The following is a 72,089-nucleotide window of genomic DNA, read 5'->3' as shown; positions in this document are numbered from 1 at the left end:
CAGAAGTAGAGCGGATTGCATGGATAAGTCAGACTTATCAACGTCCAGCAAAAACTACTGAAGATAACTTGATGAAAATTTGTGTGCATATACATATGATGTAAGTGGACATTAATAAAGGATTTTTTTTGAAATTCCGAGTTTAAAGGGGTAAATGGACTTTTTGAAACCCGGCAATTTTTTTTAATTTCAAGTTATCAAATGAAGACATCAACTTACTTTTTGGTGTGTGTAATTTTCTTGTAAATATCTAAAAACCAATTTCTAGATTTTTTTTCTTTATAAGAAAGGGATAAAGATAGGTAAAAAAAGTTTTAAAAATGATTGTAAATTTTTCCCATTTTTGACTTTAAATATTTATTCGATTTGGTGTTACAAATAATCTTAAAAAATTGTCTAAAAACGATTTTTAGGTTTTTTAAATTACATTATTTTAAGCGGTAAAAAAAAATTATTTTGTACATTTTTACCATTTTATCTATCGCTATTGAATTAATTTTTATGTGATTTGGCTAACATTGTAAAGGCAATTTATGTTTGTCGTTCTGATTATATATTTCCCGTAATCTAAAAACCAATTGGTGGTTCCTGCTCTGACCAAACTGTTGCTCTGATGAAAATAGTCTAAACTGGTAGTTTTTATAAATTGAATAACCTTTAAATTTTAATTTGCCATTATTCACACAAGCAGAGATTAATGAATACAGTAGGATCCAGGGGACAGAGCCCTGACTGTGACAAGAAATTCAAGTAAAATATAGCGCGGACGAAGCCGAAACGGGGGATGCATATATATAATATATATATATATATATATATATATATATATATATAATACGTATATGTAAGTGTACATTTTTTTTTGCAACAAAAGAAATTATTTAATTGGATTTCATTTTATATTTTAAACAGTAAAAATAAATTCAATTTTTACAAAAAATAATAAATATTTAATATTGATTATTAAATATTTGTGTGGTTTTTATACAAAAAAAAATTATTGGTATTCTCTTACCTTTGAATAGAAGAATGACTTGAAGAACTATACAAAACAATTCAACCAATTTCATTTTTTTTCAGTTAATAATAGACGTGTCAAACAATTAAGCAAAGAAGGTATTGGTTTTTATGTAGATTTTTCTGACATTATCGGCAATAATATAATAATTTATCGTGTAAAGTAAAAATAAAAAGCGATATAGTATTATTTAAAAACAAATTAATAAATACCACCTTTTTACATTTATATTCATAAATAATAAATGGTTTTTGTCGTAAAGTGTGAAAATTTACTGCGTAAATTTTATTGGTTTTTAATTTTTAAAGTCAATAAATAATATAATTTATTAATTTCAATTGTTTATCCAAATGACTTCGGTTTTATTTCTTTTCTTTTTTATTATAATTTTTTTTTGTAATACATAAAAATACAATAATTTTTAATAGCGTTGTCATGCAGAATTTGATTTTTTCGTTTTTCGAAAATGTTATTAAACGATAAACGATAATGAGTATAAAATACCATTTTATAGTCTTTTTAGCCCTTTTTCATCTGATTGTCAATTTTTTCTAAATTTACCAAAAACCATAAGTAAATAATATATTAAAATATTTCACGAGAGAGGGTCATCCAATGATGCCTCCCACGAAACCAACATTAAGATGCGTCCATGTTATTAAACATAATTGTAGTAACAATTAAAGTCCAGCAGCTACTCATTATGACATAAGCACAATCATCGTCGGGTTTCTAGAACATGTCTCGTTCATGAACCACATGTGTCCAACAAATTCAGCATGCACGTATGTTTTTTATCAAATGGAAGATTCTCATACAAATTTGAACGTGGCTGGATAAACGAACGAATGAAAAATTAAACGCACATATAAATAAAAGGCTGTCACAGTAATCGAATATAGGTGAATGCAAAGCAAGAACACGACAAAGAATAATAGCGTTAAACAACAATAAACGGGTAGATAAAACTCCTTTTATTTGACTTCAACGACCATCACATAGGTCCAGTACATGAATCATTTTCAGTCGCCTGTCATCACCGTTGTCCAGCAAGTTCAAATCAAATCAGCAGGATTTACTTGTCTATGTAGTGTAACCATAAATTTAGAACTCAAAAGGTCCATCACATCCCGGACATACGGGATCCCAAAGTAATCATGTATTTCAGTTTTCTTGTCTACCCGAAGCAGTTGGCCTACTCCCTCGATATCTTGTAATGAAATAATATTATGTAACGAAAAAAAATTATTATGATTGCCTAAATTTTGTTGAGTTGTAAGAGGGGATTAGTGCATTAAAATAAACGCTTATGAACATTGCGGTTTATAAAAATATCAACGGCAAAATATATATAATACTTAAAATTATAAGACCTCGAAATCAGGTTGTTTACTAATACGGTATTAAGTTTTTTCTAAAATTCCTGTTTTTGTAAGTTGCTTTTATTCCAGTCGGTTTCTTCAATCAACTGAAAATCAAAAAATACAGATTATTAAAATTTTAATTTTTTATTTTTTGATTATTTTTCCTTTTATCTTTTATCAATCTGCAATTTTTATAGTTCTTGTTATTGTTGTTTTTTTCTTCTATACTACTCTTAAAACAGTTCTAAAAAATTACGTTGTGTGCGTACTGCGTTCTACCCTCAGAAGTTCTGTATAGTACTAGTACACAAATTTTGATAATTGACTATGAACCAATTCGGTCCATAAATATAATTTTTCTAAATATCTCAACCCCAGCGCCATCTAGCGGGTTCATTTTTTCGCAGAAATAATTCTTTCCATGTAAGTAACATGTATTCTGAATACGAGGCAAATCGGACCATAAATACAATTTATCGAAAAATCTCGACGCCAGCGCCACATAGCGGGTCCAATTTAATTCAAAAACCTTCCCTGGCATGCGTCCAACCATTCCCCAAAGTTTCATCGCTATCGGATGAACGGTTTAGGAAGGCATAAGAGACATACAGACAGACAAACATTCATATGTTTGTCTGTTTTATACATGTAGATAGAAACATCCTTTCTGTTAAATGATAGGAATTTTGAAGACGTAGGTAGAATTCAAAGAGTGGAAACAAATGAATTTGTAATGTTAAGAATAAAAATATGCTGTAATTATTTATTTATTAACAATGCTTACAGTGTAAATAAAATAATTTCATTAATTTTTGAAATTAATAGTTTTGTAATTATTGAAAATACTGCTGTACAATTGAGAAATTGCTATCCTTCCTTCACAACACATAGTGTGATGTTTTACTCTTCATAAAACAATAAACGTTATCGTAAATACTCTAAAAAATAATTATACTTTACATACAAGAAGGGTCAAATGTAAATGTTTGTATCTTTACTAAATATTTGCATCTTTACTAAATGTTTGCATCTTCAGATTGTAACCAACCAGTATATTTTATAACATTAGTAAAACCACCTGGATTACGTGGACAATCGAATTTAATAATTACTTTCCATAGACGCTTAAAAAATGATCTATGAACCGGTGAAGTGATTCCACTTAATTTTCCATCGCATACGAATGAACCACCAAAAAATGTCTGTTAATAACATAAGAATTAAATTATATTTCTTAATTATACAAAAAAAAAAAAAAAAAACAGTACTAATATTTTTTTATAGTTCTCCAAATAGAGGGTTTTAAAATTTATTTTGAGCTGATAAGAAGAACAAGAAAGAAAATTTTTTATATTTTTAAAGCATTGCAAATGCATACATAATTGTGATCAAAATAATGACAATGAATTATTTAAACTTGTTAGTTCACATTCGGTATGATTAATCATGACCGGTTAAAATGAAATTTAAAAATATCATTTCATACGGATTGTTATAGGCGATGTAAGATTAGTCGAACATTACTGTGAAAAATTACAGTATATTGTAATTCCTTGCCGAATGCATGAGGAAAATTTTGAGTGCAGTAGTTTCCCGTTGTCTTTAATGACAGTCAAATACGTCGAATACAGTTATATATTACTGAATTGTTAATGATATTCAGCCGTGTAAGTGACATCGCCATTTTGTTGACTACAGGCTAGTTTAATATTGAAAGTCTCGTTATGCTTAGAAAATGAAACCTTGACCAATGAATCTTGCACCTCGGCTGTTTTTTTATCACACATAAAAAAGAAGGCAACTGATAGCGTAAAGAAACACATCTATCACAGTAAAGTAAAATAGTGCATTACAGTACAAACTATTAAGGGATTAAAAAATATGATTTTAAAGTAGAAAATTTATATCTATTTTGAGGTCAAAAATGGAGATTTTATTTTTTTAGGGTTTTATGATTTTAATATGAAATATAAAATTTACTTAAGATTCGCTAAAATATATTTTTTCACGTTATTACCGATATTGTTAAATAAAATGTTACAGAAATTCGGTAAGTTTAAAAATGTAGCGTAAATTAGATCCAAAATTTGAGATAATTTTTTAAAAAAATATTCTTAAAAAAAATCTTTTACAGAAACCAATGATTTAACTATTATTTCTTTTTATTTTTATTTATTCTTAGATTAATCGATTAGTGCATTAACCTTTGCTGGAAAGATGAAAACTTATCTTATTAGCTTTAATTTGGGGCTTATGACACCAAGTTAATTTTTAATAAACGATCATACATACGTAAAAAACGGCATAAAAATATAAATATTAATTTTTACTTTCCTGGCATCATAGCTGTAGAGCTCTGCTGGAAGGAGAAAAGTATGGTTGGTAACCTGTCAAAAAAATGGTGCACGGCTTTTGCATTTCTCGACGTTTCATGACCCACGGACGTTAAAAAACAAAAAAAAAATTGTTGGTAATTTTCCTACGGGCGTTGGCGTGTTTGAAATTTAATAAATCTTGACTGGATAAAACGATCCTGGTGAAATTTTGTACAGAGACTTGTGAATATGAACATATGAATATGAGTACAATCATTGGGAAAATCTTGGTGTCAATTTCTCCAAGGGGTGTGGTCGGTAGTTTCTTGGAGCGAATTTCCTCGAAATTTTGCAATTAATACTCCACTTAATACTCCACTTAAAATCGATAATTGTGTAACACTTATCCTTCCATCTAAAAAAAAAAAATCTCTCCCTCTTCACACAACGCCGAAAAAAGCTGTCTTTTTATTTATTGCATATTTTTTATTAAGTCTTCGTAGGTGTAGTAGTAGTAGTAGTTCAAGCGATAAAAAAAAAGAAGATACTTTGGGGACTGGGGTTTGCGGGACCCGATAAAAGCTTAAATATATAGATTTTTTGAACTTTTTAAATTTTTTTTGGATTTATTTAAACATTTAATAGTATATCAAATTTAAATAATAAACTTTTCGTAATAATAATATAATAAAATTTCATCATAACTCATCCCCAACACAAAAAATTAAATCTTAGGTAACTTTTTATTGGTTGTACATTTTTTCGGGAATTTTTTTTTTTTTAGTTTTTCCATTAACATAAAAACATAACCAATAAACATAAAAAAATAAAAAAGTTTCTCCGAAAGCAATTTTGGGGGTGAGGGAAGAGAAAAAAAATACCGATTTTTTTATTTTTAGTTTACACGTATTATAATTTTACAATAAAACTTCATCATAGATTATCCCCATCCCAAAACATAATTTTTTTCATGTGTAATTATTTTTCCACTATTTAAGAATAAATATCCAACGCCAGATGAGTATTATAACTTTGTTGTCAGATTTTTTTAAATGTATTTATTAAACAAACGAATACAGTGTTATTTTTTGATGCGATATATATATATATATATATATATGAAAATATGAAAATATGTAGTAACTATATAAATATATATATATAGTTACTACATATTTTCCTGTATTTCTATATACAGTGGTCCATCTACTCCATTTCATTACTTTCGTTTTTTTCTTGTTTATTTTTATGCGGTAGTTCTTGCTTAGGACTTCATCCATGCCATTAATTGTATCTTCTAAATCTTTATTTACTCCCAGCTAGAATTACTATAAAATCAGCAAATCGTAGCATCTTTATCTTTTCACCTTGCAGTGTTACTCCGGATCTAAACTGTTCTTTAACATTATTAACTGCTAATTCTGTGTAAAGATTAAAAGATAACGGGGATAGGGAACATTCTTGTCTGATTCCCTTTTTTATTACTGCTTCTTTCTTATGCTCTTCGAGTATTACTGAGCAGTTTCATTCCTGTAAATGTTAGCGATTGTGCTTCTATCTATATACTTGAACCCTAGATTTTTTAAAATACTGAACATTTTAATTCAGTCTGCGTTATCAAATGCCTTTTTTAAATCTATAAATGCCATGTACGAGTGTGTTTGTTTTCTTTAATCTTCCTTCTACTATTAATCTGAGTGCTAAAATTGCTTCCCTTGCTCCGATACTTTTCCTGAAACCAAATTGGTCTTCTAATACTTCTTCCATTCTCCTCTCAATTCTTTTGTACAGAATTCTAGTTAAGATTTTTTGTGCATGAGTAGTTAAGCTAATTTCACTGTATTGTTCACATTTATCTGCTCCTGCTTTCTTTGTTATCGTAACAATAACACTCTTTTTGAATTCTGACGGAACTTCCCCTTCTCGTAATTATTACACACCAGTTTTTGTAATCTATCTTATCGCTTCTTCATCTGCACTGCGCAGTAATTCTGTAGGTATCCCGTCTATCCCAGGAGCCTTTCCTTTAATGCTTTATTAAATTCAGATCTCTGTATTGTATCTTCGTTTTCATCCATTTCAGCTTTTTCTTCTTCTTCCTCTATAATATCAGTTTCTAATTAATTTCCTCCGTATAACTCTTCAATATATTCCATCCACCTATCGACCTTTTCTTTCGTATTATAAATCGGTGTACATGTTTATTTAACAGATTAAATTTTAACTTATGTACTACAGAATTCTGCTTAACTTTCCTGTATTCTCCGTCTAAAAGTTAGCTTTATTTGATTTTATGGTGAAATTGGAACATTTAGGGGCACACCTGTGTTTATAAATGGTAATATAAGCTTGTACACATGTACTGAGCTTAATATAAAATATATGCAAACATTTGAGAAAATTATCCCCAAAGAAAGTACCTACCTCCCCTGGAGATTTTTATCCCAAACCTTTACCTAAAAAGTGCCCCATAAAAGCAGGTCTTTTGCAAAATTATTTTTAAAATCAGCTTCAGTGATAAGTTATTAAACTTCAAACACGCGAACACACGTACATACGTTATCCGTCACTGTTTTTTTTTGAGGTCCCTGGATCATTAAACGTCATAAAATTCAAAATAAAAACCATTCTCCATTTTTGATTATTTCCCATACTTTCCTTCTACAGTATAATTCTAGAGTTATGGTGCCAGGAAAGTAAGATATATAAATAAAATCTCTTTTAATGTAATATATAAGTTCTCTATTAAAACAATTTTTTTAACAACTAAATTTTTCTTTTGTTTTAACTATTATATTTAAAACAACTTGAAATAAATATTTTTCATTTTTCTATAAAAAAATAATTGTTAACTTTAATACATACGCTGTCTTGTTTGTTTACAGTCGCTATAATGCCACCATTTTTACCCATTAAGACAATAACACCTTAACCTGTAAAAATCCCATTATTGTTCATTTTCCTCCATAATCAAATATTAGAGAATCAAAAATATATTAACTGTTAGAGACTCCTGGGTGTTTAATAATAACAATATTCAACATATTATTAGTTTCTGCGGCATACCGAATTTTTTTTTTTTTTTTGTCTTCAGTCATTTGACTGGTTTGATGCAGCTCTCCAAGATTCCCTATCTAGTGCTAGTCGTTTCATTTCAGTATACCCTCTACATCCTACATCCCCAACAATTTGTTTTACATACTCCAAACGTGGCCTGCCTACACAATTTTTCCCTTCTACCTGTCCTTCCAATATTAAAGCGACTATTCCAGGATGCCTTAGTATGTGGCCTATAAGTCTGCCTCTTCTTTTAACTATATTTTTCCAAATGCTTCTTTCTTCATATATTTGCCGCAATACCTCTTCATTTGTCACTTTATCCACCCATCTGATTTTTAACATTCTCCTATAGCACCACATTTCAAAAGCTTCTAATCTTTTCTTCTCATATACTCCGATCGTCCAAGTTTCACTTCCATATAAAGCGACACTCCAAACATACACTTTCAAAAATCTTTTCCTGACATTTAAATTAATTTTTGATGTAAACAAATTATATTTCTTACTGAAGGCTCGTTTAGCTTGTGCTATTCGGCATTTTATATCGCTCCTGCTTCGTCCATCTTTAGTAATTTTACCTCCCAAATAACAAAATTCTTCTACCTCCATAATCTTTTCTCCTCCTATTTTCACATTCAGCGGTCCATCTTTGTTATTTCTACTACATTTCATTACTTTTGTTTTGTTCTTGTTTATTTTCATGCGATAGTTCTTGCGTAGGACTTCATCTATGCCGTTCATTGTTTCTTCTAAATCCTTTTTATTCTCGGCTAGAATTACTATATCATCAGCAAATCGTAGCATCTTTATCTTTTCACCTTGTACTGTTACTCCGAATCTAAATTGTTCTTTAACATCATTAACTGCTAGTTCCATGTAAAGATTAAAAAGTAACGGAGATAGGGAACATCCTTGTCAGACTCCCTTTCTTATTAGGGCTTCTTTCTTATGTTCTTCAATTGTTATTGTTGCTGTTTGGTTCCTGTACATGTTAGTAATTGTTCTTCTATCTCTGTATTTGAACTCTAATTTTTTTAAAATGCTGAACATTTTATTCTAGTCTACGTTATCGAAAGCCTTTTCTAGGTCTATAAACGCCAAGTATGTTGGTTTGTTTTTCTTTAATCTTCCTTCTACTATTAATCTGAGGCCTAAAATTGCTTCCCTTGTCCCTATATTTTTCCTGAAACCAAATTGGTCTTCTCCTAACACTTCTTCCTCTCAATTCTTCTGTAAAAAATTCTAGTTAAGATTTTTGATGCATGACTAGTTAAACTAATTGTTCTGTATTCTTCACATTTGTCTGCCCCTGCTTTCTTTGGTATCATAACTATAACACGTTTTTTGAAGTCTGATGGAAATTCCCCATTTTCATAAATATTACACACCAGTTTGTATAATCTATCAATCGCTTCCTCACCTGCACTGCGCAGTAATTCTACAGGTATTCCGTCTATTCCAGGAGCCTTTCTGCCATTTAAATCTTTTAATGCTCTCTTAAATTCAGATCTCAGTATTGTTTCTCCCATTTCATCCTCCTCAACTTCCTCTTCTTCCTCTATAACACCATTTTCTAATTCATTTCCTCCGTATAACTCTTCAATATATTCCACCCATCTATCGACTTTACGTTTCGTATTATATATTGGTGTACCATCTTTGTTTAACACATTATTAGATTTTAATTTATGTACCCCAAAATTTTCCTTAACTTTCCTGTATGCTCCGTCTATTTTACCAATGTTCATTTCTCTTTCCACTTCTGAACACTTTTCTTTAATCCACTCTTCTTTCACCAGTTTGCACTTCCTGTTTATAGCATTTCTTAATTTCCGATAGTTCCTTTTACTTTCTTCATCACTAGCATTCTTATATTTTCTACGTTCATCCATCAGCTGCAATATATCGTCTGAAACCCAAGGTTTTCTACCGGTTCTCTTTATTCCGCCTAAGTTTGCTTCTGCTGATTTAAGAATTTCCTTTTTAACATTCTCCCATTCTTCTTCTACATTTTCTACCTTATCTTTTTTACTCAGACCTCTTGCGATGTCCTCCTCAAAAATCTTCTTTACCTCCTCTTCCTTAAGCTTCTCTAAATTCCACCGATTATTCTGACACCTTTTCTTCAGGTTTTTAAACCCCAATCTACATTTCATTATCACCAAATTATGGTCGCTATCAATGTCTGCTCCAGGGTAAGTTTTGCAGTCAACGAGTTGATTTCTAAATCTTTGCTTAACCATGATATAATCTATCTGATACCTTCCAGTATCGCCTGGCTTTTTCCAAGTGTATATTCTTCTATTATGATTTTTAAATTGGGTGTTGGCAATTACTAAATTATACTTCGTGCAAAATTCTATAAGTCGGTCCCCTCTCTCATTCCTTTTGCCCAGCCCGTATTCACCCACTATATTTCCTTCCTTGCCTTTTCCAATGCTTGCATTCCAATCTCCAACTATTATTAAATTTTCATCTCCTTTTACGTGTTTAATTGCTTCATCAATCTCTTCGTATACACACTCTACCTCATCATCATCATCATGGGCGCTTGTAGGCATATAGACGTTAACAATCGTTGTCGGTTTAGGTTTTGATTTTATCCTTATTACAATGATTCTATCGCTATGCGTTTTGAAATACTCCACTGTCCTCCCTATCTTCTTGTTCATCACGAAATCTACTCCTGCCTGCCCATTATTTGACGCTGAGTTAATCACCTGACCAAAAGTCGCCTTCCTCTTCCCACCGAACCTCACTAATTCCTACTATATCCACATTTGTCCTACCCATTTCCCTTTTTAAATTTTCTAGCCTACCAACCTTTTTCAAGCTTCTAACATTCCACGCTCCGACTCGTAGAATGTTATTTTTTAATTTTCTGGTGACCCCTTCCTTAGTAGTCCCCACCCGGAGATCCGAACGGGGGACTATTTTACCTCCGGAATATTTTACCAAGGAAGGCGCCTCCATTATTGCTATGTGAAAATGCAGAGAGCCACATTTTCTTGGAAAAAAAGCAGCTGTAGTTTTCCATTGCTTTCAGCTGCGCAGTACTCAGAGGACTGAGTGATGTTGATACGGCCGTTTAAGTCGTCCTGACTCACGCCCCTAACAACTACTGAAAGAGCTGCTGCCCTCTTTCAGGAATCATTCCTTAGTCTGGCTCTCAACAGATACCTCTCCGATATGGTTGCACCTTCGGTCCAGCTACTCTGTATCCCTGAGCACTCAAGCCCCCTCACCAACGGCAAGGTCTCATGATTTATAGAGGAGGTATGATGATTCATGCCGAATTACAAAACTTTATTACTTCTATAGCCGAATATTACCTCTGTTACAGTAGGATTAGTGTTGATATGTAACGAAATATTCCAATCAATGGATAAGGGGACAAGAAAACGGTTGATTTTTCAATATTACTGATACACCTGGCATGGGAAACTTCTTTTTCTTGAAATAGGCTGTTTAATTATCAGGAATCACATATAAGTCTGTACACAACAAATTCATTAATTGCACTTGATACAGAACCAAAAAATACCTACGAGTAGTTCTCTCGTTTTCTATATTTTTGCCCTTATACACATATTTGACTAAGATTCGCTTTATGTACGACTTAAAGTTAGATTTATAAATAAATTCAATTTAAAACAAAAAGTTTTATTATTTATCTAGAATTATGTGTTTCTTTGAAATGAAGAGCTGCACACCATAAAAATATTTAAAAAAAATATGTTTCTAATTCGCAGTCTCAAATTTGATAATAGCGTCTTCTCTTTCCTTTATAAACTATCTTTTTTTTTATTAACCACTATAGAAATTTTTATTTTTACATAATATTTTCTTCAAAACTATTTTATCGTGTAATTATTTTTGTAACTAAATATGGTGTGTAACTATTTACAACCGTACATTTCTTAATGTTTATTTTATAATGTTGTCCTGCTTAAAATTTCCCCTCCGTTATCATGTTCCTTACATGGACATGGAGCAGTTTCTCTTTATTACCCGTGAAGTGTATCACCTACTTATGAAATTTATGTAGAATATAGTTATTCATTATATTCTTATTCTTATTATATATATATATATATATATATATATATATATATATATATATATATATATATATAAACAGAGCGGGGTCCAAAAAAAGTATTCACTTTTTGTATTAAATAATATTTAAACAATGAAGACTTACACTCGCTAATCTAACGTGTAATGTAGTGTAAGGAATTAAATTTGTCGTGGTAGGCGGAGCTGGCAATTTATGCCGCGCAAGCGCGGGTGGTTGGTGGTGGAACGAGCCAATCATATGCAGCAGAAGACAGTGGAGGAGCAATAATGGCTGAGGTTCGCTTATCATTTGTTGAACGCAAGGCTGTACTGAAGTGGTACTAGAAGTACGGGAACATTCACGAGGTACAACGGCATTGGCAGAGAGAGTTTGTAACAAGGAAACACCCGGCCGACCACTAACAGCTACAAGTCCGGCGTCCACTGCTGCGGTATTGCAATATTTCATCTGATCACCGGAAAAATCAATGAACCGGGGAGCGCGCGAAAGTGGGGTGAGCCAGTCGTGTGTAAGACGCATTTTGAAGAGTGCAAAGTGGAAAGTATACATTCGAAGACTGCTACACACGATAAATGAGGACGATTTAGATCGAAGGTGAAGTATTGTGAATGGTTTCAGCACATGGTTGGCGAGGATGAGGAATTTGCAGGGAAATTTGTGTGGACTTATGAGGTTCAATTCAAACTTAACGGTACTTTGAACCGCCGCAATTGTGTCTACTGGGCTCCTGGAAATCCTCACGCTCATGCGAACAGGGCAGTGAATCTATCGGGGGTTACTGTGTAGTGTAGTCTATCCGTGCGTGGTTTAATTGGTCCTTTCTTCTGCGAGGGTACCGTAACTGGCGAGGCGTATCTTGATGTGCTTCAGAGAAGGATTCTCCTTGCCATCCAAAACCTGTTTGGTGATGAACTTTTTTACGTGCAATAAGACGGAGCCCCGCCTCACTACCATTGAGATGTCAGATTTTACCTCGATAAAACTCTATTCGGACGGCGGGTGGGACGAAGAGGTGATGTTGAGACCTACCTCGGTTTCCTGATTGATACTTCTGGACTTCTAAGTCCGGGAGACCGTCAAGAATGACGTTTATTGACAAAGATCAGCAACAATCGACGAGCTACGTGAAAAAATCGTAAAGTCATTTGCTGCCATTGTGTCAGATATTAATTTGGTGACATGGGCGTTGTACAGAAGCTGCTGCTGGTCATTTCGAACACACACCATAACCCTCTCTCAGTGCCAAAAATTGTGACGTCAATTAAAATTTGTCAGGAGATATGGACTAGCAAACAATGAGTTATTTTTTTAGATCCGTCTGTACATATATATATATATATATATTCTTCATATATTCCATTTGTATTTGTTTATGACGAATATTCCAAGTATGACACTATTCTAAACCATTGTTATTCCTATGGAAATTCTAGGAAAATTAAATAGAAATTATTTTAACAATTTTTATTTGATTGTATTACATAAAGATTGAAATTGCTCCGAAATCGAAAGAAGTGAAATGTTTTAACGTTGAGGTCACAACTCTCATTATCTAACAAACAATTGCTGTACTCAGCGGTCCTGAAACCGATTTGGACCTACGGAATCCAACCGTGGGGTACGACAAACGAGAGTAACATCAAAGTCCCAGTGATTCCAGAACAAAATATTGAGAACTGTAACAGATGCGCCTTGGTTTGCCAACACTGAAATACACGATTGTCTTGGACTACCAACCAACCGTTCGAGAGGAGGTACGGAAATTCGGTACAAGTTTCAAAATGAACAGACATGTAAACTGCTTCGCGGTTAACCTCATGGATGTAAGTTTCCGAGATTTGATCATTTATTACATCATTTATTCGATTTTACCGGGTTTACCATTACATAACGCCTTAAGAAGTCAGTTTACCTTATTTCACTGGAGAACTAAAATCTGGGTGAAATTTTTTGCTAGCCGTTAACTGTATAATAAAGTGTTTTTGGATAGATGTTTGTATGAACTTTTTTACTTATTTTAAGCTGTAAAATCTGTTCCTAAATTATCTCCCTTTCCTCGTAAATCACTCTTTATCACAATAATTTTTGTATAAAATTATCTTATACCGTGTATTATAACCCAATAAATTTCATTTACTATCTTCTAACCGATGAAAAAAATATTAACTCACAAAACAGTAACCGGCTGCTCCGTCATCTTTTTCTTGTTTAGCAACAATTGCACTTTTGTCATAAAGAAACCCATTAACAATCATTTTTGCAAATTTTACCGAATATGGTGGAGAGCTTTCCTGAAAAAAATTATATGACTATTTATACACTATTAAATAATTTATTACAGTATTAAATTATCTTTTAAATACGTAATTGTAATTAATCAAATAACCGATCGATTATCGGAAATCAAAAATGAGAAGTTATTTAAAAAAACAGTACACCGATTCTCAGAAACATAATGTACAAAAAGCCGGGCGTACTAGGAAGAGTGTATAATAAGGCTTAACTTGTGTTTTTTACCGAACCGAATATACTTATCAGGATGCCAAACCCATCGTAATATGAGTAATATTTAGTTAAATATTTTACATATCAGGTTGTTTAAAAATTTTTTTGTTATTAAGATAATAATTATTATTATGCTTTCTGCTAAGAATACTATAATTTGTATGTTGAGAAGCTTCATTCTTGTACTATATGTTGATTCGTTTCGGGACGATTCCATTGTCAATAGTTATTGTACTTAGGAGTAAAATAGGTTATCCCCTTTTCATCACTCGTGATCAACTGCTTCAGAAATGGCTCGATTTCTTTACATTTCAGTGGAGATACGCAGATAGATACTCGATTGGGTAAATTTTCTGAGTCGTATCATGCGGCATCCAGAGCTTCTTTTTGTAGCTAGTTTTCTCCAAATGATTTAAGATTGTTTGATGATGGTTGATTGGCGATCTCGCCAATGACCACCCGTCAAATTTCAATTAAATAAACGCAAAAATATTATATTTAAATAAAATGATAAATATTTTAAATTAAGTGGTATGTGTGTATATATATATATATATATATATATATATATATATATATATATATATATATATATGTATGTGTGTGAACCATGCGTCAGAGACAACCCACAGTTGTAGGACTTTTCCGGAATTCAGCTTTAGCCGCGTGACGGAAAACCTGACAACTGGGTTGTAAGGTTTTTTTTTTCAATTATTACGGCTGCCGTATGCTTGGATGGTATACATCCGTTTACAAGATTCAAAATAATAAACAATTTTAAAAGGAAAATAAATTAGTAATTTTAACAGTTTAAAACTAATAATTTACTTAGCGTTTAGAAACACGTTCTAATGTTAAAATTACCAGTTTCTGTGCAGTAATAATGGGTAATATGGAATTACACTACGCTGTTATTCATTTATCTAAGCATTGACGTTTGTAAATAAATCTCTTTTTCATTAATTTTTCTTTCTCTATTTAACAATTATTTTAATTTATAAATAAGGTAAAAATCTCAGTTTTAGTTTTAAAAACGTTTATTAGTATGCTGGATACATTATCTCGGAACGAAGACCATTTCACTAGTGTTTACTTCACCGTTGATACAGTATAATAAAAATAATGGGCAGAAACTAATTTCTTTCTACATATATAAATTATAAAAATTTGTTATGAAAGAGCATCAGCATTTTTTAAAATTTTTATCTAATAAATTTTTAAAATTGTTTAAATTTGGTGTATCAATTTTTTTTCACAATTATGACTGTGGTTATCTATATTATATATTTTATTTATTTATTTTATCCTAATGCATTTCAAAATAAAGGAGCTGTGAGATGTAGATAAAAATATATTTCATAGGACCAATTCAAAATACATTTTACAGTTTTGTTGTATAATTTTGAGTGTCGATTCTACATTGTTTCTCATTATACAGACTGAAAGTTTCAGGAAAAGATCAGAGGCTGAATGCCATCATCATCATCATAATCTGAAAAATCTACTAACAGAGTTTAGTAATATTATTTTGCTATTTCGTTCACTTTTATATTTAATAAAATAAACTTTTCAAATAGATTTTAATTCTAGAATTAAAAAAACATTTAGCTATATCAAAACAAAATGACTTCGATACATAAATTAGTAAGAAGCAAACGTATTATAAGCTGAACTTTACATAAATTTAGTGATTACTTCTAGTAAATAATTTATTATTTATTCTAAGAGTCGGTTTGTCACATTTTAGTAACAAAAGAATTTGGAGTCACAAAACAATGTAGAGTTTTTCAGTTGATGTAGGATATTAAATTAGCCGTCGCTTTGTAGACGTGCTTCTCATACGTATTTATCATTACTTCGTCGTTTAAACGCCACCACGGGCTGAATTATGATACTTTGAACACTTTATCTGATTTCGGTAAAATTTATAATAATGACAAACTTTTTAACTCATTAATTATCAAGGAAACTGACTTTTGTACCACCGGAATGTGGTATACGTGGAAAATATATTTTGTGTAAGACACAATTGTAAAGAAACTATTTTGTGTTGTATCAATATATGTCAAGTTTTTTTCTGGCATTAGTAATCACCTTACTCATATACTTAGATAATTCCTTTAGGAACCGGTCATCTCTAAGGTGAATTTATAAAACAAAGTAATTCACAAATTATTTGCCGTATCGGTATCAGAAGTAGTGGTATGGTTGTTTACTGCATTCGATTCCTGGTTCCCAGTAAGTGTCTGATGAATTTATAATGAACTCGATCTCGACGAAGTTCTTATTTAATCTTAGCACTTAAATGAACTTAAAAATATGTGAATGTAAAATTGTTAAGGCGGTATAAAGCTTGCATTACCTTCAATTCCGTTGGCCATCCCGTCAAATTACAAGCGGTTCCTATTTTTGGCAGTTCATTATTAATTTTTATAGGGTTAAGAAATTTATCATCGATGTCAAATGGCACGGAGACCTGAAAAAAAATTTAAATGCATTTTAAAATGGGTTTTTAATAGGAAATAAAAATTATTGTTGAAAATTTTATATATTTTTTTACTTGAGTTTTGTTTTGGTCCATATGATTCTATTTAATTGAAAACGTAAAATGAAATAAAAATGTAATGTTAAAAAGGGCTTACTTTCAAAATATATGAAGTATTTTTCCAACAGATTTATTCAGCTCGTTTACAAAGATTGATGTTCTTAAAAAAGAGTGATTAAAAGTTTATAGTTATTTTATTAGTGATGTAGTACACGTTGTTTAATCAAAATGTCAATTTTATAACAATATCTTTTATAGTAAGTTTTTTACAATCATTTTTGTACACTGTTTTTTTTTTTTTAAATCGGTATTTATTTTTAAATATCATGCCTCTCTATTTAAAAATTTTCGATTTATTTTTACTTTGTAACATGACATTTATTTACGAAAGCCATTCCAAGGATCAATGTAGAGTTTTATAAAATAAAAAATCTGTAAGTTTGGCTTCGTCACCGATAAACTTTCTCATTAAATCCCATCTGTAAGTTTTAACGTTTCTGTAACCTTCCTGAGATAAAACCTTAATGTAGTAAATCCAGTTAATATTAAACTATAAATTCATAATATGTAATATTAATTTATCATATAATATTATATACGTTATGTTAATCCTTAATGCAATCAAATACATAAAAATCTTACAGTTCTGTTATTTTTTTTTAATACCTCTTTATTTATATTAGTATAGACAGTTAAATTGTTAGCTACTGAAATGCAATTGTAGATTTACCAGTAAACGTGTAGTCTTGAAGAGATTCAGGCCGACCCGTCATGAGACGTAGGGTTAATCGAAACCCAACCACCAAAGAATACCGGTTTCCACGATCTAGTATTCAAATCCGAATAAAAGCAATTAGGATTTTAACATTAACTTCGAAATCAGCCGATTTACGATGACGATGGGTTAATTTTACCTTTTATATTTTTTTATAGGCTTCATCATGTTAAACTCTGCACGGTAGACGATATGAATCGGGCCTTAGAGCATTCGTTTCACGTGTTACCTCCTCGGAATGGCGGACGCATACCTTAGGTCTCATCTACAAGACCGCAGCAGGCTGGCGTAGAACCACGATTACGTCGGTGGCGGCGCAGGGATCGATTCTCGGCCCCAACCTTTGGAACGCCGTTTACAATAGCTTGCTGAAACTGGAGATACAAGAAGAGTCAGCCTTTCTGACGACGTTCCGGTACGTTTTGCAGACCGTGACGTGCGGCGCGTCCACTGAGGCTCAGCCGAGCGATTCACAGGATCATTACCTGGCTGACGACCGTGGGTTGTCTCTAGCTCTCAATAAGGCGGAAATACTGGTTCTGATTTAGAAGCGTATTGACACTCTTCTACCTTTGCGCGAAGGGGATGAGGTTGTCGAGACGAAGCCGGCCGCAAAGTACTCGGTATGATGATTCATCTGATACTCATCTTTGCTTAGCAGCTACGGAGAGCCGCTGACAAAGAAGCGAGAGCCATAACCGCTCTCTGGCGGCTCATGGCGAATGTCGGCGGACCGAAGGCTAGCAGACGGTGACCGCTGATGACCGCGGTGCATTCCGTTATGTTATGGATGTAACGCTTCGCTGCCTTGCAAGTAGCTTCTGTATACACATTGCTTTTTTGGCAAGCAACCGCCAGGAGGTCTACAGGAGACGATGGGTAGGCAAAGACCAGGAGACCATGGACTTGCAGGTTCCTCCCCTGACAAGAGACCGCTAGACTAGAGGACGATGGACCTCTAGGCTTATCCTTATTGTCAGGCCGTGGAAAGAGTGGCGGCATGGAGCGGTGGTGTACTAAGTGAACCAGTTTGTAACGAGTCACGGGTACTGCCACGCTTATCTCAATGCCATAGGAAAAGCGTCGTTCCCGACTGCCTCTATTGTTCCGATGTACGGGACGACGCGCAGCTTATTTTTTTCTAATGTGCTGGGTGGGCGGCAGATCGAGGAACACTCGATCGAGAGGTGGAACTCGGAGCAATGAGTTCCCACAACATAGTTGTGATGATGCTCCGTGATCTGAGCAGATGGAAGAGTGTGGACAGATTAGTCCCAGGCCAAGAAGGGCGACCTGGATGGTCCTCTCAGGCTAGGATAGGAGGACACGGTTTGAAATAATGTGTAAAACGGTTCTAGGCCGACAGCCAATGGCGAGCCCGGCAATCTGGGCGTAAATGCATTTCCACCTCCTTCCTCCCCCAAAAAGAAATATATATTATTATTATTATATGAAAAAGTATGAAAATAATAAACATTTTTTAAACAATTTTTTCGATTGAATATTCACACACCATTTTTTAATTTTTAAAAGTTTCAGTTAAATTGTAAAACAAGAAAAATCTCAAAAACTTTCAGAAAACATTTACAAAAAATTATTGTGTTTTATTTATAAAAGACCAGAGAGATGACTGGGATTTATCGGAAACTAGTCAAAAATAATTTATTAGAGAGAATTTTATAAAGTATTGAGTGCAAAGCGCTGCAGAGTAATAACCTAATATTATAGCTAATATTATAACCTAATATTATATAACTAATATTATAGAAACTTTTATCACTGAATAACGATAGGTGATCAAAATTTTAGAATGAAAAAGATTTTGTTTAAATCTTCTAATGATAAGAACGTTAAACGGTTATCCCTTCCCTTTAATTTTATCCGCGCCTGAATAAATCTTTGATTTATCTTTGGTTGGTTAAATCTTATGCTTTCTCTATCTCTAACTATAGATAAATTTTTATTTATCAAACCTTTATAATCGAGTACATTAAGTTGTGATGGGTAACCCGAGTAAAAAATTTTCTAAAGAAGTAAATGGTTTTAGGTGTTTTTAAGCTAAATTTACACTTATATTGGGGTCTTCTAAAACTATAATGGTTATTTATTTTTTTAAATTAAAAATAATATTAACTTAATTTTTATTTATATATCAAAAATTAATATCTCTTTTTATTTTTATGAACTTACGTATTTTCTACTAAGATGTTTGTTTAATGATGGAAATGCCCTCCTTTTTTTAAGTAAAATTCTTAAAAACTGTTTTTGCGGGTTTTCTTGTTTTTAGATTTATTTCAATATCAGTTTACGTAGCTCTTTATTTGTATTATTTTTATGATAGAAATATTTTAGTATTTAGTTTTTTATTTAGTATTTTTACCAGTAGTATTATATAAATAATTATTAAATTGAGTTTTAAAGTAATTCTATATTGGTGTCTAGTTGTTTGATACTTACAATAATCAAAGCGATATCGTGTTCAGAAATTTTTTTTTTTGCATTCATCATAAGAAGGATGCGGTATTATCTCTTTTGACCTTCGTTCTTGATTTGAAAACGAATCTTTGTATCCTCCCTTCACTATACAATACTTTGCGCTGAAAATATTTATTAAATCACATTGTGTAAAAAATAGTTTAACCAAGAATAATATTTTAATTTTATTTATTTGTGTATTATTTAATACTCATAAATACAATCCTTGTTTCTTTATACATGAAAAAAATCTGTTTTTAATGCTGAAAATGAATCTGAGTCACATTTTTTCTATCACACTACCTTTTTAAAAAGTTCTAGATTTCTAGAGAAGAGGTTAACTCGACCTCACCAATCGGTTATTTAACAGTGGATTTTTGAATTCGATCGTTCTGAGGTTCAAATCCTAGTAAAAGCTATTTTACTTTTTACCGTTTCAAATATTAGACATTGTAAACCTGTGTACTTTGGCGGTTGGGGTTCACTTAACCACACCTCTCAAGAATGGTCGGTCTGAGTCTGTGCAAGACTACACCTCATTTACATGTAGTAGATATTATCCTTATCTCATTGGGCCATAGGAAGGTTGCTTATTGTTCACTATTATTTAATCTGACTTCAACATATTTATTAGGAAAATAAATATGATTATATTTATATGCTCAGTACATATTTTTAACGCTATTAATCTATTGTTAACTGTGAAACAATAACGTAGTTCGTAACAGAAATTACATATAAAATCATGTCTTTATTGAAGCGTACGATTCAAAATAACGCAAGCCTTGTCGGTTATGTTAGCATACTGATTTTAATAACATAATTTCTTCATAACTGTAATAAGTGATGTGCAGTGAAGTCTCATAACGATTCTTAAGTGGTGTTACATGTGTGGTGAGAATAAAATCACTGTAGAAAAGCATTACACCTTTAATTAAAAAAGCTTATAAACAGTATTTTAACTATAAAATCGGAGATCGGGATAAGACATGGCCTCCTCACATAATACGTAGCGACTGTCGGTCAATTTAAGAGGATGTCTAAAAAGTGCACGAAACGCCTTGCCATTAAATTTCCCTATGGTTTGGCGTTCGCCAAAAGATCACTTAATCGATTGTTAACTAATTTCTGTTTAACTTATCTATTTTGAATATCGAAGAAGTCTAAACACATTGTACTCAATCCATCATTGCCATCTGTACTTCACAATGAGTCCATTTCAGTTCCATAGGGTCCTGGAAACTTATTTTATAAAAACACTGTTGAAAATGCAGATATTATGGAAGTAGACAATGAAAATTCACATTTTCAATAAATTTTAAATAAGATGTGAGGTGTAATTTTTCACTAAAAATCTAAAAATCCATTTCCTGGATTCAGTTTGGATTTCTTCCCGCCAAACCTTAGGGCAGTAAGTGATTAACACGGTAAACGTTTTCACCAAGATATTTTAGTATTGGATACCAGTGGTAAATGAAGTATCAATGTCCTAGCTGATTACTATTGGACATTAATTTGAGATGTATGTGAAGCTACCAACAAAAGGAGAGAATCTGCTAAGAAGTCTTAATATAAATATATGACATCCCTTAATATCAATTGTATTAATTTTTATAGACATTTAATATTCAATTCTTATTAACCGTAGGGTGTTAGAATGTTTCTATTTACAAATCTGTAATCTACGTAAAAAGCGATGCAGAGAAAGATACCACAATCGAAACAGTAAACATTTTCTTTTGTTGTGTATCAGTGTAATTTATATCGGTTTGTTTTAACTGTATAAAAATACACAAATTATAAATGCAATTATTATAAAGTACAACTTACATTACTACTATAAACTGTTAATCCGTTATTCAGTGAGTCATTACTCATGAGAGCCAGATCAATAATTAATTAATCGATTAATAATTTTTAATTATTTAAAATATTGATAAATAATCAATTGATCGAGCTCTAATGACTACATTATGTTCACTGATTAACTATGCCATTAAATTATTACTGACAAAAAACCTTTTTCTTCAGACCGTCAATGTTTCTTTGCTACCCAGTCGAACTTGTTACTTACTAAATTAGTTTTTTACATGTCTTGATGAATCGTTGATATATGTCAAACATGGAAACATGCGAATTCTGATTAAATAAAGCTGCCCGAGATACGAATAATATTTTGATCACGGAATTATTTACTCCCAAAATTAAAGGATAACAAAAATAATGGTAGTCATTCATCTTCATGTGTATTGTTAGCGTTGAAAGATGCTATGCCATAAAAATAATAACTGAAATGCTGAAAAAAGCGATATAGGAAAGTTGGTGTATATATTTCGCTGTTCGATCGACTCGTATGATTTTCCGAAAGTGCAACTTACTAACGCAGTTTGTTATAACACGATCTTTTGACAGCTGCTATCGTCATTCATATAGTAATAATACATATGAAGTTTGTTAGTTCTCTTAATTTTTATGCGGGAAATTATTCTTAATTAGAATCTTACAACAGGATGGCAGCCAGGTGACTACAAATCGTTACTCTAGAAATATAATTTCTTAAAAATTAATCTATGAACAAACGTTCTCTTTTATCTGCTCATTTGGTAGCGGTGTATCATTTTCCAGTAACATACATTTATCGCGTTTGTAAGAAATCTATATTTAGCCCTAAGATTGGTATATAAAAAATATAAGTCTAAATCTCCCCTCGATCCCTCCTTTTGGTCGCGTTTAATTTGTCCGGTCCCAAGAGTTTATTTGGTGAACACACTATATTTTTATTGCGGCAATGAAATATACGATGTTATGGTAATAGCATTAGTCTACATCAACAAATGGAGATCTATTTTATAAACTTGCAAGGATGAAACGCTGTTTATATAAGAAACATGAAGATTTCCTGTAAACCTTCAGAATTGTTGTAAAGTTTACTAGTGTTGAATCACAATTTCACACATCTATTCGATTTTTGTGAATATTTATTTTCTTTACCGTAGAAAATTATTTTAGCACGATATACGTTCTCGTTTACGCGGATGCAGACCTGAAATAAACGATGTAAATGAAACAGAGTGATTTGACAAACGAAGGATTATTTATAAAATATTCTTTTCTAGCAGGATTCCACTCAAACGAACCGTCAACGGTAGCGTGTATCGATATATTATCCCATTATTGCAAAAGTTCAGTTTTTCCAAAAAATGAAAAATCCGGTATTATTTAATACTAGATATCTACCCGAAAATGATAAAAATATATATTAATTCAAGCTGTGGGAAATCGTGATGTTACGGAAAACTCTCCCTGACCGTTTGGAGTGAAGTTTGAACTAAACTCACAAAATTTAGAATAGTGAACAAGGAATTGAATGTACGGAAAAATGGTGGATTATGTGAAAGAACGATCTACTTACGAAATAAAAAGTGTAAGACAAACAACCTAATCACAGATAATACTTTCAAAGCGCCCTCAAAAAACAATTAACGCCCGCTTCACCCGTAATCCCTATAAAAATCATGGTAGTTTTGATGCAAAATCGGGTCGGCAGGTTACCGATTTACGAATTTTACGTCGATTTCTTCAAAAATATTGTGCAATAAGATTAAATTTTGTTTCAGGAATTGAATAGCCATTAAAGTACCGGCTCATTGTATCAATATTAAGACACTCTTCTTTCTTAGAAATTCTACGGTGTCTATAATTATTCAGTTGCAGTATAAACGATCCGGACAACCCTCCTATAAATGCGTATATAACAAGCGTCAGTTGGAAAGTGTGATTGCAAGGAAATATTTGTGAAGAGATTGGGTGAGGAAAATAATAGAAAATAAAAATAATAAACTGTTTATAAAAGAGCGATCGACAAGTACTGCTTACTATAAAATAATTGAGTTACAGACGATGACCTAAAATATCTAACCCGATAATCTGTGATCATTACACACAGTAATAAGATAAGATGTTCTTTGTTTCCATGAAGCGGAGAAAATATCAAAAATGAACTGCCACAAGCAAATTTTTTTTCGTTCATTTTTTTGATGAATTTCTTTATTTACTTATAATCAGCTTCTGAAATGAAACTATAAGTTAGACGTATGACCGGCGGACGCCTTCTCTGTGTTGCAAAAGCTTAGGAGGATTGCTTGAAAGGATTACGGGCTGTCGAGTCGTCATTTGCACATGGTGTACCGAGGTGTCTTCGAGAGTATGACCTCTTACGCGGCGTCTGTTTGTGCGCATAGGTTGGAAAGAAATCGAACACTTATTCAAAATTTACCCAGCGCAGAGCCTTAATTGTATCCACTGGTGTTTTTAAAACAACCTCCTACGAGTCTACCACTGTATTGGGAAAGGCTCTCCCAATCGATTTAGGGGTGAAAGTTCGGACGGTCATGTGGAAATTGTAAAGAGGCAGTTAGGCCGAGGTATTTGGGATACAGTTTCGAGCCGGGTCTGTACCGGAGCGGAACGGTGATCTCAATGCACCTGTTCTAAATTTCGAACAGTCGCCCATCTCCCGCCTGCGGAGGAGCTTTACAGCCTCGCGATGGAAGCATAGCAGCAAGAATGGCACACCACGACTAAGGGAAGATCCTTGTATAAGTTTATACAGGATTTGGGGTAATGGTACGCCTCACCTTCGTTTTTAAGGGCAACAAAAGCCCGAGCTCTCCATCCATGTAAATTTTTGTTTCGGTCCCGCTTGGCAGCTGATGAGCTGTGCGACTGCAGAGAAGTCCAGTCGAACGAACACATGATGTTCGACTGCCCAGCTCTTGGGGGGAGCAGATCTCAGGCCACCCGGGAACTTAGAGGTCAAGGGAAAAATTGGTCACCCACAAGCGGCGAGTCAATGTGAGCCGCATTGACGGACCGTATGGGAGTTCCTTGATGCGGTTGCTTCGTTCAACCGACGTCAGTAGTCTTCCCAAGGGGAAAAAATTCTACCGCCCTGCTATAGGGGGCTAACCGAGAGATATGGCTGGCTACCAGCCAGATTATGCCTCCACGCGCTTTAATGGTGGACAGGTACTTCCTGGCATTCAGCGGCCTAGTCGTGGCAGAGAATTGCTGTCTTTGACAAGAAAAATTTAATAATAGATGGTCACATATGTTTTAGTAGTTGACGAAGTGCGCCTACCCGTTTTAGTGATATATGACAAGTGGGCGGTGGGACACGCAAGCGAGTTGTGTATGGTACCACGCTTATTCTGCTCACGCTTTTAGGTTAGCTCTAGGAGCTAGTTAGGACACTGGTCGCTAAACTATTTGAGGCTCAGTAGCCGTTTGTGGCACAGACATTTAGTCTTATGCTTTAGGACGACCGAATGGAATGGTGACGGGAGAAATGCCAAGCAAACCAAGGTCGGTCGTATGACTGATCACCACTTGAGAGAGGACCATCCAATGATAATCCTTAAGCAATACAAAAACAATAGTATTACATAACAAACAAACATTAGTTAATCATAAATAATATAACAGGTGACAGTGCCTCTGAATTTCCATTCGAATGTTCAGTCAACATTAACACTAACACAACAAAATAAATAACAACTTTAAACAGAACAGTAAACGAAACAGTAACTTTGAAACTGCCAAGAAACAATAAACGTGAATGCCAAGTCGCCAAACCGGATTATCATAACTGGTCATCAACAAGATCAAGCACTGGAGCCTTTTTAGCCTCTTAACGTCCTCGCTGTTTTCTAGCACATTCAAAATGAGATGAATAATATGCTTATCCAACCTAGGCACAAATCTCCACACTAGACGTTCAACTTCCTCTCGAACGTATGGAATGCCTACGTAATCGTGGATCTCAGCATTTCTCGGGAACCACGACGCGTGGGTTATGTTCCGCAGAAGTTTGTTCTGAAACCGTTGAATGACCACAACGTTGCTATTATTAACCGTTCCTCAGAGTTCAATCCTGTTCGTCCATGTTGGATTCAAGAAAGCCTTGTAGAGCAGAACTTTGTTGAATAAAGAAAATTGTTCAAGAAAGTTTGTTCATTTGAACGATAATTTTGTAACTTTGTAACGAATATTTGAAAGTTTTTTTTAAAAAAAATAATGAGCGTGAAGAATCTAGAAAATTAAAAAATAGTTAATCATAACTACTTACGATTTTATACAGCTTGCTGCTGTAACGACATCTTTATCTGATATTAATGTTCCGCTACAGTACATTTTTTTTCGGGGCAATCCGAAAAATCTAGCTTTCCCAAAACATTGTAGTTTTATCTAAAACAGATAAAGGTAACCTAGAGACTTATCTAGATAAGCATCGTTAATTGTTGTTATAGAAAATTATATATATATTTATTTATAGAGAGAAAGGGGCGAGCGTGTGTAAATAATTATTTTAACTTATGTTGAATTGTTAATAGTTGCAAAATTTTAGTTTTCATAGCATTTACTCGAGAAACTATTGTTTCTCTTAAAATCGACAAATATTAAGTTATTTTTAAACGATCTAAGGTAGCTAGAAAATAACAAAATAAACCCTAAAAAATTAATATTTAATTTTTTTGGGGTTAGGCCAACTATAGACAATGCAAATATCATTTCTTCTGTTTTTTATTTTATTTTTTTTATTTTCTCCCAATATTCTTTCATTCTTTCCGATTGTCTGGTCTTCTCTCTTCCGACTACTTTACATGGTATGATTCTTTTTCTTCGTTACCGTTTCAAATTCAACAACGTGAATATTTTGTCTGACGAGCTTTCTGTCTTTTTTTATTTCCTGTTCTTAGAATCCTTTCTTCATTTTTAAGAATTTTTTTCTTCATTTGTTGTAGGTACCCATGGTGGCTCTTTTGCTCCGAGAAGTTTTTTTAATTTAGTTTGTGTTCGTCTATTCTTTACAAACGGCCCAAGAATCTCGGTCTCCTTCTTCTTATCAATTTTTGGATAACCTCTGTTTCTTTATCAAGTTTTACATTGGATTTCAGTCTGTATTTTTCTTTGGGCTGAGGATGTTCTCAGTGTTCTTTTTATTTTCTTTAACGGTTTAAGAGTGGTGTCACTTTTGTATAGTGTCAATGTGACGTACTATCTGGTAACTGGCTACCTTTTTGGGATGTTCATTTTATTATAGATAATTTGGTTAGGAAACGTATATATCCAATTTGTTTTTTCTGTCTTCTATTGCCACAGTATTCGTAGGTTGCATTTTATTGTTTCCCTTAGATATTTGAAACCAGACAATAGATTAATATTCTTTTATTTATTTACCTAGTTTATAAGGTTTATTTTCTGACTTGTTATAGAAATTTGCAATCATAACATCAATAAGTATTTTATTAAAACTTTGAATTCGAAACGGAATCAATAACTTGTAGCCGTTATCTTTACCAGTTGTACTAGTAGATATCACTTTTTTTTGTAAATAAAGGGTAAATATGAAAACTAGTAATTTTTGGTTCGGTAAATTCACTAAACACAAGAAGTCTACTTAAAAATGTTAAAAAAACTGGTTATGGATAGCTTATTCTTTTTTTTTCATCTTTTGATTATTTCTGTATTCACAGATGACTAACAAATATGTGGTTTTTGAATTAAAACTCTTAAACAAATCTTTTTTGAATTTACCTAACCGGTTTATCAAACAATTTTTTTGGAGGAAAAATCTGTTTAAATTGGTCAATAAAACGAAAAATAAATGTTATAAATATTTATGTATACAGTCGTTCTTGTAACTCTGATAATCTATTTTCAAGATATCGTCAAGATTTTACCGTACACTATTATTTTAATAAAATAGCTAAGTCGTGGAAAAATTGAAATAAATATTTACAAAAATTTGAATTCTCGCTTTATAATCATTCGCATTATTATTTTGTAGAAAAAATTATAAACATTCCGCTAAAATAATTCATTTCGCGTATTCATTCATGCTAACGTATTATGCTAATTGCCTAACGTCTTAATAGGTTATTTAAGGTTAGTTTTTTACAACTTTTACAAAATAGAATAAAAATCAATACAATTTAGTTAATTGAACCGAATATTAATGTCAAAGTTTTCAGTATATTTTGGTCGTTAAGATTTGTTACATAAATGAACTAATAAGATGTAATTCTAAAAAAAAAATAAATTTCAACTTAAAATTATCGTTTAATTTTTTTGAGACAACAAAAATTAGGCTATATATTATTAATTTAGGCTAATTATATTATGGAAATTACAAATTTTTATTAGCATAACAGAGTGTTAACAAAGTACGGCAATCCTTAAATAACTTTTAAACAATTGAACATAGAAAAATGAAAATTATCAAATACTCTTACTTCAAATCGATATATTTTTGGTGTGAGACCATAGCTCAAGCATTTAGCGAGTATTTTTTTTTAAGAGGGGAACAAATCAGAAGTTTTAAATAAAAAGGGTAGGGAAGTGACACATTATTTCAAATAACAAACATTAAAAATCAAACATTTTTACTTTATAAAAGTAGTAGCGTAAATTAACTTTGCAATAGTTATAAAGAAAATAATTAAATTTAAGTAACGCTCTTATCTGGAGATGACTGTTTTGTGATACTACTCTACGACATCCCAAGGTCTCCTTGGAGGGGGGTACAACTCAAGAATTTCAAACTGAAAGCGTAGGATTGTCATACATCATTAATAAATAAAATTAAAAAAAAACCTTGAATTTCTGGAACCCTAACTAAAATGACGGTCACTTAATTATTATCACTATCAGTTTAAAAATGGCAAAATGGTACCTCTTAAGTAGCTTAACTCTTCAACTGTGAATGATTAAAAAAAAATTAATAAATGCTCTTTTCTCAGAATGATAATTTTTTCTTTATAAAAATAATAAATACAGATAAATAATTTAATAACATTTTTTTAAATATATTACTTTATTAAATATTAATATTTATTAATTTTTACCATAAATGGAAAGTCTCCTGGAATAGAAGTCCTACCACGGGCTTCATTTGTTTGTGGTTCTTCAACATCTCCCAGTCTACTCTCTGTAAACCAAAAAATAAATATATAAATATAATAAAATAAATTATATCTACTTCGTTATATATAGCAAATGTGCTTTATATATTAAATGAATGTGCATGCAAAATGGGTCTTCAAATTTCTTATGAAAAAATGAATTAGTATTCCAACGGCAAAGAGCTCAAAACCTTAAAATTTCCGTCCACAGAGAAATAATTAGAGTTCAAAGATTTAAATATTTGTGAGAAATCATAACACCGAATATGATGGGAAGAAGGGTAGAGTACAAAAAATATAAACTGCCTATCATCTCACCAATAACATTTACAATAAAAAATCCCTGTCATGTAACTCCAAATTGAGGCACTATAAACAGTAATCCTACTGGAACCACTGCGGGGCAGAATATCTGTAGTTTTTCAAAAAAAGAAAGTGCAAAAATAGAAAAAGGAATTTTAAGAAACACTTATGGATCAAAATATGAAGATGGAATTTACAAATTGAAAAGTGAAAAAGAAATTTAGAAACATAAAAAAAAATACGGGAATTAAACCGAAAAACAGATTATAGTTTTATGAAAGTTTATGCAGAATGAGTAACGAAAGATTGAAAAAATAAATATTTAATTTCGACATAAACAGAGCCACAAACACACCGGTTTAAAGAAATAGAAATATATCTAAAAGCAATAAACATTTCTAACCTTATGTGTAAAGACAGACATAAATTTAGAAAAGTGATTCGAGGGTCTAAATTTCAATAGAGAAAGAAAAAGAAGGGTATAAATCTGAATAGATGGACGGAAGAAAGGCGACAACTGCAGAGCAAAAGAATGAAAACTTTTGGGAAAAGAAAAAGAAGTCAAAACTATGCAAATGCGATCCGTAGTGGTCGCAAGGAAAAGGAAATAAAGGAAGTAAATTAATTAAAATTCTGGTGATGTAAAATTATGAACTGATAAATTTTTCATAATATAAAAATTATAGCTTACTTGAACAAGAACATATCTTTTATCTATGCAAGTTACATAAAAACATTGTAGCAACCATTTAATTTTCCTGTTTTTGTCAGTCCGTGCATTTCCATATTAGACTACGAATAAAGTAAAATATATATTTATATAACATTTATATATAACTATAAATTTGGTAACTACTGGACTAACCCTGCGTTAGTCCAGTAGTTAAATTCGTCAACGGAAAATTCAGCCGATTTTCGAAGTCGAGAGTTGTAAGGTTTGACCCCTTGTAAAGGCAATTTATTTTATATGGATTTGAATGCTAGACTGTGGACACTGGTGTTCTTTGGTGGTTAAGTTTCAATTAGCCACGCGTCTCAGGAGTGGTCGACCAGTATTCTGTTCCAGACTACGGTTTACCCTTACATTTCAGCTATGTCAGGCGTGGCAAGCCGGTAGCGGTAATTGCATTTGCTCACACACACTCAGACTCGGCTTCAGCTGGAAAACTGGTTGGAGAAAAAAACATATATATATATATATATATATATATATATATGTGTGTGTGTGTTTGTGCGTGTGTGTGTGCGTGCGTGTGCGCGCGTGTGTGTGTGTTGATATATATATATATATATCAGTAATCATACCGTAATAAAAATAATTGCTTAGCAAAATTAATATTGTTAAAATTTATTAACATAAACATTATTTAGTTAGCAATCTAACCATAATCTTCTGTTCGATAAATTTTTATTTTAAACTAAAAAAGCTCAATGTTTGATTAACTCGGACAAAGGACTACCTCGAATAAAAATATAAGGACACAAAACAAATAACCGAGATAAATAATTATTTAAATTTATCTTATAACAATCGAACTTGTAATTATATTCAAAATCAATGTGACCTATAAAAATCTTTTACTGTACAATTTGGTTACACTGCAGCTAGATTTATGGTTTTATTCAGTTTTCAGTGACAGTTTGTATTTAATGTTTTCAATCAAACTTTTAAGTTAAAGGTACGAATCCAGTTACAGTTTTTAATCTCTCCTTGCACAACCATTTAAAAGTAGGATATGTTTAAAAACAAAATTGTGTTTATATTATATATATATCGGCAATTCAAATCTAAATTGGACTTCGACAATAATACTTTCATATTACATTTAAGTTCAGTAATGCTATCAATAAATACCATCAAACGTTTAGAAAGTTTAGGGGAGTAGAAACGTAAGATAAATTTTAAATGGGACTCGCAAAAATTCGAAGGAGCGTATAAATCTTTTGCTGTTGTATGCTAATGCAATCTTATTATACAATATTTTAGATAATTTTATCTCTACTTTTGTTTGAACTTGTTATTTTCTCTTTAGATAGTTTTCCTTTCCTTACGTTTATTTTTCAGCGATCAGTTATTTACGTGTAATTATTGCAATGACAACTCACAGTAGCATTCTTCATAAAATAACATTTTTAATTATGTTGAGCTGAACGGGTAGGTGAAATAGCATTTAACTTTTCAGGATTAAATATATTTTTTTTAAATTTAGAAGTATTTTTTCCTGCTGTTGATTTTCATGAAGGAGAATAAGAATTAAAAAAATAATATTTAAAAAATGTTCAATAGACTCGATAATTTGTAACTTCCGGATTTGAATGTTGGCATCTTGTAAGAACAGATGAATTGTGATATACTTACCTCGTAAAACAAAAAAAAAATTTCCAAAATAATTTTCGTTGTAACTTGATATAATTTTACTGTTCCACAAGTTAGTTAAATATTTTTGGAACAGAAACATCCGTAAGAAAATTTTTTTTTTGGGCGCTGAATCTGAAAATGAAGTTAGTTTTTCTCCATCACCCATCAAATCTTTGTTATACACCCTTCAGAAATCGCTAAATTATATGAAACATTGTAAGTGACCACATTTAATGGTGTTAATAAATTTTGTCATGAGGTCTTTTGAATATTCCTTCTTTTAATTTGATTTCAATTAGAGAGGAAAGGTCTTACATATTTAAATCCTTCTTTTTATTCAGTGCTTAACAAAATTCTTATCAATCCAAATTTTATATTTGAAGATGGGAAAATATTATTCTGAGGGTTGTTTTAAAGAATATACTTAATATGTTTTTTTAATCCAAGAGTGAAAATGTTTATTTTTGGCCATTCATTAACCTATAATGTTCACTTGCTGCACGACTGTCCCGCAAACATAAGAAAAAGCTATACTTTGTCAAGCCACCCTGCAGAGCACGAAAAGTAGTAACTTTGAGATCGTTACAGATACGCCATAAGTGAGCATCGCAATTGATTTCTTTCAAAATTAATATCATGGTTACATACGTATCTTTCATTCCAACAGCATACGCTGCTGGGCGTATGCAACGCCCGATTGAAGGTTAATTTTTAGATAACGTACGAATTTATGATTAATTATTTTTTAAAATACCCCCCCAAATTTGTAAATAATAACCACTTTTGTGTTAGCATATTTATTTCTATATGTTATTTAAAAATAATAACTGAAATTTGCTATTAAATTTTTCATTGTTAAACCATGGGGTACCCAAAATCGAGTAATTTTTGTATTTAAATCAAATGATTAAAAATAATTTTATTGGCGATGTATAAGTTTGATGTTTCCAATTTTTTCCATGATTTTATTGAATTTTTCAGTCACTGGCCGGCCTGAGCGAGATACATCGTTGATATCAAAATTTCCAGATTTGATAATTTTGAATCGGCTTTGTTTCACATTTGATATTGCGTCATGTCCATAAATATCACAAAATTTGGCGCCTGATATGTTTCTTTCTTTTTTTTGTAATAAAATTTTATAATGTATCGAATTTCTTCTTTATTTTCAAGATGCAATAATTCCGGGATACGTAAATTAATATAATCATATCATTTCAAAATTACTCAGTGATGTATTACCTTTCAAAAGTATTAGAGTTATGCGATTCTAAATCCACCCACAGCGGGAATATGTAAAACCTTTTTTCTAACCTAGCTAGTACTGGTTCGGTTTAATTTTGTCAAATAGCCGTTATTGCCCGTGAGCAGGGAGATAGTTTGGCGAACCGGAATTCTGGTTGACACAATTCCTGACCGGTCATGGGGTCTTTCGTTCATATGTATGCGGACGAAGAAGTGTTGAAGACCCCTTCTGCCCCAACTGTTGGGAGTTAGACACGTCGGAACACTGATATTCAAGTGCCCACGGTGTGACGAGGAATGCCACGACTGTACTGCCGTAACTGGACATTTCGAGGTGGGAACCATCATTGGAACGATGTTACGCAGTTCGGTGAACTTCGACACTGTGACGGGAACACTGCAAATGAAATATGGGGAAGCGAGAAGGTGAGGGACAGCTCCGTACGGAGTTGCCGTTTGCCAGTGCTTGCACGGGTGGGCGGTGGTGATGAAGTGCGGGGACTCTCGAGCCCCTGAGTTAAAAGACTGAGTCCCGGACGGGCCGTCCCTTCGGGGGTGTCCCCGTTAGAGGTGAAGCACAAAGGACCGAGTACCATTTGCTGGGTGATAAGAGGCCGGGAAGGACATAGGCATGATCATGCTAAATTGGGAGTCTGGTTCCGGGTGGCAGGGAAAAAACAATATAGCCATAAAGCATATGTACCTATAAAGCATATGTACCTATAAAGAAATTTTTTCTGACGACTGATTCATCAACGCCCAGCAAAACTGCTGAAGATAAATTGATGAAAATTTGTGAGTATGTACATACACTGTAAGTGCACGTTAATGAAGGATTTTTTGAAATTCCGAGGTTAAAGGGTTAAAATTAATTTTGAATTTTTTTTTTGAAATCCGGTAATTTTTTTTTAATTTCATGGTATCAAATGAAAATATCAACTTTATCTTTGGTGTGTGCAATTTTCATATAAATATCTAAAAACAAATTTTTATTTTTTTTAGATTCGACCTTGAAAGGGATGAAGAAAGATAAAAAATTTAAACAATGATTGTAACTTTTCCCCATTTCCAACCGTACTAAACGAGATATTCACTCAATTTTGTTTTGCAAATATTCTTCAGATAAATATCTATAATCAATTTTTGGTTTTTATTATTTTAAGGGATAAAAACCATAAATTATACTGGGGAACAAGAGAGAATTTTTTTTTCTCAGGAAGAAAAATATGTGATTCTGATAGTATTTTTTCTCCTGAATTGAAATATGATATGGGTTTTTCACCATCACGCAAGGTTTCCGAGAAACAGGCATATATAATTTCAAACATTTTAATACTTTCTGTATTCTTAAGTACACAGTATTCAAACATTTGATTTGTCTGGAAAGTAAGAAATGACGATTTCCTGCTATAATTCCCCTATGGAGCATCCCTCTTGACGGTCCAACAACAATCGACCAGCATATTAGGGTTCCATTTGCCTTTATACCTCTTTTCTATAGCTGAAATCTCCTTATGAAAGTGTTACTCGTGCTCGTCGCTCACTGTGGCAAGATTTTCCTGGAAGAAATTTAGGTGCGAGTGCAGGAAGTGTACTTTTAAGGACGTATTACAACCTAAATTTTTATAAGATGTTATAAGTTCGTTGACAGTATGACGGTAATTTTTCGCCTTTCGATTTCCCAAAAGGCTCGAGTAACATTTTTGAATGCTTGCCAAGCTGCTTTTTCCAGTGGATTTAATAGTTCCTCAAATTTTTCATCATGCATTAGTCGTATTTGTGATTCGCAAATATTCCTTCTTTAATTTTTGCATAGCTAATTTTAGGAAATTTCTGTTTTAAGTACATGAAACCAGTATTATTGTCCATGGCCTTGTCGAAATTCTTCATTAATCCTAGTTTGATATGTAACGGAGGTAGATACACATTTTTAGGATTACACAATTGGTCATTTTTCTGTTCAGGAATGAGTGATTTGTGTTTAGGCCATTCTTTTCTAATGAAATGGTTTATTCTGTCCCTACTATCCCAGTTACACGAAAAACAACAATACTTTGTGTAACCAAGCTGCAAACTAAAAATAAGTGCATTACCTTCAAATCACCAGAAATAATCCATTCATACACTTCATATTGAAACTTTTCCAATATAAATTTAAAGTTTTCATATGTTTCTTTCTTACTAGCACAGTGAGCCACAGGTACTAATGGGAATTTATTGCCATTATGCAGAAGCACAGCGTTTAAACTAACTTTAGCGTAATCAGTGAACCAGCGCCATTCTGTTGGGTTATGTTCATTACAGTGTCTCCATAAGAGAAGAAATGTCATTAAAAACACTAAGCCATTTTTTTCAGAAAAATAGTTTTTAAATTCAGAATGACGATTACGATAAGTACATATCTTTATATTCTTTTGAAGAAGATTTCATCCTTTTAGCCGGAAAGCATGCATTTCAGACTTTTTTGGGTAACTATAATTCTCGTATGAGATCGTTAAAATTTCCTTGAGTCAGTAAATGGGGCTCAGATGAACAACTTTATTCAAAAGTTGTATCACTAGAATTTGTTTCTTTTTCTTCCTTACTTCCATAAGAATCTGGGCTCTCTTCATCTAATGTCACATGTTCATACAAAATCCTCCACTTTTGTATGGGCAATTCTTTGCAGGGTGGAACTGGTCTCATTACAGATTGCAAGTTACGGTACACCACTGTATGTTGATTTTGAGTTAACCCCTTTATTGTTTATTAAGCAGAAATAACAGTCAGAAGAGTGATCTTTGGGTTCTCTCCAAATCATAGGCGTAGCAAATGGCATGTGGCGTGTGCCATGTTTCCGTGAAGAAAGGAGCTTAGAACACGATAAACAACATGTATGTGGGGCCCAGGCTCTTGCTTGGTCCCCGACTTTACACCCAAAATAAAGTTCATAACACTTTTTTAGTAATGGAGTAAGGTTTTGCCTCTGGGACTTGAGCGTCACTTCACCACATACATAAGAAAAATTGTTAGGATGATTTAAACAAACTCTCGGAATTTTATAACTAACGACTAATTAAAAGAAATAAAGTTGTAAATATGTAGTACACAATAATTCAGACACACAAAGCACTCACAATGACGTCTTCACTACTATCTTACTACTGGCATCATTCTGATGAATGTGTGCTACACTAGATCTCGTTTGTACATGTCTATACACGTCAGAACCTACAGAACAGTAGCAACGCTATACTTTTTGTTAGCTCATTTGGTTTCATTTTATTTACAGTGGTCTATTAGCATTTACTTACCAGTGAACAGATAGAAGAAAAAACGTTAGCTGTGGGTGATGGGAAATTCCGAATACATATTTGAAAACAGGATAAAAAACTCTATTAACTACATCTATTGGTATTCGTGAGACAAAAATCATGTTATTTTTGCCGTTTTATTTACAGCTACTAAATCAATTTTTATGAGATTTGACAATTTATGTTTGTAATTCTGATTTTGTATTTCTCGAACAGAGCCGCGACGGGAAATCTAAAAACCAATTAGTGGGTCCTGCACTGTTGCTCTGAAGAAATTACTATACACTGGTAGTTTTTATGAATTGTAGAGGCTTTAATTTGTATTTATCATTATTATTCCCACAAGCATGAATTTAATGAATACAGCGAGATCCAGGGGGCAGAGCCCAGATTTTTATGCAATTAAAGGAATTTTCATTTGTTAATTGAAGTTTCATTTTATATTTTGGACAGTAAAAATAAATTTCTCTTTACAAAAAATAACAAATTTTTAATAGTAAATATTTGAGTGGTTTAAAAAAAAAATTATTGGTATTCATACCTTTGAATAGAATAATGACTTGAACTATACAAAGCAGTTTAACAAATTTCATTTTCCTTCAGTTAATAATAGACGTGTTACTATTTTATTCATCAAATTTAGCAAAGAGAAAAAGGAGTTGCTTCTTTATATGCAGATTTTTTTTACCATTATGGGCAATAATGTAATAATTTATCGTGCAATGTAAAAATAAAAAGCGAAATTATTATTATTATTTAAAAAAACAAATAAATACCACCCTTTGACATTTATATTCATACAGAATGAGCGGTTTTTGTCTTAAAATGTCAATGGTTTTCGTCGTAAAGTAAATTGTAAATTTTATTATTTACAATGTAAATTTTATTATTCTTTAATTTTTAAAGTCAGTCAATAATATAAACTATTAGTTGTTTATTAATATAAACTATTAATTGTTTATTCAAATGACTGGTTTTATTTATTTTTTTGTTTATTTATTATTGTAATATTTTTGTTAATACGTAAAAAGATATAAAAAAAAAATATCTTTTTTGGTTAAGAAAATAAAATAAAAAACTAAATTTTTTTTATAGTTATGATTGTACGGATATTTTGCACTATTTATTTTCCCATCTGAGAAAGTAAATACTCTTCTTTTACTTTCCCAGATATACAGAGCAATTAATTGTATGGAAACACCTCAACAACTTTAAAATCGTTCCAAATAGAATACTGTAACTTTCTGGCCAAGGTATCGCTCAACTACTTTTCCTTTTGAGAAGAAATAAAATTTCAACCTCTTTTTGGGGAAGTGGCAACGGGTTGTAACTCAAATATTTGAAGTCAAATATTTTAAATGGTAACACTCTTTGTGTGATACATCATTTTAAAGGTATCTTTAAGGCAATAAAATGGTATAAATAAAAATTTGCTACGTATTTAACTAAAATGGCGGCGGGGCGAAATTTAGATTTTGAAAAAGTTACATTGGTAATTTAAGGGACTGTAATCGCAAATAAATTTATAAAAATTTGATTAAATGGGTATTATCGAATGAATTATTTAAAAAAAAATATTGTTTATTAAACATAACGTTAGCTTATTTATTACATTTCATTTTAATATTTTTTTTTTTTTTTTTGACAGTGTGCCAGTCAGTTGTGTTACTTAACGATTCCGTAGTGATATTTTGTGTTGATTCTCGAATTCTATTTTGTAAATCATCGATATCTTCATCTTTATGATATTTTTTAAGTAGCCCCCATAGAAAATAATTTGATGGTTTCAAATCTGATGATCTTGCTGGCCATTCTATTTGACCTCTGCCAATCCATCTTCCAGGAAAATATTTATTTAAAATTTTCACTTTTTAATATTCGAATCGCTGAACTTTGGCTAATTTTAAGTTCTCGTGCTGCTTTTCGAGCCGACGAATGAGGATTTTCAATAAATTTTTGCATAATCTTTAACGATTTGCTATTATTTGTTGCAGATTTAGGCCTCCTTGGTTTTTTCCTCTTATTAATGCTCCCCTTTTCTTCAAATCGTTTCATGATTTTTCACACTGTACCTTTTGAAATAGCGTTACGATTATTAAATGTAGCATTATCCAATTCACAAACTTCATTATACGACCTACCTTTATCACCAAAGCGTCTCATCATTAAAAGTGTGATCCTCTCCAGTTCAGTGAGTGACATATTGATAACAATGTTAGCAGGTAGCACAGAAAAGTTAATTCAGTAAAAAACTATTGCAATAAGGTAAAAAATATGTAAATAACAAAAATAGTTTACATGTGTGGTAAAGTAGACAAAATCAATTAGCCAACCGATCGCTATAATTTCTCTTAGAAATTAACAGTAGTAATAAAACACTAAATGTAATATTACATATCAGTGGAGTAAGTTTCATTTTTGCAGCAATGATGAGAAACCATCAAAAGAATCGTGTTAAGTGACAATATTTTTAGTTTAAAATAACTAACTTTAAAATAAGTATTAATTAAATTAAATAAAAATTTTAATTAATTCAGGGTAATTTATTTTTACTTCATTTTATTATTTGAACTTACTAAATCAATATTTAATTACATAATTTTTGTTTTTTCATTAATAATTTGTGGGTTAATTGATGTCAACTCCATTTGCTTTTAGCCAAGGTACGTAATGTTTAACATATGTAGCGTAAGTTGGATCCCCACATACTTCATCACGTAAACTCATTGATATCACTCCGGCTAATCTCCCTTCACATACAACTGGACCGCCTGAATCTCCCTGAAATTAAAAGAACCTCCTGTTATCAGAGTCCTGTTAATAAAGATATATTTACTTTTTAAAATTATAATTTATAAAACTTATTATAATCAATACAAAATATTTTCCTATTTAAGCAGTATTTATGTAAGATAAGTATCACACTCGTAGTAGTTGTAGCGATCTAAGATGAGTCACAAGTCATTTCTGAAAAGTCGTTCGCAATAATAAACAAAACATTTCATGTCGGACTTACTAGAGAATAAGAAAAATGTAATTGTGCTACCCTGTTTTCTTCTTCACTGAGACATCACGTACTAGTATGGAAGGCCGCAGAAATGCCGGTGATATTCCCCTTAAATAATTCACACTATTTACCACTAAGACCGTAACCGTTTAATAAACATCATTACTCTCAGAAAAGAAAATCTAATTAATTTTATACAGTCAAATTTTATAAAAAAAGTCAAATTTTATACATTTTGTTGATTTGTTTAGTCATTTATCATTCCATTTCATTGAGCTATCTCATGAATCAATAATTCTATATGTTCTACAGGCCGATAGAAAAACATTATTAAATTGTCTTCCAACTATAATTATTTTAATTTAACTCGAACTACTATAGAAAGGGGAAATGACTTTTTTCAGTAAGTAATTAGATAGTAATAGATATAAGTCACCGTAAGCTGTTTTGAATAAATATGTTTTATAGTTTAAATGTTATAGAACTTACTCTGCATCCATCTCCAGGCGATGAAATACAAATCCCGTTTTTCAATAGCTTCCTTTCTTCAGCAGGACATGTTACTACTGTTGTATTAGCAATATATAATGAATTTGAAATTATAACGTCACTCTGAAAATTTTAAATTATATTTTTCGTTATTCCATTAGTGCTGCCATGTTATAAATTCTATATCTATTTTAATAGAAAATAAAATTAGAAAAAAATAATTTTAATTAATAACAGTAATGATTAATTATTTGACACGTTTCTACAGTGCATTTTTTATTAGTATTTATTTCGGGGTCTTATTTTAAAATAGATTAAATAACTTAACAAGAATAGAAAGGAATAAAAAAATACTCAAGCTAAGTTACTAATATAAAAAAATTAATATATCATATAAATTAAGCCGGTAATTCATTTTTGATAAATCTTGAAAGTTTTTTCAATTCCATAATTTTAAACTGTGTTTACATCTTTATGATTAAATAATTTTTTTTATTGAAAAACAATAGCAAAAATAGTGAATTATTTTTTCCAAAATTTTATGTAAAAATATTTATTTATAATTTTATAATACATAAAGATATAAATAAATATAAAAAAATGGTTATTTCTATAATTGGAGAACTTAAAATTAAATTGAGGGATTATTAAAAATGTAAAACAGTGCTTTTTTGGTTTTTCCATTTTGGGGAGAAGCATTATGTAAAATTAATTTTTAAGAAAAAAATCAATAAAATGGTAATAATAAGTTAAAAGATTTTTTAAAAATTGTTAAAAAAAACAAAAATACAACCAAAGTTCTAAATAAAGTTGTAATTTATTAGGAAGTGGTAGTGAATTTTCTGCTAATTATTTTTTCAAGAAATACTGAAGAGTAAGAACTATAAAAAATTTAAGATATTTAAGATTTATTTTAAGCGCTATGGATAACTTGCAAGTGAATTTAATTTTAAATAAATTTTAAAGATTTTTTTTAAAAACTACACAAATATTTTTTGTTACCACAACTCACAGGACTGGGTCGGGCAAAAACTTTTTATAGTATTTTGAAGGCCTTTCTATGTAGAAAATGTAGATGCAAAAGATTTTCTTTAACTCTTTTTATAGATATAGGGAAAAAAATTTTAATAATTTTTGGAAAGGGGTAAATTTAAATAAAGATTTTTGCTAATTTCTGATGTTTATAAAAAAAAATTCAATTTTTGTAACAAAATTTTTTCTAAAGTGCCGCAGTTAAAATTTGAATGTCTATTTCGTCCAAAACACCCCTAACCTTTTTTCAAAAATGTAATACATCCTTTCTCCCTGAAGGTAGTACATGCCTACTAAATTTGAAGAAAATCTATTAACAGGTTCCAGAATTATAAGATAGAACTGTATTCTCTCTGATTTTTAAAAGCCAGTATACTCGTAATAGTACGTACAAATACGGATAAACGTCCTTCTCATAGAAATAGATTTTTTGGACTTTGGAATAAATTATTTTTTTTGTGATTATTTAAAATTTATTTTTCCTAATATCTCATTAAGGATAAAAACTTAAAACATAGTAATAATCTTTTCAGGTGTTTTTTTTTCTTTTTTTTTTTTTTACCGTTCTATATACTTTCCGTTATAGCAGAAAGTATTAGAAGAAAACATAGGTTTCATTTTGCTTTGATTCGGTTAACTAGGTTTTTCCTTTTTATTTCTTTAAAAACCTCGTTTAAAAATAATCAAGAACAAATAATAAAACAATTATTATACATACACTCAGAAATCTACGTACCATTTAATTTTATAGATTCTACATTTGTTTTATTCTAAAATTCTGAATAATTAATAATACATCTTATTCAGTTACCTTATAGTTCAAGTAAACTTACTGCGCGTACGAGTGTTCAGTCAACCTATTCACAAGAATCTCTTCTAAATCCTGATGCGTAGTAAGAAACTACGCGACATTAATATTCAGTAACCAACGCTATTGTATTTTACAAAAATTATACATATATTTTAAATTTAATGAAATCAAGACATTGCATTTGAGTTTTTTAATAGTATGAAATTGGCAATTGAAAACAAACAGTAAAAGTTCACTAATATCTTAGATTAGATTTGTATTATAATAAAACAAATAATAAATTCAATTCAGTTTTCGTCATCTGATTGCGAGAAATCTGTAGTGTTGTTAATATTAAGAGATACAACGGGAGGCTCAATTTTGTTTTCTATTTACGAGTATTATCCAGGTAATTTGGTTCAGTAGTATCCGTTACATATTTTATACAGTTTTTCGATTCCTGCTGGCCTCTTTTATCGATGGCTTTTAAGCATAAATTTTTAACGTCAGATATTTTAAAACCAGTATTTTCTGATGTTATGTAACTCTTGATTTGTCCCCCAAATTAACTCAATCAGTTTGAGTACACAATGATCGGAAGGTAATCGGAACACGGGTTTGCCAGTGGATGTTGCTAACTCATCAATTTTATACAAATAAATTTGCTTTTAATACGCGAAATCCTTAGCAATAATAGACTTCCACTTACGTCTGCAGTTTATTAACGACATCCGAAATCAATGTCATTGAATTACTCTGTAATTCGCTTTTGTAAGAATATAGAATAATGGGTTTTTCCGCAAACCTAAGGGGTTTTCCGCCATCATTTTTCAGAGAGAATATCAATAGTAGTGCGCTATTATCACCTGAATCGGTATCAGACATGGTGTCAAAATAACGGTAACTAAAGTCGTATAGACACAAATCTAGGAATACACTTCACTCACATGCCGGTAAACTTGTAAAAAACATTATATTAATTTTAAATAACAGATTAATAAATCAGTAACAGAAACACGAAAATTGAACCTGAAACAAAAGAGTGGTGTTACGGAAAGATGAGGGTTTTAATAGAACTGAGAAGATATAACGTTAAATAAACTTTTGATTACATTAACTATTACATGACAGATTAATTATTCGGTTATTGATATATGATAATGATTTTAGTGTTGTATATAGATATGGCCGCGTTGAGAGACGGCACTGATACAAATGACGTAACTCAGCAGAATCATGACGGACGCGTTGACACAAACGCAACGTTTATTTATTTTTCACTCTGCTTGCATTGACTCTCAAACTTTTTCGCCCATCACCCACAAAAGAATCACAGATTTTCTCGCTTCCTCCAACATTTTTTTTTAAACTTTCCATCTGTTAAAAATAATAATTGCAATTGCTGTTTTTAAGAGCGCATCTTAAAAACAGCAATTGCATTTATTACTTTTAAACGTAGCATATCCTGTTTCTGAGTTAAAACATACATTTTAGTTAGAATCTCAACACAATTTTTGCCTTTGTTTTTTTTTTAATCAGCCATCACCTTCCTAGACCGCCTGAACGCCTCCAAGTTTCTGTGGACCTTCTACCGCTCCCCCCTGAAGGCCACCAGCGCCCACAAGAGGGCGTTATCGACCACTTTGAGAACGAATGCTGTAAGCGAACTGAATACATTATTAATTTTAAATATGTTTCAAGTAAACAATGTTTGTAAATTTTAGTTTTATTTATTATTTATAAAAATATTTATTTTAAAATATTACATTATACGAGTACATACTCTGAATCTCTTTCCCCATCCGCTAATAAGACAGGCGGTATCCTTTTTCAAGTCCCGGTTATATACATGCACTGGTGATATTAAATTGGTAAATATAAAATCTTTTTCCACCTAAAACAGATAAAACAATAAATAATTGTGCCGCAATTCTCACGCGCGTACATATATACACATACATTCGCACGCGCGGTCACATACTTTCTATACTAACGTCTCATGATTAAGTACAAACTGTTAACGGCGCTGTCGAGTTTACATCTTCGTCGGAGAATCTCGTCGGAGAATCTCGTCTGAGAATCTTTAGAGAAAGGTTGTATTAGTAAATGTTAAGTTTTTAGATTTCCGTCGCTATACTTAATTCAATGTCCTATATACTACTTATCACTAAAAACATAGCGAAATATCGACCTGCAGTTAACCATTGTATTCATAATATAATAATTGTAGAACATTGCTCTTCATAAAATAGAGCATGTAATTTTACGTATAACACCTCGTAATTAACATCTTAAGTATAAGTGGCAGTACGCCGTTTTATGCTTAATTGCGGGTCCGGCGTAGAGGAGTTAAGGAAAAAAATATATTAGTGACAGGCAAGGATACCTTTTATAAGTAAAATAGAAGTCTGCTTGCAACACCACTCCGTGGGAAGTGTCAGCATCTCGGCCTTTAATCTGAGGTCGCGGTTTCGAATCCCGGTGAGTCATGATATTTTTCATACGCTACGAAAATTTCCATTTCATATTCCCATGCATAAGATTCAATCTTATATGGTGAATTAATCATAAAAACGATTCCTAGACCGTTCCACCTCGGACTGATAGCCCGATCGAATCCCGATCGGGCATAGCATTTTTCATACGAAATTCCATTTATATATTCCCACGTACAAGTTTGAAAAGCTTCTGCGGTGAATTAATTAATTAATTCATCGTTACAACAACAAAAAAATTAGAAAGATATTTTTCTAACTTTTTTCATAAATTTTAGTGATTTACGATACCAAAACATTGGCAATAAGAAAAAAACTTGAAGGGAACGAACGGAGTCCTTTTCAATGTTGCGTTAGAGGATGATGTTGAAAATTAGCTGATAGACGAAACTTGAAATGAGATCTTAAGATAAATAGGAGAGAAAAATATTTTTGGAAAATATTTACTTCCAAGAATAAATTATATCTCATACCACGGTTACTAAAGAACTGAAAAGCAGAATTTTTTCCCCGTTTCTTCTTCAGAGATCCGACAGTACTGTTGTATATCAGCGTTACAAACTCAATGAAATATTCCGAGATATTCTGCTATATAAGCAATGCCTGCATTCAGTTTATCAAAGGACTATCTAAAAATAAATAGATTTCATTAACTTCTGAGAAAGCTACGTGGTTTAGCTATCTCAGATCCTTTACATGTGTCACAAACATAAAGAAAGCTTGGACAGATAAAAATTTCTATGGAAAGCAATAAATTCGTTATTCATAATATCTCTAATAGGGGTTATAGTGTATTATATACCTGGAAAAACTTCAAATTGTTATAATGGCAAAGCCTGTAATAAATAAATGTAAATAAAACAAAAAGTAATATATCTAGAATTAACATAATTAAACGCTAATAAAATTCCAGGTTTTCAGAACCAGGATTAAGGAGTCCAGGTAATTTCAGGTTTAAAGATCCTGTGGTTGCTGGAACTGCTACACAGATCCATGTATAACGTTATAATAATGAATGCGAGCAAAAGAGTTCGAAAATTAATTTGATTCATTAATTTAACTGATGATTTTAATTAAATTTTATCTTTAGCAATCCAATATATGTTTTTCAATAATATAATACGTTTTTGCTGTTTGGAAAACAAATACTTGGCAAGCAAGATTTACCCAGTATGTATAAACTGCTCGGAATACAAAATTCTGCAGCGTGTTATAAAAACAATAATTTTAAATGAAAATATTTTTATAAATCTAAAATATGATAAATACTTTTATAAATATTTGTCAGCTCAGTTAATCGGTATTTTTTATTTATTTTTTTTTAATTTTTTATTTTTTTTATTATAAAGAAATGAAATCTACTCCTCACTTTAGTGAATAATTCATTATTTTCATTTGTTTTACATGAAACGATGATTTTAAAAACACTGTAAACTCAATTTTTTTTAGATTACTTTTTCCCAATTTAAAATTCTACCGATTAAAATACATAATTTAGTGATTATTCTTTGCAAAGAATTAAAAAAAAATGATTGTAAAAACCCTATATAAATTAATGACGTTTGTTTTTTCAATCGGTTATTAAAAACGTCAGCTGAATTTATGTTGATCTAGCCGTGTTACTTTGGTACTTTGTGCGGTGTAGCTTTTAACATAAATAGTTCAAACGTTTTATCTAGCATTAAGTTATCTCCCTTAAAGTTAAAGAAGAAATTACTTCTTTTTTGCGTAAATATATTAATAATGGATTCAGCCATGATGTAAAAGAAAAACTGAACAAAGTTTTAATACTTTCCTGACATTGGTTATTTATTCTTATGCAGTGGAAAAATAATGACATGAAAATAAGGCAAAAGAAAATTATTTATTAGAAGAAACTGATATTTTTAAGTTTTTATGGGTTTCCCCGCGACCACTATTGCTCCTAAAGTATTTTTGGGTAACTTGAATTGTTATTATGCCTAAAAAGACGTAAAAAACCTTGGGATTAAAAAATATTCAATAAATAAAAAGATAGCTTTTCGATTTTTAAGGAAGGAGGAAATTTGAGGGCAAAAGGTTTTACAAAACAATAGGTTAAGCGTGCACGCATGTACTGAGATTAATGTAAAGTGAAGTTATGTTTGCAAAATTTTAAGAAAATTAACCCTGAAAAAAGGATCTACCCTATCCCCTGGAGATACTGGCCGGAAAATTTTACCAACAAATTCTTCCTTATACACAAGTCTCCGAACAAAATATCATCAAAATCGGTACATCCAGTAAAAAGTTATTAAGTTTCAAACACGCCAGAATATATACATTCGTACGTATTTATGTATATATGTATGCATGTACGAACATTAATTACCCTTCACTTTTCTTGGGATCCCTCGGTCATGAAACGTCTAGAAACGCACCAAAACCGAAACCCTATTTTTTGATATTACCATACTTTCTTGCAGTATAAACCTATAACTATGATGCCAGGAAAGTAAAAATCTCCGACAGTTGATTTGGCCAATGTATAAATAGGAGTACGTCAACTGTTCGTTTTATAATGCACTAATTGAATTCGGAAGATTTGAAGAAATTGTGTAGTCTGCAAACTGCGAACATGCATTTTGGGCCTTTGATGAGGCATTTGATGAGGCATTTGATACCGTTAAACGAAATTTGGATAAAACTGATCACATTTATTCAGTACGAGATTATATTAAATTAATACGTTCAGAAAAGTTGACAGTAAAAGCTGTTAGTCTGGAAGACGTTATAAACGTCTTTTTAAAAATTGGTGACCAAAATGTACAAAAAAGCTTGGTTGTTGGATTAATCTTATGATAAAAATGTAAAAAAGGAACCAAAAATGCGAATAAAATGATTAAACTATTCTGAATTTAAGCATCACTCATAATTTATAGGAAAAGTTACACATTACACATTAAAAATATTAACTCACCGTTATCAATGCGATGTCATCTTTATAATAGTCGAACGGTTCTATTTTCTTGATTGATTTAATTCTTCTTAAAATTGGAAAATCATTCAGTTCTGTTATTCCTCCAAATATTTTCAACGTTGCTGGTGAGTCACTAAAATGTTGAATAGACTTATTTAATCGTTTTTTTTTAATCATAATAACTTTTATTTACTGCCATAAAATCTTTCTTTAAATAATAAAGCTTGATTTATTTTTTAACATTTTTTTTTTTTAATTTCAGTGTGCTGATATCTGATAAAGGGTTGTCTTTCTTCGTTTTAAAACTAATTATCACAGGTAAAATATTTTTATTTAGATTTTAATAAAATATTATGTAATCTTAATTTAACTCATTGGCATTAGATTAATAGTATTATTTCTAGCCAAATAGTTATGGAAACACAAAAGTAAAACTGTATCTAGCCTAAATATTAATTTGTCCTGCAGTAGATATTTAAAAAAAATAATAAATTAAAAAAAATGTATAAAAAAATGAAATAAAATGTACACATCAGTTAATTTAGATATCTTATTAACTGTTATTTAAGTTATTTTAATGAACATAAAAACAATAAAACTGAATCATTTATACGTTCTCATAAAAAAAAAAATTATTCTGCTTGATTATTAAAAAATAAATCGTTGGTAAAGATGTTAATAAATTCTTCCGGCATTAGCGGAAAGCACATATTATTTACCTTGTAAATTAACATAGCTATGTAATTACTACCAATTTTCTTATGGAAAGAAAATAGGTTTATGATTTTTGCAAGATTAGCATAAACTTTTAATTATGTGCTAAATTAAAAAATTTGCTATGTAAATTATGAATCGTAATGAAAACATATAAAACGAGTGGCAGTATTTTGGAATATGCATAACATATATACATTTTATTCCGATGAAGGTGATTTTACAATATTATCATTTCCACTAGTAAATCAAAGGATATTACAATTTCTTAAGCTAAAACAATTTCGCAGTAAAATTTTTATGAAATGTAATGCCTTTGGAATTTTCTTATCTTCAATATATTTCCACCCTGCTGTCCTAATTATTGAAAACGTTATCAGAATGACTTCCTCTAACATACAAGCTACCTAATCAAATTCAACGTTTAATTATTGTATTTTACACTGTTATATAATGCAAATAAGTAGTGGCCGATATACATATAATTTTAAATACAGAATGTATCATAAATTTCTCCCGGGACCTTCGTAACCTATTGTACTTGTGGAAATAATGGAAAAAGTACAGATAAACATATGTTCTAAAACGCTTCGTTTGCTAATTACGGCTAGCGAAAGATTTCGCTACTCCGGTGAAATGAGATCGTTCTGAGATTTTTAGGACGTTAATTAAGAAACAGAATTATAAAATTTGTTATGGTTTTTGATTAGGATAAAATAGGTTCCAGAACCGTATCTGCAGTAATTTTTGAGAAATCTGGAGTGAAAAAACTACTGTAGATACGATTGTGGGACCTATTTTATTCCAATTTTCAGGTCAAAACCCATGAGGAATCGTTAAATCTGTTCCTTAATTACGTCCTAAAAATTTCAGTAAGACTTCATCGGGGTAGCTGAAATTTTAGCGAAATTTTTAACTAGCAGTAACTCGCAAACAAAGCATTTTACGACGTACGTTTATATAAGCTTTTTCCATTATTTTCACTAGTACAATAGGTTGTGAAAGTCCCGGGAGAACTTCGTGATACACGATGTATACATATATGTATATAAAAAAAAACATATTTACTTGCTTAATTTACGTAACTGAATTTTAAACAAAACTAAAGAAAATTCAGTCAAATATACACTGATTATCACATTTTACTATCATTATAAACCTATGTAAAATCATTTCCTCGGACAAATTATGCAAATACTTTTAAATAAAACATTTTGGCCAAAAATAATAATGGTGTGTGTGTGTGTGTGTGTGTGTGTGTGTGTGTGTGTGTGTGTGTGTGTGTGTGTGTGTGTGTGTGTGTGTGCGCGCGCGTGTGTGTGTGTGTGTGTGTGTGTGTGTGTGTGTGTGTGTGTGTGTGTGTGTGTGTGTGTGTGTGTGTGTGTGTGTGTGTGTATTTATTTTTATTTATTTATTTGCCTTCACAAATAGTAAATTTACACAATTTTTTCTAATCTAGATTTTAATGTATTTATACTCAGAAAGTTAAAAATATTAAATACAAACAAAAAACATTGTGGAAGTCATAAGTATATTTATAGCTATCACTTTTCCCCTTTATTGAACTACTACAACCTGAAACTGAAACATCCATCCTCGTAAAATGCTTAATTTTTGTTTACGTTTTTCTATTTTGGTAATAAATTTTTGAATGTTAGTGTGATTCACTGATTTTATTAGTTTAATTATTGTTTAACCCTGGTTTAAAAATAAAAACTAATTACATGCTAGGTTTTAATAAAATTAATACATACTATTTACAAAAACAGTGTCCAGCTGATAACACATGTTTACTTGTTATTATTGAGCCACTACAACGAAAATTGTTACTTACGGACTCAACAATCGCCACCTAGAAAAAGATTGAAAAAACTTTTTTAAATATTATCCTTTTTTTAAATGTTCAAAATACTCCGTAGAGGATCACATTTAAAACAGCGGTTCTCAAATTTTTTCACATATCAGTCATGTGAATGTCAGTAGCGTATTAAATATGTATTATAATAAATATAAAATATGTAATATTCATTAGGATAGCGATAGAGATATAAGTTAGAATAGTAAAGCACAAATTATATGAAAAATTATTATTTCAAAGTTGGCAGTACAATAACAACAATGTGCTTATCAGCAATACGAGTAAATCATAAGAAATCACTAATTTTTATTTCTTAATAACGTCCTAAAAATTTCAGTAAGACCTCATTTCACCGAGGTAACTGAAATCCGAGCGAAATGTTTCTCTAGCCTAACTTGCAAACTAAACATTTTAGTACATATGCTTATATGAACTTTTTCTCGAATACAATAGTTAATAGATGTCTTTGGAGAACTCCGTGATACACCTGCATACAGTGCTGTACTTAGTGCAGCATACAGGATGTCGAATTAACGGAAAATTCATAATTCCAAAGTTTTATTATTACTTTTTTGGCAATTAAATAATAAGCTAAATAATAATTTTGTAAATTACCTAACAATTTCCAAAATTAGAACAGTATTTTTTTCAAAAATTTTAAAATTTGCATAAATAAATGATTAAAATCATATGTTTTATAAGTAACTTATTTAAAAAATATTATTTATAATTTCCTTACCTGATATGGTACTTCACCTTCCCTTGCCATTCGCCCATTCATAATATTCGTTTTTGTAGTTTCTCGTTCTTCAATAACATTTAGAGCAGTCGTAAAATCTAAAATGTATCATTAAATTTCAATTAAATCTTTTCTTTTAAATATTAATATGGTGAGGCTCCATAGTTCGCAAGATAGCTACTTAAAACGAGCTGCACGATTTATTTTGCAGCCTCTTTCGTTTATTAAACATGGTTTTCCTCAGCCTTTAAAACCTCTAAATTTTTATAATCTTCATCCTACTGTTAATAGCTGTATTTATAATTTAAAAATTGTTAATTTTTTCACTTTCTACTTAAGATTCAAATATCCTTCATAAAATAAAAGTTGAAACTTTTATTTTTTTTCTACAAAGAAATATTTCATACTATTTGTAACTGATCAATAAAAATAATTTTATTTACGATGTATAGAAATAAATTAATTTATTTTTTCTTATAATTTATTTACTTTTTCTCGGAGACTTAGTAATTTTTTTTTTAAATGGTAAATTATTTAGCACTTTAAAAGATGTCTACCTTACTACATTTAGAAGCCAAAAATTACGGATGAAAGTTAGTGACGCTATTAAGGTCGGGGAATAATTACACAAAGTTGTTTAAATATAATAAAATACTATAACTACTGGGGTTGGGTTGGATTGAAATTAACGGTTATCTAAACCGTTACTTTCAATCCAACCCCACGTCCATTCAATGACATCTATGCACACGTCCGGGGCGGGCAACGACATGTTAATTCGGTATCTTCACATATGTCGGCCAACGGTGTTATGGTTATGCTCAGGAGCTCCGCTCCCGTGTGGAGTATGGGATTGGCAGTCCCGTGCTGTCCGAGCTGGTTGCGGTTGTGCTTCTCGGTATCGCTGTTTGCAGCGGTGGCGGGAGGTATGACCGTGATCTTTTTTTGCTGACGCTGGGCGTAATGAGGACGGGGAGTGCTCATCGCTCTTCCCGGTTGTGATGGTGGGTTGAGCGAGAGCTGCTGTGATCTTGCTCTGCCAAAGTCTTGCACCGTTCAGTGTGAGTTACTTCGGCTCTTGGCAGGATTGTGCCATGGGTAGGGGTGTTGGAGCCTTTACTGCTATGTGCGCGCCCTGGGATCTCGGTATCGTTGGTCAGGCAGTAGCTGACTCCCCGGCCCGGGTTAAATTTGTGGGAGTCGGCTGACTGAGGGATTCCAGGAAGGATCAATGATCCGGGGCATGCCCAACCGCCTCTCTGCTCACATCTTGCTGCATATTGACTGGTAGAACATGATTATGGAAACTTCTACTTTGATAAATTCCGTGGTAAAGGGTCCACGTAAAAACCCTTGTCCTGGAGGAACTTGTCTTCACAAGTGAACAGGAGGAAGAGCGTGGAATTTAGCGACATACAGAAGAAAGATACTGAACGATGTTTCGACCTAAGGGAAATGAAGCGATTCCAAAATATTTGGTAATTAAGAAAAGTGAAGGAGGTTTTCCCAAGATCAGTTCTTTTGTGATCGCTCGAGGGATCACAGAAGCTGCAAAAGAACCTGTAAAAGAAACATGGAAAACTGCAATGGAATTGTTTATTGAGACCGTTAACGACATACAGTCATTTCGATTTCTGAAATCGAAGAAGATACGACTTACTGACGTTGAAGTTGTAGCACACGGTACACTTAATACCTTAAAATAAGTAGTTGTGTCCAGGAATTTGCTTAACTGCACTGAAGATGAAATTGTAGAGGAACACTGTAGACAAGGAGTTGTTGCATGTCGACAACTGAATACGAAACGAAACGGAGAAATTGTACCCTCCTCGTCACATGTCTTGACTTTAATAAACCGAAATGTTTTGAAAACATGAGGCTGGATTTCATAGGCAAGATGTTCGTTCGTTTATACCTACATCACTGAGGGTTTTTGGATGTCAGAAATTTGGACATACTGCATCGAGATATACGAGAAAACAATTATGCATATGTGGTGACCCGTTGCACCCGAATGACCCGTGCAGGGAACCACCAATTTGCGTTAATTGTGATGGACATCACAGTTGAAGATCACGAAACTGTCCTAAATATAAAGAAGAAATAGCGATACAGGGAGTGAAGACAATGCAGAAGGTCAGTTACTTTGAAGCAAGGAAGATCGTCCTCAGCAGAATGCCAAAGATCACATCTTACGTGCAAGTTTGATGCTGCCCTGCAACTTATTTTCAACCGAAGGATGTGATATCGGAACTTCCTCCAGCCTTAGCAAACTTAGTAGAAAGGATCATTGACCAAAAGATGAAGAACTGGAAAAATAGGAATAGGAGCCCAAAGCCGTCAAAATAAAAGCAGTAGTGACGAAACAAAGGAGTTCTCAACCGAAGCATAAACCTTCGGCCAGTTCAAAGGCGAAGGATATTGAAATGAAAATACAGAAGAAACTGAAGCTAACGTACAGATTGAAAAATACCAACTCGGAGACCTGCAACACCTAAAATTAAAATCTTGGAAAAGGAAGATTTGGAATAACAACAATAGTGCCTCCGAAATCACGGAGGCTTTTAAGTGGGAGGGTGAGGGCTCACCACACGTTAGCGGTGAGTGCATCTTGTCTCGACTGTGAGTACTACTCACCGCGCTACCGGAGCCGGTGTCATCTGATGCCGGCAGTAGGAGATCCTCTGCGATTTCCGGCGGGGGAACTGAAAATTCCATCACTGAAAATCACAGAAAATTCCGAGGCTTCAGATATTCCGAGGCCTTGGAATTTGACATCCGAGGCCTTTAGGAAGATGGAGAAGAGGAGTAAAAAGGAATGGCGTAATTAAAAACTTAAACAATAGTTTTACTTATTAATCAAAGAAGAGTATTTAATATTGTTTGACACTGAATTTATTTTCATCATATTTAGCACAATACGTGTTAATAGTATATTATTTCATTTTCAAATGTTTTTTAAGTGGCAATGGCCTGTTACATGTTTATTTTTTGTTTCCTCACCTAGGGAAAACCTAGACGATAATAATTGAGATAAACAATGATCGAGTTATATTTAAGAAGTTTGTAGAATCTTAATCAAAGGAAAATTTGAATTTCTTTTGTGCGACAGTGAATTTAGTTTTATGACAACATTTCGTAAGAAATGGTTTGACAGTTAATGTGTATTTGAAGTGTTTAGTGTCATTTTTATTTGTTTTTTAAGTGGTAAGGGCCCTTTTCACCCTTGTCATGTTATATATCTTTTGGATTTCTGTATTGTACCTCGACAACTCTATTTCTAGATGATATATTATGACAAGACTAGTCTACTTACTATGTCACACGTGCTTTAAGGGGTAAATGTTTTTTTGTTTTTTTTGATGGTGAAGATGCTGATAACTTCGACATCTTCCTCATCAAAAACTTTCTACAAAAGAAGCATTAATAATTTGTTTAAAATTATCTTTAATTTAAAGCCGATTTAAACATTTTTAAAAGGAAAAGAAAATTAGAAAAAAACTATTAATTTTTTTAACCTTTTATTTATAATTTTTCAGTTTGCATTGAGTTGATGACATAGAATCAATACAGGGGAATCTTTTTAATAATTCAGTTGTTTTTTAATTATTTAGAACGAAGTAATTTGCGTATTCAAAATTACACCAGTAGAGTACAGAAGATTATATATTAAATCAGAGTACTTTTTTATTGTTTATTTTATGAATTTATTTACTTTTTGTAATTTATTATATACTTTATATTCATTATTTCCATAGTTACGTACAAAAGTTTAATTAATATATTTGTATAACTGTAGATTACCGTATATGAATTAGTGGACGCTCCTAAAAGAGAACATAAGCAGAAAAGATTGGGAAATCTTTTTTTCATTTCTCTGAGTTATGAATATTAAATAGGAAGAGAGAAAGATTTACGAAGAAGTTTATGAACGTATTTTAGCGTTAATAAAATTAAAATTACGTAATTTATTATTTTTGTAAATAATGATTTAATCATTTAAAAAATTATCTATAAATATTTTAACAAAAAAACAAGTAAATGAAACTTAACTGACAATTATCAGATTTACTAGGAATATTTTTTCATTTTTTTAAATACTTTAAAGTTTTTCAGATCAGCTCCACTCTTTAAATATTTAATCTGAAATATTCTAATCATAATTTTTATTTATTCAACGATACCACTTAGTGTCAGATAATATAATATATAATCTTAGACAGATTATCTTATGGAGGCTGGGATGGAGTCTCCCAACTTCCATAAAGATAATCTGTCTAAGAAGGGAAGCTAAGTGACCTGTTTTATATGTTGAAGAAAGTATAGTAGGACAATAAAAAAAAAGCTACAGTGCATTTACTTACCAGGAAACAAAATTCGACTTTTCATAACAGGGAGTTAAACTCAAGAAACGTAACAATAACAGTAACTATAAATTAAATTATTCTGAAAAAAAACCCTTAAACTAAAAGCGTTTTAACTTAAAAATGCAAACGTTGGTGTAAATGATCTATTTTATAAGAACACAGATTATTTTGACACGTATAAACATAACCGTTGATTGCCTTATAAAAAAAGAGTATAACTTACTATTCTTTTTAGTAACATTGAAACATTGAGTTTTATGTATTCATCTTCGCGCGATGAAGTTCTTCCTATAAAACCTCGATAGTGGATTGCGGATAACAATCATCTTTGGATTGCTTCAGTCTTGTCACCGCTATCTGATAGTTCCAAATGGCAGAACAATATTCCAAAACGAGTCTGACAATAATGTATAATTTTAAAATAGTATTAATCGTGGGGAATCTCCTGGGGACCCGAATAAATAATCCGTAGTTCCTTCTGGTCTTTGAAATAATTTTATCAACATGACCAGTTAATGACTTAAGATCAAATTACACACATAAGTCATGTGCATTAGACTCCGGCAATTTTCATATTTGCAATATAATTATATATTTTACAGCAAGAGTCTTTCTGGTGTAAGCCGTAATAAGTGTCTTATCGACATTTAATGGCAGCCAGTTTTTAATTGACCACTCGTATATCTGATCAACATCATTTTGAAGTACAATATACTCATTATAGTTATTAACTCTACTATACATTTTAATATCATGTTTGTAAGCAAAAGAACAATAATCTTGTAGATAAACACAATAAAAATGAAAGGTCCTAGATTGGACAATAGTGGTGCACGTGATAAGGCGTTATATTCATATGAAATTTCGTCATTCACTTTAATAAAAAAATTTTTCCTGTTAAGAAATGACTTAACATTATTCCAGATACCCAACACCGAGAAAGATTCTCTGTTAGTTTGGCAAATGGAATAGAATCAAAAGCTTTCTGAAACTCAAATAAGCGGTATTGACTTGCTCCGTACTCCAAACTGCATGGTCAACAAATGACGCATGTGATGAGTGCTAAAAGTAGTTTTGAGAAGAGAGACACTCCGAAACGCAGAAAATACAGCAACCAGGCATTGGCGAAATAAAAAAGCGTTTTGAATAGCAGCTTCCAGGGCATCTAGTGATCAATAGATAATCTACCTTGACGGAAACCGCATTTTTCTGGAGAAATTAGGGCGTTTCTCTGAAGGTAACACGTTAGACGACGGTACCATTCGTTCCATCACCTTGCACAGGGTGCTGATGAAGGAGATTGGACGATAACTTGTGGAGAATTATCTATCTTTATCAGGTTTCAGTATTGGGATCACCAGTGCCTCTGACCAAGAATCTGGAAATACCGGGTCAGAGAATATTCTATTATGAACACATAGATGTAGTAGTGCAGTATCTCGGAGGTTGGATAACATACTGACCCTGATATTATCACTTACGGGGGAAGTGTCACGAGAATTATTCAAGGCATACCCTAGCTCATTAAAAGAAAAAGGTTTGTTTAACTCATTTTGCGAGTTTCCTATCACGAACGGGATATTTTCTACCTGTAACTTATATCCCACAAACTCAGACAGTACGGTGATGAAGTGAAACTGACCTAAACGTTCTTCCAAACCTGTTCACCTCATCAATTAGTGTGATGACGAGGATTCCGCTGCTTTCCAATCCAATCGGCTACGATGTCTGTACCAATCCACACATGGCCCAAACTTTTCTCCAAACAACCGATGATGGAGTTGTCCGAGAAATAGTAATAGTATCGAAATAGTTCAGCCATGATTTCTGTTTAGCACAATGAAACAATCAACGGCATATAGCACTCGCATTCTGGAAGGCGCAGAGCGTTTCTGTAGTAGACCTTCAATTGAAATTACGTAATGCCCTGAAACGATCCCTTAATGCACTTCTACAGTCTTCGTTCCACCAAGGAACAAAAGGCCGCCTCGGTTTCCAGATGTTAGTGGGATAGATTTGTTTGCACTATCGAGAATCAGGCGTGTAAACATGGTAAATTGATGGATCACGCTACCACTCTTGTGGTATCGAACAAATAAATCTGTGTTTCCATCCAATCAGCTTTCTCTACCACCTACCTTCGAGGAAGACTGTGAGGCAATTCAGTATTGCTGACTGAGGTAACAACTGGTCTTTGATCGCTTCCAAAGACGTTTCTGGATAGGCGCCAGGTAAGATGGGAAAATAAGGATGCTGAACACCCTATTCGTTCACCCTATTCGTATAGGGGATCATAGATCATTCCTTACAGATCAATGTACGAAAATGTATCTAATGAAGATACATAAAAATGTACAACCCATCATTCAGTTAGCAGAGATCCAAGTTCTGCTTCAGTCGATCAAATATTGTTCTTCAAGAAGAACATGATGTTGAGCCCCATGATTAGTGATGGGCGTTAAATCGCCAATTATTAAGCAGGCAAAGGAATCATATCATCCTCATTGAAAACGAAATTTGAGGGAAGATGTAAGTTGAAAATATTCATTTTAAATGGCGCCAATATATTCACTGAGACAGCAGGGATATTTGCAGCCAGCGGAATTCGCGTGACAATACGATTTCCTTTAGGAAAATGGCCACTCCTTCACGATTCCTACCCTCAGTTGAATAGTCACGTCTCTCGCAGTCGTAGCCGCAAAAAGATTCTTCATATTGGGAACTGAAATGAGTTTCCCACAATCACAGTATTAAAGGATTTTCTTCCTTTAGACGGAAGATTTGATTTGATTTCGATATCCTCACCCCGAGTACGGAGATCTAAAACATTTCATTGAATAGTTCAATTATTCATTATCTGTACCCAATGCGATTTAATTTGTACCCATAAAAAATAATTTTTCTTGTTATTACCTCTACGTTGAGATTACTTAAAAATACAACCCCGTTATTATTATTATTTTTTTGGGGGGTTTATAACCTCTAGGAAGTGCTTTGCTTCTTCGAGAACTTAATCCGCCACCATATCCTTGTAGAGACCTCGAGATGGTGGAGGGAAGTTAGAAGCCTGGAAGGATGGAGATGACGTACCAGGTGAAGATGCTTTTATAAATTCCTTCGCAGGGATCCTTTAGTTTGCTGCGTAATCGGTGCAGCAGGAACCTTATGTAATGGTGTAATAAACTGGTTCTTGATAAACCACTATCGGACTTTCTTACAGAAGTTACCTTCTTGCTGGTACTTAATGTTGCTGAAGCAGATGTGACGGACTTTAACATGTTCTGACAAAGCTTCTACCAGTTTAGTCAGATCTTTACGCGATGCGCATTCTTTTTCTTTCTGTACGTTTTATGAGAAATCCTGTACAAAAATAATATCAAGTTGTACAGGATTCTTCATGCTGAGGGATTTTCTGTATTGCCGACATGCCACCGGCAAATATACGTTCTGCTCAGTACTGATATTCAATATTGTTTTTTCTTCCTTATAAAAAAGGTATTCTTGAGACCTTGTCTAACGTGAACTCCTACAATTTATACAATTTCAGTCTCATAGCATGCGCAATAATCATTCCCGTACGGCTGCAACGTACACAAACCTGTTCCTTTTTGCAACCAGTTTTGGTGTGACCAAAACCCTGATATTGTAAGAAGCGTCTGGGGTTTGGTATACATGGTCGCAGACGTATAGAAAAGTAACAGACCTTTATGCGGCCAGGAACGGTAAGTCACGGAAAAAGAATACTCCTTTGCTAAAATTTAACGTTTTATGGGGCTCCAATATCACTCTGTCTGTCCGTATATACTTTAGGGCTATGAGTTTCCAACACTGCTCTTTCTTACAGACTTCAATTAATTGGGCGGCACTCCTAAGTTTCTTTATCGATTTCGCAAACTCACAAGCTGTTACAATGCATTCATTAATCAAGAAGGGATAAACCTTAGAAAAGGTTTATCCTTCCATTTGGATGATATGTAGGAGTGTAAGTGAAGTGTAGTCTTGTACAGTCTCAGGTCGACCATTGCTTAGATGGGTGGTTAATTGAAACCCAACCAGCAAAGAACACCGGTATCCACGATCTAGTATTCAAATCCGTATAAAAGTAAGTGCCTTTACTACGATTTGAATGTAGGATCTCTCGACTATGAAATCAGCTGATTTGCTAAGATGCGTTTACCATTAGAGCAAGCCGGGAGTTCCTTGTTATACCTAACCATAGGAAATCTTATGCTTCAATATTTGACACACTCCCTTTCGTTTCTCGTTTTCTTATCACTGAATAAGAAATCTTCTGCTGATAAGGTCGATCTAAGTCTCTTCAAACCGACGTTTTTGTTGGTTTTTACAAGCGGATCTACAACCACCGAAACATTATTTGGGAGTGCCATATGGTTCCCACGAGTGCCGGCGATTTAACGGACCACTCCAGCAGAATGCGCGCATACTGGAGCAAGCGTTGCATACATCTTTGTTCACCCGAGTGCCTAGAGGACATTGTTTGAGACTCACTACCTAGAGCCACTCAACCATCAGTACGATAGTTTCCACCTTTGTTGCGTTTCATGAGGTGTTGCATCACCATCTAGTGTAAGTGTAAAGAAACAGTATACGATGTTGTTGTGTTGCTATATGAGAGTATATGTTGTAAATTGCGTAGTGTTTTTGTTGTAGTGTATGTGTACTGTGTAAAGTTTCAGCAGTTCAGTGTGTAGCAGAACCCCTAAAGTCCCCCAAAGAGTATCACTCCCTGTCAGGAAATAAACATTAAAAAAAAAATCTATTGAAAACAAAAAAAATTATGTTATTTTTTAATACTAACATTATAAATCTAATAATTAGATTGTACGTTTTATTTATTCAAATACATATTACCTTTACGTTGAAAATATAATACCGCCAAAAATAAAAAATGGTTCCATTTTAAAAACATTTTTGTAAAATTACAATTTCGAATTTGTTAACATTAATTTATTTATAACTCTTTTTCCCGAGTTTAAGTAAGTAGGTAGACGTGTATTAACTTAACATTATTTATTGTATAACCCGTAGCAAAAATGAGGAATTTATTGTATTTAAAAAGATAATATATTCATAAATTATACTGGTTTTATTATTTATGCCATAGTTTACAACTTTTTTTAATTTATTTATGAATAACATTTTTCTTTAAAAAAGAATAAATATAATTTGACAGTTTATTTTTCCTTTCACAGTACATTTCTACATTTACTGTAACATTTATATTTATGTTACTTTCAGCGTTTATGAAATAAATCATTCAAAATTGTCTTTCATACAGTGTTAATAAAGTACAGAAACGTAAATTAACTTTTCAATAGTTTATAAAAAAATGGAACTTGGCAAACACTTTTTCTTCAAAACTATCTATTTTTCAGAATGGGACTACTACACCACAATCTCCCAAGTGAGTGTAGTCGTGGAAAAGGAGCTGAAAAATTTCAAATAGAAAGGATACGATTGTCACAGTTTATTTTAAAGGATATTTTTAAAAAATACATATTTTAATATAAAAATTTTCGGGCTTCGACAATCCTAACCAAGATGGCACCAACGTAATATTTTTCAAGCTACTTTTAAAACCTAACCCACCGGGTTGGTCTAGTGGTGAACGCGTCTTCCTAAATCAGCTGATTTGGAAGTCGAAAGTTCCAGCGTTCAATTCCTAGTAAAGGCAGTTACTTGTATACGGATTTTAATACTAGATCGTGGATACCGGTGTTCTTTGGTGTTTGGGTTTCAGTTAAACATACATCTCAGGAATGGTCAAACTGAGACTGTATAAGACTACATTTCATTTACATTGATACATATCACATATCATCCTCTGAAGTAATACCTGAACGGTAATTCTCAGAGGGAGACAGAAAAAAAGAAAGAAACGCTTTAAAAGTTATTTCCCAAATAGTTTTCATATAACTCAAAATCTGCCTGAATTATTTAGTTATAAATTGTTATTTTTCACTCATGACCAGTTATTTAAATGGTACTATAGACCAGTTTTGATATTCACGGTGAAAAAGATTAAATATCTTGCTTTTTGTTTAGGACTGTCGTAATTCAAACGTCTAAAATTCATTACGATTTTATCTTTATCCATTTAAGATTATTGAGTTGTCCCCCATTTGGATCCTTCTGGAAGTTGGGCTGTAATGATCTCATTTCAAAAGATAGAATATTTCGAAGTATAAGCGTTTGCTAAATTTCATTTTTCTTTGTTTAACTATTGAAAAGTTATTTAAAGGTGTATATATATATACTATCATATAAAGAGTAATAGCGTGTTTGTTCGTGAACAGAAATGTATCCGATCAATTGCAACCAAATTTTTACCCATATTTCTGGGCATAAATGAGAAGGTTTTTAGAATTATATTTTATCTCAAAAAAATTAAAAAAAGAAATATATTTATGTAGTAGTGGAAATTTTCCAGTTAAAGACAAACTTTAACGAATTAAAATAATGAATTGTTTACTGTGACTGTCTATTACTGTGTGAGCTGAGCTTGAACTGAATGATTAAGAATATCTAAAAAACAATTTCTAGATTTTCTGAAATTCTGAGTTTCAAGGGTTATACTGGATTTTTTAATTTTTTTTCGAAACCCTGTATTTTTTAATTTCTCAGTACAAATGAAAAATCAACCTGATTTTTGTTGAGTGCAATCTTCATACCAATAAACCATTTTCAATTTTTTTTTAAATTTGAGCTTGAAAGGGGATGAAGAAACATAAAAAACTGTTTATAAGTGATTGTAAATTTTCCTAATTCCTACCATAGTAAACGAGATATTCAGTAGATTTGGGTTTGCAAGTACTCTTCAGATAAATATTTAAAAACCATTTTTGGATTTTTTTAATTCCTATTTTTTTCAAGGGGTGCAAAAGTATATAGCGCTGTGGCTAAACCAACGTAGCTACTGCCACCCTTACTGTATGTGGGACTGGCTGCACCTGCCTCCGGTTAATTGACAAAAACCGTAAAATAAAAAGATTGACCGCTACAGGAAACCCAAGTAACCATATAGCCCGGGCGGAGCTGCGACGGAGAGCTAGTATATATATGTATATAAAACCACGTCGTGAGTGATTTATAATCAACGCCCAGCGACAGCTGAAGATAAATTGATGAAAATTGATGTACACGTTATTCTTGCGGTGTAACTGCACTAAGAAAGGAATTTTTGAAATTGCAAGTTTAAAGGGTTAAAATGAAGTAACAATAAAATTAACTTTTCTTTTATTCTTTAGTAATAAATGAAGATAGCAACTTGTTTTTTGGCGTGTGTAAGTTTCATGTGAATATCTAAAAGCTAATTTCTATATTTTTAGAATTCAACCTTGAAAGGCGTGGAAAAAGGTAAAAAAAAAAATTGAACAATGATGTCAAATTTTTCCTATTTCCGACTATAGTAAACGAGCTATTCAATAGATTTGAGTATTTGAGCAAATACTCTTCAGATAAATATATAAAAACCAATTTTGGTTTTTTTTTAATTTCGATTTTTTGAGGAGTGAGATATTGTACAGCGGCTTAAACATAATACAACTTTTAGATACGTGAAACGCGACTGGCTGTACCTCCACCGGTTACTTGACTAAACAAAGAGATAAATATTAAACAAATAAAAACACAACTGCAAAAAAAAACATTGCTGTTTTCTTTTTGAGGATTTTGAGGTCACAGTGGACCAAATTAATCAGCTCTGGTTCGTCTTTTCTTTTTCTTTTTTTTCTTGGTTGCTTTCCAATACTTCTTCATTCTGTGCGATCTTGCTTATTTTGAGTTTTTCTGAACAAACCCTTGTTGTTTTCTTTTCTTTAATTTGAAATCTGGAGTTTGCTTCTTTTAGTATTTTCATATTGTTAGTTTTGCTTCATAAATCTTCTATTGTGATTTCTAGTTCTTGCATATCTTCTTTAATTTCGGTTATCCAGATTGATGTTTTGGACATTTTCCAGTATTTCTTGACCTGTTTCCTGACGAGCCTGTTCGGTTCTGTTCTTATGTGTCCAAAGAAGGAGTTTCTTTTCTTTCTAAAGAAATCTAGAGCTGGGTCTACGTCTTTATGTACCTCTTAGTTTGGCATAAGTTTCCATTCTCCCCCATCAGTAAGTCGTTTTTTATTTATGCATGTTTTTAGAATTCTTCTATTTTTTGCATCTCTGCTGAGTAGGAAATGTTGGATTTTAGTTTGAAGAGTGTTTCGCTTCCATATGATATAGGATTGTAACATTGATATGATAACATTGCTCTTTAATACAGAATAATTACTAATACAGGATAATTAAAGAACGACTGGTGACAATTTTGTATCTAGTATAATATTTTGTTTTAAATATTTAAAATTTATTTATTAACACACACAAACACACACACACACACACTTATACAGCCTTTTTTTTCTCGTTTTCCTGTTTATCCTCCGGTAACTACCGTTTAGATAATTCAGAGGATGAATGAGGATGATATGTATGAGTGTAAATGAAGTGTAGTCTTGTACGTTCTCAGTTCGACCATTCCTGAGATGTGTGGTTAATTGAAACCCAACAACCAAAGAACAACACTCATTCAGCCTGGTGGAACAAACATACACTAAGTACATTACACTTCCTTTAGGACAGTCGTATAAAGCTCAAAATAAAAAAAAATTAAAATTAATTAATTAAAATTAAAAAACTAGTATATAAAGTACTTATATTATATATATAAGTATATAAAGTAATGATATATATATCATTACTTTTAAATACAGGTTTTGATCTTGCCTGAGTAATAAAATAAATATAGAATGCTATAAGAAATTACTAAACCTTAAACAGGAATTGAACCTACGATTTTTAGTCAATTATTCGTTTGATTCACCAATCCTTTATTAATAAGTCTCGAATCTTTAAACTTTATTTGAAAAGATATCTTCTATCTCACAGTTGTTCAACAAATTTTACTGATTAAAAATTTGTTAATATTCTTCAATAAATCTGAAAAATATAAACATTGTTAAGTATAAGAAGAATCGACCAGAGATGGTTTCATTCAGATTAACGTGTTCTCTAAGTAGAGAAAATTAAATAAATGCAAAAAAAATTAGTAAACTATTATCTCCAAAATAGGTTGATAACTGCTTCGATTGTTAATTCTAAGAAATTATGTTAAAATAAAAATAAAAACACGGTATACGCATTACCCACAATATTGTGCTGAAGACAGTGAAGTAATTTATAGTAAAACCATCATCATCGATATTATTCACAATTTAAAGAAATCCTTTACAAAATCTAAACTTTTTTGCTACACAAAAAAATAAAATAGAAACCTGAGAAAGAATTATAAAAAAGGAACACAATAGCAAATATTTAACAAAATTAAGCTCTACAATAAAATATATTCCGTAATCGTAGAATGTTAACAATAATACTGCAGAAAAAAAACAGTTTCAGTATTGATTAGCATGTATTAAATATACATTTACATAAACTTATTAAACAATAAATAGCAATTCAGCTGATCATTATTAAAATATTTAACCATCTATCACTTCTTCTTCATCATGAAATATTTTATTTAAATGGTGTTAATAAAATTTGGTGTTAAAAACCCGTAAATAATTCTTCAACCATTAAACATTAAAAAATTAAATTTAGCAATTAGTCCTACTTCGAAACAATCTATTTTTTCGGTGCCATTCCTCCAGCTCCATGAAGGAGGCAAGTCAAAAATCTGTCATTCAAAACCAAGGCTTGTGACAAGTCATATTATAGGCTCTAAAAAATTCAAATTTTAACAAAAAAAAAACAGTCTGGTTGCAAAAACCCTAGCCAAAACGGCGTCTATTTAATATTTTTCATAGCTAGTTTCAAAATTTGCCTATTGTACACCCCAAGTAGTGGTCCCAAACATTAAAAAAGATTATTTTGAGGTATGAATACTTCCTAATTTTTATTTTTTAATATTTCCTTGTTGAACCGGTATTAAAGTAGTACTAGAAATTGTTTTTGAAATTAGCAGTGAAAAAAATTGAATAGACTGCTTTTTACTTCCTTGAACGAAGTAAAGGAAGTATGGAGATGGCGAAAAATTTTGGTTTTTAGATTTCAACGGAAATATCCATTTTGACCATCCCTGAATCCATTTTGACTAGTTTCGGCGTGACATCTGTACGTACGTATCTCGCATAACCCAAAAACGATTAGGCGTAGGATGTTGAAATTTTGGATTTAGGACTGTTGTAACATCTTGTAGTGCAACTCCCCTTTTGATTGAAAAAAAAACACCACATATGCATATGCATTATGCATTAAAGAATTGAATTTAGTTCATTTGGATCATTTCTTTTTTTTAAGTATCAATTAATAATTTTGGAGTTTGGGGCAGCTTCATATTTACTTGGGCTATTTACTTCCTTTCCTCGTGGATTTTCATGCTTATGATTAGGATGTTGAAATTTTGGATTTAGTACTGTTGTAACATTTTGTTGTGCACCTTCCCTTTTGATTCCAATCGACTGAACTAAAAGTTACAAGAAAGTCAAAAATCCAAACAACCTGAACTTTGGACTTTTTCTTAACTGTATTAATAAGCCCTTATTGAGAGGCTTTCAATGATATGTCATAAGTGGTACCTATTTTCATTGGTTCCAGAGTTATAGCCAAATAAAAGTTTAATTAATAAAATTTTGGATCTTACAAGGGGAAGGCACATCGGTTCAAATCCTACTTCATTTCCTTTATTTTTTTTATTATTATTACTTTTTTTAAATTATATATTTTATATTGATATATTAATTTTTTTTTTTTTTGGTCTTCAGTCATTTGACTGGTTTGATGCAGCTCTCCAAGATTCCCTATCTAGTGCTAGTCGTTTCATTTCAGTATACCCTCTACATCCTACATCTCCAACAATTTGTTTTACATACTCCAAACGTGGCCTGCCTACACAATTTTTCCCTTCTACCTGTCCTTCCAATATTAAAGCGACTATTCCAGGATGCCTTAGTATGTGGCCTATAAGTCTGTCTCTTCTTTTAACTATATTTTTCCAAATGCTTCTTTCTTCATCTATTTGCCGCAATACCTCTTCATTTGTCACTTTATCCACCCATCTGATTTTTAACATTCTCCTATAGCACCACATTTCAAAAGCTTCTAATCTTTTCTTCTCAGATACTCCGATTGTCCAAGTTTCACTTCCATATAAAGCGACACTCCAAACATACACTTTCAAAAATCTTTTCCTGACATTTAAATTAATTTTTGATGTAAACAAATTATATTTCTTACTGAAGGCTTGTTTAGCTTGTGCTATTCGGTATTTTATATCGCTCCTGCTTCGTCCATCTTTAGTAATTTTACTTCCCAGATAACAAAATTCTTCTACCTCCATAATCTTTTCTCCTCCTATTTTCACATTCAGCGGTCCATCTTTGTTATTTCTACTACATTTCATTACTTTTGTTTTGTTCTTGTTTATTTTCATGCGATAGTTCTTGCGTAGGACTTCATCTACGCCGTTCATTGTTTCTTCTAAATCCTTTTTACTCTCGGCTACAATTACTATATCATCAGCAAATCGTAGCATCTTTATCTTTTCACCTTGTACTGTTACTCCGAATCTAAATTGTTCTTTAACATCATTAACTGCTAGTTCCATGTAAAGATTAAAAAGTAACGGAGATAGGGAACATCCTTGTCGGACTCCCTTTCTTATTAGGGCTTCTTTCTTATGTTCTTCAATTGTTATTGTTGCTGTTTGGTTCCTGTACATATTAGCAATTGTTCTTCTATCTCTGTATTTGAACCCTAATTTTTTTTAAATGCTGAACATTTTATTCCAGTCTACGTTATCGAAAGCCTTTTCTAGGTCTATAAACGCCAAGTATGTTGGTTTGTTTTTCTTTAATCTTCCTTCTACTATTAATCTGAGGCCTAAAATTGCTTCCCTTGTCCCTATACTTTTCCTGAAACCAAATTGGTCTTCTCCTAACACTTCTTCCACTCTCCTCTCAATTCTTCTGTATAAAATTCTAGTTAAGATTTTTGATGCATGACTAGTTAAACTAATTGTTCTGTATTCTTCACATTTTCCTGCCCCTGCTTTCTTTGGTATCATAACTATAACACTTTTTTTGAAGTCTGATGGAAATTCCCCATTTTCATAAATATTACACACCAGTTTGTATAATCTATCAATCGCTTCCTCACCTGCACTGCGCAGTAATTCTACAGGTATTCCGTCTATTCCAGGAGCCTTTCTGCCATTTATATATTAATAATTTATTAATATATCATAATATTTACTCATAATATTTATTCATATGGTTTTCACATCAGATTTTTTGTTAGGGTTGTCATAGCCCGATGTTTTTGCATTTAGGATTTTGTGTTTTTAATGCCTTAAAACGACCCTATACTTTCCATCTAAAATCTCTCAGTTGTCCCTTTCCGTAGTCCCAAGAAGGGTGGGTTGGTCTCATATCGAAAAATAGACTGTTTGGAGGAAGGAACATCTGGTAAATTTCATTCTCCTATCGGCTGATGTTAAGGACTTAATATGACCTTAATAACCATCTGATATAAATATATATGAATCTAGTGATTTCTTTGAGTCTATAGCTCTTTCACGCAAAACATACTAAAGCCGAAATTACTAAATACTAAGTTTAAAATACTAAATACTAAATACTAAATTACTAAATACTAGTTACTAAATACTAAATTATTAAATACTAAGAGCCGAAATTCTGCATGAACATAGAGTAGTTTCTAGATTGGGAAGAACAAAAAACTATTGCCGTTAAGAAATATTTCACAGTTTCTAATGGTGGCCGTTTTAATGGTTTGCGATAACTTCCAGGTTACGTTACATGCCAATATTCAACTTTATTATGGCCAAACCGTTGATCGAATCCAATTCAGAAACCACTTGCGGTAATTGAAATTAAGGTTTTTACAAATAAAGGCATATTTTGATATCTCTTTCCGTTACCGAGATAAGTAGCTTTAAAGGTGCGACGGTGTACTGTCGCACCGTACTGTACTGTGCTGCGGTCCAAACCATACAGCCACTGCCATTGTTATTCTACGACGCGACGCGCTGCGATCGGCTGCACCTGTCTCTGGCTACTTGAATAAAAAGCCTAAAATAAAATAGCAAAAATAAATAAAACGTGAGAATCGATGTTTCACGGTCACTCCCTCGTGGTATTTTTCGGATCACATTAAGAACCGTGCAACAGGATACGTTTTACCAGTATGAAGGAGGGGCTATAACTACAGTGAAATCTTCTTATTCGCGCTTCCCGTATTCGTGATTTCGTTATTCGCAGTGCAATATTTTGCGATGTCTTTTCTATATTCGAGGCTACAATTTTCCGTACATTACACTATGTAGTGACATTAAAAACTTAAGTATTAAAAGATTTAATGGCGCAGGTGGAGTATGTACGTGAAGAGGTAGAAGATACGTTCCCTGGAAAACAGTTAAATGTCAAAACGCTTACCATAGGCATTAAACTACCCCATGATCTTATCCTTTTTTTTTATAGATGCTTATCCATCTTTGAATAGAAGTTTAATCTTTAAGTGCAAAATTGAAGATACCATGCAAGAATACACAGAACTTCACAAGAATTTAAAAACAAGAGCGAGACAAGGAAAAATTACAAATTTTGGTAAATACAATCCAAAATACTGTAGATTAGTTTTGTAAATTTCCTTTACAAAACCTTTACTTTAGTTTTAGTGCACGTAATACTGTAGTGCCGTTTTCTTGACTTTAAGGTGATTGTCGACTACGATTTGAACATGTAATACCGTTTTCTAATACAGTATGTAATTTACGTTATATATTTCTATACTTGTTCAATATATATTTCTCTACGGCGTTCCGGCGTGGAAGAGGGCCATGGCCGTGGGGCGCAACAGGAGAATCCTAGAAGGGGTACAGCGCCGCATGGCCTTAAGGTGGCATCAGCATATGCCTCGGTGTCGAGAGACGCGGTGTTGGTGATCACGGGGCAGCCACCTCTTCAGCAGCTGGCAGAGGCTCGAGTGTTGGGCCACCGGGGAGTTTCCAAGCGGGACGTACATGCGGCCCTGTTCCGAGTTTGGCAAGCTAGTTGGAGTACGTCTACCAAGGGCAGTGGACGCACCGCCTTATAGCGGATATAAAGCCGTGAACCAGTCGGAGGTTTGTTGAGCTGAACTACTGGTTCACGCAATTCCTGATCGGCCATGGGGTTTTCCGCGCCTACCTGTGTGGTAGGAGGAGGGCGGATGACACCTACTGTCCTTACTGCGGCGACCCAGATATCCCAGAACCCGTTGGGTATCGGTGCTCGCAGTGGGATGATTACCGCCTAGCTTGCTCGGCAGTTACCGGACCGCTCAGCGTGGAGAACATCATCGCCACCATGTTGCGAAGCCCCAAGAGTTTTGACAACATTGCAGGGTTCCTGGTGAGGGTTCTTCAGGAGAAGGATTGGGGGTAGGGGATGAGAGACAGCCCTCTGCAGAGCTGCCATCGCACATGCTTTCACGAGTGGGCGGTAGCGATGAGGCACGGGGACTCTCGCACTCCCGAGCGAAAAAACCGAGTCCCGGCGAGGATGCCTCACTCGGGGTGTCCCCGTTAGAGGCATTGGCATAAAGACCGAGTCCCAGCTCCTGAAGTGGGGACCCAGGGACGGCATAGCCGAGCCTGGTGGTCCTACTCTGGAGATTTGAGGCGGGCGCAAAGTGAGATCCGACCGACCGAGAAGTGGAGACCCGTTAGAATAAAGGACACTCCCCTGGGCTGTGTAATACTTAACTGTAGGATCCGGCCCGGGGGAGAAGGGGAAAAAATTTTGTATTTTACGTACTGTAGTGAGTTTTAAATCAAACAGCTAGGTAAGTGGTTACGAGTAAATTAGTAAATATACTGTATTTTGTAAATATTTTTTGTGTAATGTACCTATGTACTGTACTAAATCAGTGCTTATACTGTAATTATTGTTGCCGAGTAATTATTGTTGCCGTCTGTATTTCATCAATAACATCGCCCTAACTAAGTACGCATGATTTGTTTTTAATTTTACATAGAACCTAACCTTTCTTCCTTAAATAAAATTAATTCCGTTCTTTATTCGCGATTTTCTGAGATAGCGGTATTTTTACGGTCTCTAACCCCCGCGAAGAAAGAAATTTTGCCGTATTATATTTATGACGGGGCCAATTATTGTGAAACCCGCATATCACTTATCAGATCACTTTAAGTTTCGAGTCCTGTACTGACCAAATGTTGCTCTGAAAGTCATTTGTATATTTATAGCAATTGTTTTTCTTCGGTATTAAACCATAATATCCTAGAAATTGAAAAAAATAGGTATATGTTTACGTATCGATTATTTTTATTAAGTAAATTTAAGTTAATTATTTAAAAAATGTCTACTTTTGTAGGTGATTTTCGTTTTTAGATAATTCGATTTCAGGTCTTTAATACGGTTCATTTTTTGTAATGACCAATAACAATAAACAGTCAATGCTACTTAAATATTATTAATGACAATAATTTGGAAAGTTTTTCGTGAATAAATTTAAATTAATAAAGAATTAGTAAACTGGAACGGAAGTATTGAAAAGATATATTTAGGTACGCGTTTGGAAATTCTACAGTTATATGAATTGGTCGATTGAAAACTATTTTACACGATTTAAATTATATAACAGACAATACTAATCTGCTGGAATTAATTGTTTTACTTTACACATTTAATACCGTAGAAATTTCTAATTATAAACAACACAGTTCAATTAGAAAGTAGCGTATTATTATCAAATATATGAACTACGTGATCGTAGATTTAACACCTAAATATCGTAATATATGGAACTATAATGAATAATTTTAATACAATAGTAATTTTTAACACTGTTTCTTTATTTTAAACCGGAGAAAAATAATTGTTTACTTAAATAATAAATTAAAACTATAAAATATGAAATATTCTCGATATGTAATGAAATAGATACCAGGACGAGATTTTAAAGTTTAATAAAATAATTCATATTATTTTTTTCATTTAATGTTATAAAATGATTATATCTGCATCGTACCTACTTGTACTTACCCAGATGTTTTGAATAAATTATGGAATTACGATAAGCAATATTATTTTAAAATCTTTTGAAAGACATACATAAAACTGTCAACTTTAATTTTCACCGGTTGTTATTTACTTATCGTGTTATTAATTATCCCGCTCAAACAAATACCATTCGCGACTCATATACGCAAATACGTGTGCGTTAAAGATAGTGACAATTGTTAATAAAGACCTTGAATTTCTACTAAAGGTTACCTTACGGAATAATAATAGGCTAATATTATCAATGAAAGCTTGTCCTGTTGTTTGTTCTTAATATCAAACCTTCTCATGTCATTAAAATTCAATTATTCGCGATAATAAATCATTAATTATTCATGATTCCTAATAAAATATAGATTTCTTTTTTAATATTTATAAAAATTTATTTAGAGTTCCAGTGTTTTATATACTTTTTTTTTTATTTAATTCTACTTTATTAATAATTTTAACGGTTCGTCTTAGAAAATGTTATAACATTATTCAGATAAATAAAAATAAATACATAAAATACAATGTATGTAATTTTTTTTACTTGTGAAGTAATAAATTTATGAACTAACAGGATGTTAAAATTAACAACAAAAATAACAACGCTAGGGAAAAACCATTATATTGCAATAGATTTATTTATTCTTTCAGAAAATTATATTATATATCCAGTTAAAGGGTAGATCAAATATTTATAATGTATATAAACGTTTTTATAAATAATAATGAATAAAAAAAATTCTGATTAAGGGATTATTCAGATCGGTAATATCAATGATTAATAATATTGGCAAACGTTTTTTTTTTTTAATCAATATTTATCTGATGTCACCTTGAAAATTACGTCAAGAGGAAACGGTTTTATACCTTATTCGCACACCAAAACCAAAATTCTTTTCACTTAAGTTTTCAAAATTTATTACCTTTCAACCTATTATTATTTTTTTTCTTAATGAATTAATTCACCACAAATTACTGTTATAGATACTACGGAAAATGTTGTAGGTACTATGACGTTATATAAAGATCTTTCAGTATGCTGGTATGTGTGTGTCATAAGAAGAAAATTGCTATTTTTGTATTAAATTTTGCTGAAAAGTCGGATGCACACAGAAAAAAAAAGTAAGGGTACTAGAATACTACCTGTGTCATTCCGTGAAAAAATGATTAATGTGCAACGTAATTTTGTATTACGTAGATAATGTGCAATATATGGTGTAATATATC

At 32.1% G+C, this 72,089-nt stretch overlaps 2 protein-coding genes across 3 annotated transcripts in view; both read right to left on the bottom strand.

The window, feature by feature from the left end:
* LOC142322988 (putative serine protease 46) overlaps positions 1 to 1,162 on the bottom strand; it is a 26,857-nt gene extending 25,695 nt beyond the window's left edge. Inside the window, exon 1 of one of the 2 annotated variants that reach the window (XM_075362085.1) lies at positions 1,016 to 1,162. In XM_075362085.1, coding sequence (XP_075218200.1) covers positions 1,016 to 1,070 — 55 coding nt within the window. In that variant the 5' untranslated portion in view covers positions 1,071 to 1,162. The remainder of the gene's footprint in view (positions 1 to 1,015) is intronic. The other variant, XM_075362084.1, reaches the window with a different exon arrangement.
* A 37,661-nt stretch (positions 1,163 to 38,823) lies between these two features.
* Positions 38,824 to 59,766, bottom strand: LOC142322987 (chymotrypsin-1-like). Its single transcript, XM_075362082.1, has 7 exons — positions 59,603 to 59,766; positions 50,364 to 50,461; positions 49,521 to 49,618; positions 47,053 to 47,185; positions 43,403 to 43,513; positions 39,798 to 39,920; positions 38,824 to 39,082 (listed from the first exon to the last, which is right to left on the bottom strand). The coding sequence occupies exons 1-7, from the start codon at positions 59,658 to 59,660 to the stop codon at positions 38,930 to 38,932; spliced, it is 774 nt and encodes a 257-aa protein (XP_075218197.1). The 5' UTR covers positions 59,661 to 59,766; the 3' UTR covers positions 38,824 to 38,929.
* Between the last annotated feature and the right edge of the window lie 12,323 nt (positions 59,767 to 72,089).

Source organism: Lycorma delicatula, chromosome 4 (genome assembly GCF_047948215.1).
Source record: "Lycorma delicatula isolate Av1 chromosome 4, ASM4794821v1, whole genome shotgun sequence".
Classification (NCBI taxonomy): Eukaryota; Metazoa; Arthropoda; class Insecta; order Hemiptera; family Fulgoridae; genus Lycorma; species Lycorma delicatula.
The sequence above is the reverse complement of the archived record's forward strand: the minus strand, read 5'-3'. Positions and strand labels throughout refer to the sequence as shown.

Excerpts from the sequence above, each read along its gene's own strand:
- LOC142322987 (XM_075362082.1), bottom strand. The coding sequence starts at position 59,660 with ATGTTTTTAAAATGGAACCATTTTTTATTTTTGGCGGTATTATATTTT. Across the intron at positions 49,619-50,363 it reads AAGGTGAAGTACCATATCAG|GTGGCGATTGTTGAGTCCGT; the intron begins GTAAGGAAATTA and ends ATCTTTTTCTAG. Across the intron at positions 39,921-43,402 it reads GATGGGGAAAGAGATTCAGA|AGTGACGTTATAATTTCAAA; the intron begins GTATGTACTCGT and ends TAAAATTTTCAG.